The following is a 60,948-nucleotide window of genomic DNA, read 5'->3' on the forward strand; positions in this document are numbered from 1 at the left end:
ACTAATCACCAAGAGATAGTTTCTCAGGCTAAGAACCGAGGTCGACATCTAGCTAGCTGTCCGGACTTTACGAGAATTGTGAATGAGTTGGAGGTATTTCACAATTACTCGCGTTGTACATCAATGGCGTACACCCTTCCTTGCTTATAACACAAAAACACAAAAGATGACTCTTTACATGACTCTTATTTACTTTGACTACTCTTTTTTATTTTTGGAACAAGAGAGGATGGAATTGATAAATACTTGATTTTTTTTTTTTTGAGAGCATTATTTACAACATGGTAACTCTTTTGATGCATAAGCAAAAAGAAACAAAAAATTACATGACACTTTGCAAGAGGTAACCCTTTTTGATGCACCCAGTTAAATTCGATGGTTGTCTTTCTTAATGTAACCTCCACCTTCTATCCCAACCAACCAAAGAACAAGCTAGTCAAGTTTCGTTCAGTATTCTAAAGTGATTGGCAATTGTGACTTCCGATAGAACACCTCAAGGATGAGGCTATACATGTATTGGTAGATCGTGCACGTGCAAGTTTCTTATCACTATGTGAATTGTGCTAGAATCAGGGTGCCTAAATATCTAGACTAAGAATCCTTATGTTTACATACATGCATAAGAGTCAGCATTTCAAGGTAAATGAGCTCCATTTTTATGTTTTTTTCCGAATTTTTTAATTTTTAATTTTGATTTTTTAATTTTTTTTTTTCAAAAAGAAAGAGTTATGTTTTCAATTATAGCATGTTATCAAAGTATCTACTTTTCACCCCCAAACCTAAACTAAACATTGTCCTCAATGTTTCAAAAGATAAACATGATTATAACACATACCATGAGAACGATGCTAAGTGTAGAAAAAGGAAAGAGATTACCGGATATTGGCGAAATCAAGTTTTGAACTCCATTATTCAAGGCAAAACCCAACAGTAACTCGACTGAATTCACATTGGGTTTGCACAATATATACAAGAAACATACGGTTCCACTAAACATTACCTACCAGATTATATACAAACAATTCACTATATACATACAGTCTAAAGAGTTGAGGATCAACCCAAAAGACAACGTGTTGAAACATAGACAGTTTCAAAACACTAAAATTAGACTGAAATGAGAGTGAGAGTGAAAAACCAAATGAGCTACCCCTAAACCTGGATTTTACACTAGATATACTATTAGATACAAAATCTCGCAGTTTTGGGGGTTCATCATGCACAAGGTCTAACTCGAAATGGACTTTGCTAGGGACGGGCAAACATGCATATTCCAACTGTGTCTCCTTAAAGGTATTGTATTTAGATGCAAAATAGTCCAAGAGGACTTGGGAGGCACACAGTTCCAGGCCTAGATTAGGTATTCTCAGAAAAGTTGGTTTTACAATATTTGTTACAAACCAAATCTAGGTTGGGTGGAAGGCTATCAGATTGTGACTTAAGTAGGAAGGTGACATCTAAGTTTCTCACATGCATGAGATCAAGAGTACCAGTATTATCAGTCACATCAGCATTTTCTAAGTCATAATCAATTGCATGCTTATCATCACAAAACAATTGCACAAGTCCAAATTCAGAATCATGGTTATCCGAAATATCCAAATCAGCATCAAAATAAGCAATATATTGTGGCTTAAGTAAGGAATCAGACACATCAACTATATTTTCATGCATAAGATCATTAGTGTCAACAAAAGATTCAACATTACCTAAGTCATGCTCTTCACAGGATAACTGCACAATATCTAAATCAGTAGCCTCATCACATGTATATAGAATACTAGAAGAAACATCATTCATGAAGGTCGGGGTAGAAAAGCCTAATGTATTCGAACCCAAAGGTTCCATAACATTTTCAGCATAAACATGTTCTTCTAACATAACATCATCATCATCATCATCACAAATACATGAAAATCCTACTTTGTCAAAACCGTTAGTGTTTTTCGTCCATACATCTGCTTCTAAAATAGGTGAATATGGATTGACATTTTCAGCAATAGGGTATGAAACACTATATCCAGAATTAAGCTCATTGGGAAAATCAACATCTGACTCATGGTGATTATCCATATCATGTGGCATGGTCCTAGTTTTCCTATAGGTTTCCCACTGATGGGTTTTCTCTGCAACTTCAGCTAGAAATGACCATGCATCGTCCACAGTTTTATCAATGAACTCACCATTACACATAGATTCAACCAAGGCTCGAGACTTAAAGTCTAGTCCCTCATAAAGAATGGCGACCAGTCTCCACTTATCAAGGCCATGGTGAGGACACTCAAACAACAAATCATTAAACCGTTCAAAATAATGAAAAAGTGTCTCTCCATCTAACTGGACAAAACAATTAATACTTTGACGAATAGAGATGGTCCTATGATGGGGAAAGAACTTTTTGACAAATTGATTTGTGAGTTGGTCCCAAGTGGTGATTGACTGCGGTCTCAGACTGTAAAACCATGTTTTAGCCCTTTCCTTTAAAGAAAATGTAAACAAACGCAATTTCAAAGAGTCTTCAGACATATAGTCAGGTTGTATAGCCCGGACGATTTGTTCAAACTCTCTTACATGATTATAGGGATTCTCAGAATCGAACCCTCGAAATATAGGAAGTATTTGTATCATGCTTGCGTTTAGTTCAAATGGGCCATCAGTCTGGGGTAAGACGATACATGATAACTGACTTATTCTGTTAGAGTACATGTATTCATGGAGACTAGGGGGTTTATTCACATACTCGCCCATTGTTTTCAGAAAAAATTGGTTTTGATGGGTTTTGAAATTTTTTGGATTTGTTGGGTTTTGAAAAGAAAATTTGGTTTGAATGTGGGAGAAAAATTTTGGTTATTGGGAGCAAATTTGGTTTTAAAATTGGGAGCAAGCCCACATTGGTGGGAGAATGCACAACCCACTAGGCAGTTTGAAAAACAGCCTACAACTGTGAATTTGGATGAAGTTTGAACAGGCTCAGTTGGTATTTTAACAGGTCCCAAAGTATAGCCCAATAGTCTTCAGGAGGCCCAACAGGTTATTTGGAAAGTGAGGAGCCCAACAGGAGTTTTTGAAATTGGAAAACTTGATAGATTTCAAAGATTTTAAGCCCACTGTTCTCAAAGTTCCAAAGTTGTTGTTTTGAGTACAAGGCCCAGTTAATGTTCAAAGTTATAAGCCCACGGTCCAATTAAAATTACAAGCCCAAAAAGTCCAAAAACACAAGCCCACTGTTGGGTTTAAAATAATATTACAAGCCCAGAAAAAATATAAACCCAACAGACAATAAAGAAGGCCCAGTTGGGCTTTGCTAATGGGTTCAGGCTTACTTGTTTTTGGAGGGAAGCCCAGTTGGGATTTTATCCCCTTTTCTTTTGTTGCACAGCCCAGTTGGGCCTTGTTCAATCTTCAACTCCAACAGCAGCAGGATCACCTCTTCAGTGGCAGTAAGCTAGCTCACAGCCCACAGCAGCAACAGGTCATGGTCTTTGGCCCAACAGCAGAAAAGAAGGACCAAGATCAGCTTAAGAGTTAAGAATGGAGATGCACTGCTAAGATGGAGTGAAAACAGTGCAAGAACAAGTTGACAGTGCAAATGACAGATGAAGAGTATGTAATGAAGGGGATGCAAGATGTAACATGATGCAAGTAGAGCAAAATGCAACAACAAAAGAAGATGCAAGTATAGACAGTTATGCAGTTAACAATATAGCAAGGATAAAGAAGATGCAAGCAGTGACAGGAGTGAGATGGAGCAAGTGAGATGAAGGTGAAAGAAACAGCAGGTTATGCAGGAATGATGCAAATGTATTTACAAGTTATGCTAAATGAAATGAAATGCTTTTTTGTAAACAACAAAGAATATGCTACCAGAATGCAATAGAAGCATGGGATGAATAGATGCAAGAAAATGATGCAGTGAAGACTGCAATATGATATAATGCAAATAAGATGCAAGAAACAACAAGACAAGGGAATGTACAGCAAGAACAGGACAGTAAAGCAAGATACACAAAGCTTCAATCACACAGCAACCAAGTCCCCGGCAGCGGCGCCAAAAACTTGGTAGGACTTGAAAGAAGCCTACGACTATGTCTAACTGCAAGTGCACAGTGTCACAATGTAACACAGGGAAAGCACAGATCGATCCTCAGGGACAAGGTGGGTGTAAAGCTGAAACTATGGTCTCACTTAAACTGATTCTAAACAAGAAAGAGTAACCAAAATGGGGGTTGTTTTAATGTGTCGATACGACAAGGTGTTGGTGAGGATTACAACAGAAAATAAATAAAAAGTAAAAGATGCAAATAACACAGGGAGTAAACACTGAGAATGAAGGTACTAGGATTGCCGAATCCACCATTAACTCATACTATGTATTCAAATGATTATGATACTCTTGTCCTTTTAACAGATAAGGTAGAGGTGTCAAGTCTATTACTTACCTAAGGTGTTTCACCAATGTATGATTCAATCACAACTAAAATATCAATCCGGAGCACTAACTGTCTAATTAAGCACAACTTGTCAAGGGATTAACAATAGTCTCTAAAGCATGAGCTGCAGCATAATCAACACTGTTTTATCCGCACTACAATGGATACATGGCATACACTGTGAAAGCAAAACATTGACGTACTAAGATTGAAACTATCCTAACAGTTTAAGCATTCAAGAGCAACACAATTAGTATAAATAACACAGCAGAAAGCTAAGGTTTCATCTAAACCCTAGTTATTGAATTATAACATAATAACACTACTGAAAACAAACATAAATTACTACAGCTTGGTGCACCGGCTAATCCGGGCATACCCACACACACACAATACCATGTTCTATTTATACCCAAAATTAGGGTTCTTAACAGTTTCCCCCAAAATTCCCAAATTAGGGTTTACATTGAAAATTAAAATTAAAGCTCACCCGTCTCTGCTTTTGTTGTCTCCCCCTCGACCCATGTCTTGTCTTCCTTCTCTGCTACTCCTCCTGCTCCAATTGTCTCTTACATCGCCTCTGCTACAAACCCTAGTTCTCTCTTTCTTGGTTGTACCGTCTTTACGAGAAGCTAAAACTAAGCTAGAGAGAGTCTAGGGTTTAGGGTTAGTTTGTTGTGGTGTCGGGTGAAGGTAGTGATGGTGAAGCTCAAGAAGAAGGGGAAGAATGGTGTTGCAGGTCTGTTGGTCGGGGAAGAAGGAGAAATTTGGGAAGAAGAGGAGAAGTCGATGGTTTTGGGAGAAGATATTTGGTGCTAGGGTGTTGAGCGGGTGTATCAAAATTTGATGATCGATGATGAAAAGCGTAGGATGAAAAGGTGATGGAGTGATCCAACGACGCGATGGAATGGATGTGGAGCGACCGTTGGATGATGAGATACATCAAAATTGACGGCTTAGATTGGAGTTAGGTACTATGATGTTTGACAGGAGCTTCAAGATTTGATGCTCGGTGATGAGGCGAACGTTGGATGATGTGATGGATCCAATTTGACGACTCTCATGGAAATGGGTATGAATATTGGAAATGGATTTGGGTAAGGGTTTTGGGCCTTGGGTATGCCAAGCCCATATCTTCTTTAAGGACAATTCTTCCTCTTCAAGCCCACTTCTAGTTGATCCGCCTCTTGCAAACATCATTCTTCGCTGCCTTTCTGCGGGAGTCTTTGCCGTTTCTTTGCTCTTTTCGCTCCGTTAGTTAACTAGGCTTTATTTAGTACCTAAAAATCCAAAATTAATTGAGAAAAGTATTTATTCTTGAAAACAACGAAAACACAGAATATGAGATAAAATGGAGCGTTAGTGCACAAATGATGTGTTAAATGTCAATAAAAAGGTGAAAATATATACAATATTTGGCACTCATCATGGAGATGGCGTCGCTGGCTTGGATGCGGAATGTCCGAGATGGATGCTGGCTTGGACGCGGACCTTTGGCGCGGGGCTTGAACGTGGAGTCATCGGTGTTGGCTTGGCGTGGATCCGTTCACTCGGCTTAGGACGTGGAGCTGTTGGCTTGGCTTGGCTTGGCCGTGGCGCTGCTGGATTGGCTTGGATTGGCCGTGGATATTAGCGCCATGGAATGTCAACACTGCGGGCCCAACTGCCTTGATTTGTGCGTGTCCCAAAAGAGAAAACTTTCTCTAGTCGAACTCCAAAACACCATGCCTATAAAAGGCGTTACCTATCTTCCTTAATTTCGTATTGTTTGCTTTGTTTTGACATCTTGGTGCTAGCGGCAAAGGATTGGATCGGCGGAGAGAGCAGCAGCAGAAGTAGGCGAGCGTATTTTAGGTATGTTTCTCAACGTTTATTCCTTTGTTTGCTTTTCTGTGTTGGTGTAAACCCTAGTCGTAGGCATATCCTCCATAAACCCGTAGAAATACTCTTGTATGAATGATTCTTCTCTGCTAGCAGTATCGTAGTAATATTAGCCGTCACATTGATAGTAAGGAAGCCAATTATTATGCAAAGTAGGAGCGTACGAATGGGTGGCGGCCATTAGTTCTTCTCCCACGAAAACCTAGCTTTGGGGCTTCATTTTCCTTTTGTGGCCGTGTGCACAATTTTCGTGGTGAGACACACTCTCCCTTTGGTCGAGAGTATACTTCCTGCTGCGAGACACGGTTTTGGCTAGGGGCACGTTTCCCGCGGAAAAACATGGTTGTTGAAGCGAATATCAGTCTCCACTCTTTTGGCTACGTGTGATATGACTTGCGACCAAAATAGATCCTCCGACGATGATTAAGTAGTCCTCATGCACCCCCCCTCCCTTTTTTTTTTGGCAGTAACTTTTTTTCGTTTTGCTCCGTTGTAGTTACTTTGGAAGTGAAAGAAGTATAAGAAAATTTTGTTAGGATGTCACCTGAGAACAGTCCTGCTGCTATGTCAAAAAACGTTAGCAACTCCAAGCCCAACATGGATGTCGAATTCTTTACACAGTCTGCCACAGTTAAAATAAACCATCCCAAATATGTGGCTATCCTTCTGAGCGGTTCAGAAAATGAAGGAGACGCCCCATCGGTTCGACCAGGGCGCGTGATACGATTTTGTCTTTAGAAAAATGAGTATCCTGCTTCTCCTATTGACTTAAGGGCTTGTCAGAGTACATTGCGTTCTTTTGATGAATGAATGCAGTTCATGATTGGTCAAGATTGTGTAAGAGACAGTCTGACCAGGGCGCAAATCATCAATGCGGTCATGGCTTCTGCAACACTTCAAATCAGGAAGGATATCGTGGGTTGGTCACTTTTATCTCCATATGGTGTCCGGATACTCATACAGCCATATGCAGGTGGGGTGAAATGATTATTTCTTTAGAGAGTGTAGCCGTCCTGCTCAATCTTCCAATAACAGGGAACCTTGGCATTACTTTGTCTGATGATGAAGAGGAAATGCGTGCCACTCTCGTTGCCAAGTCGGCAGGGTTTGTTCGGAAAGATTACGAAACGAGGTGCTTTTACAGCTGGTGGGTGTCTGAATGGTTCTCGAAAGACTCGGACCCAGATTAGATGAACGATATGCTCCATGTCGCTGCATTTTGGCCCTGTGGTTATCCAGAGATATTCTTGGTGATGTCTCTGGCAAGAAGGAGATAAGACAGGAGATCATCAAGATGGCTATCAAATTGGAAAAAAGTGTTGTCCTCCCCCTCGGAGGCTTGTTTCTTGGATCTTTGTACACCCATCTGGATCACTTGGCCGCGCACATGTATGCTTTTAATGGTCATGTGAAAGTAGACGCATATGTCCACATCACTTTTCTTCAAACGTGGCTGTGGGAGCATTTCAAAAATTACGCCCCTAAGCCGCTGGCTTTATTTCCTGACTCCTACGGCGGTTCCAGGATACTCCGCTGGTTGAACAAGCGTCCAAAATCTGGTTCGAAGCTCATCGACTTCCTCGACAATGCGTATGCGTTTAGCTTTCGTCCTTGGGCTCCGGTCCATGCATCCATAGTTCAGCCGAACACTTTCGTTTTTGCCCCAAATATGACTCTGCTTTCAGCTGGAGAGAATATGAGCGTTGGAGAAATCATATTCATGCGAAGATGTACACCTAGACATGTGCCATCTTTCTTCAGGGGATCTTATGAGGCGGTTCCTTATAATATTGAAAGGGCTGCTCGGCATATGGGTTTTGACCAAGGAGTCCCGTTTCTTCGTCAGTCGGCGGCTCCGAAAGAATTGTTGTCAGCTGCTCCTGATGCCAGTGTCCTTGCGCCAGGTAAAAACCTCCCTTTCCTGCCTCAGAACGAAGTCCATCGACGACCTCCAAATACAATGTGTTATGGCAGGGTGAGATTCTCACCCTTCATGGGTTTGTGAATAACGTGATGAAAGATCCCCGTGGCAAGCCTTCCTTTGCGGTTTTGGCGGAACATCCATTGTTGAGGGAGCTTCTGATGAGTGCCAAATATTGTATATATTTATCCCTTTTTGTTGGCATTTTAACTCATCTTTTATGCATTAATTCTACATTTTATCCCATATTCTGTATTTTCATTGTTTTCAAGAATAAATATTTTTATTAATTAATTTTGCATTTTTAGGTAATAAATAAAGTTCGGATGAGTCGCGGAGCGAAAAGAGCAGAAAAGTAGTGAAAAGCCGGGAGAAATTACGCAAGGAAGCTGCGAAGAATGGTGCGCACAACCTCATTTTCTACACACAAAAGCGCCTCCGTTCTCAGCCATCAGATCATTTCTCAGAAGCATCCGACGGTCGCTCCTTCATAGATCATCAAAATCTGATGTCCCTACCGAGCACCACAGCGCTGAAATTCCAAGCCTTCAGATTAGATGGTAGTTGAATCCAACGGTCGCTCCTATGCCTGTGCATCAACTCCCGATGATTCCGCCTTACACTACAGCACCTAACCTAATCTAGCACCGTTGACTTCGTTGTGTTCCACATCCAACGGTCGCTACAAACTGCTTCTCTCTTAGCCGTCCGATCTACCTACCATCTCCATATCCAGCGGCTCAGCTCGCCAAACATCGAACCAGATGCTCCCGCTTCACACCCTAGCACCGAATCCTATTATCCACCCAAACAACCCATCGCCCCAAAACTTCATCTCCTTCACCCGACAGTTGCAGAGCTCTGCAACTCCACCACCTCCCCTCTCTGCCGCTGTCACTTCCGTCACCACCACCAGTTCCATCACTGCCACTACCATCCCCAACACCCTAGCCTAGCTATTTTCTTCATCTCACAACCTCTGAAACCCTAGGTTTTGGGGTGAGTAAAATAGCTAGAAATTAGGGGACAATAGGAGCAGGAAGAGCATCAGAGGGACATCAAGAAGCATGGGTCGAGCAAATTTTGGAGATTGGAAGCTAAATTTTGGGTAATAAGTTAAACCCTAATTGTACTGTGTAGTGATATTTTTGGGGAAAATGTGTTGAAACCCTAATTTGTTAATTTGGGTATAAAAGGGAGGTGCTGTAGAATGAAAAACTTGTTCTTGGACTAGCCAAGTTTCCACCCAATTTGGGTTAGGTTAATTCCAATGTTAAATTGCACTGTTAGTTTTTGATGCTCCTGTTAACTTTCATTGCCCCTGTTAGTTGCATTTTCACTCTTAATTGCATTTGTTGTTATGTTAGTTTGCAATGTTATGTTAGTTTACTCACTGTTAATCACTGTTATGCTCAATGTTAGTTTGCCTTGTTACTCACTGTTACTCACTGTTATGCTGTTTGTCATGTTCTAAACTATCATGCTAGGGACTTGATGAATCTCTAATGTCTTATTGTGTAGTACACTGATCACATTGCTTTAGAAGGTTAAGCAGGTTTAGGAAAAACTCGAACTTAGTTCATCATCACCTCACTTTCACAATGTATGCCAAGTATACTTTGTAGTTAGGTTCATGAGCTGTTGAGAAGCTGCAACTCAAGCTGAATTCATAATCCCTTGACTAGTTGTGCTGTAGAAAGACAATTAGTGCTTTGGAAAGAATACCATAGTTGTGTTTAACTTTCTATAGGAGAATACATAATAAAAGTCAGAGTGAATTCAACCCCTAGTTCCCATCCATAATCAACCTTCCCTGTCATCCATAAATCCATCTTCAACTGTTAGTCTTGTTTTCTTTCACTTGTTTGTTTTACCTGCATTTTCTGTTTTGCATTTTCTTTACTACTTGCTTCCCCTCCTGCCACTTCTGTTGCATTTCTTCTACTGTTGCAATTGCTGCTGCAGCACTTGTGCTGCTGTGCTTTCCCTTGCTGCTGCCACTTCTTCTGTTGCTGCTGTAGCTTCCTCTGCTGCTGCTGCCTTTCTGCAGCTGCTGCTGCCACTCCTTGCCCTGTAGCTGCTGTTGCCTCCTGCATTGAGCCTCTGCAGCTGCTGCTGCCAATCCACTTCTGTGGCTGTTGCATTGCTGCTGCTTGCTTTGCTCTCCAAGGCTCACTTCACTCCTGAGCCCAAGTCCAATTCAGTGAAACCAAAGGCTAAAGGAAACAAACTAAAGGCCCAAAGCTCAGTTCACTCCCAAAAGCCTCTGAAGCCCAGTTAAGGCCAAAGCCTAGTTCACTACTAAGCCCAACTCACAAGTGAATTGTTAAGCCCAACGCTCAAACCAGTTTCCAGAACCAAAGCCCATTTGCACTTCAAAGATAACTGAGCCCAAGCTCAGTTCATTTTATTTTTAACAAACCCACTAAGCCCAATTCATTCAAAGGGCATTCAAACCCATTAGTACTCAAGCCCAATTTAAGCCAAAAGGCTTCTAAGCCAAAGCAAATCTAGGAACCCAATTAGCTACACACTCCAAACACACCCGATCTCTGTGGATCGACCCGTACTTGCACGAGCTACAACGACGACCGTGCACTTGCGGTATTACTGTAGGCCCGTTTTTATCGCATCATTTTATACACTCTTCCGGACCTGCCAAGTTTTTGGCGCCGCTGCCGGGGATTGGTGCTGTGTTTTTCTTGTTTTTTTTAGCTATTTTTGCATTTCATGCATAGCATTTGCATCTGCATCTGCTTCATTCATTTGCTGTTGGACCCTGTTTGAACCTGTTTTTCCTCTGCTGGGACGCCACCAAGGAAAAGAACCAAAACCCAACTGGGTTTTTGCAACAATATCAGAGCAGCTGGGCTGTGCTAAAAAGGTAAGCCTAAACCCATTCATTGAGAGAACCCAACCTGTGGGCTTCCAATTTTTTATTGTGGGCTTGTAATAATTAACCCAATTTTTTGGGCTTTTTATTTTTCTATTTTGGGTTTGTAATAATTTATGTGTGGGCTTGTTGTTTAATTTGTGGGCTTGTATTTATTTTGTGTGGGCTTGTTTAAATTTTTCCATTGGACTTGTATTTTGGACTCTGGGTTTAAACCCAGCTGATAACCGATTGTGGGCCGCAGCCTTCCTTCCATTTCATTAGAGGCTTGCACAGTGGGCTTGCTCCCATTCAAAAACCAAATTTTATTTTTTTAATTTTATTTTCTTTAAAAAAAAAAAAAAAAAAAAAAAATATTTCTACTTTGCTCCCAATTTTAAAAAAATTTTTACTTGCTCCCATCTTAAACCAAATTTTTATTTTACTCCCATTTTAAACCAAATTTTCAAATGTCTCCCACCAAAACCAAATTTTTCCCAAAAATCCAAACCCTTTAAAACCAAATTTTTCCCAAAAATCCAAACCCTTTAAAAACCAAATTCTGAGCTTTGTAACATAGTTACTTAGCTTTTGAGCCAATCATGTCTGGATATTGGTCTGCTCCTGGGGATGGAAAAAAACTCTTAGAGAACTTGCTTATGGGCATATGCCACGTTATGAACCTTCCACGGACCATGATGTCAATAGTCATAGGAATTATTATGGACATTTTCAAAGTCCCGAGCCGCAATACATGAACCCTAATGACTATTCATACATGCATCATTCGCCACAACGTGAAAATGAACATTTGCTAGTGCCTCACTCACCCAATCATCACTTATGGATCAAATAGAAGCTCGAATCACAGCTTTAGAAATGCAATCACATGAGGAATCTGTCACATCTAATTTTCTTAGGCAACCTGAAATCTATGCATGTCCCGCATGTGGTAGTTTAGACCACCCTGTTGAGCATTGTCATATTTTGCATAATTTTAGGCAATCTAGAGAAAATCCAAGTATGAAATGCCCATAATTGTGAGAATGGTAGTCATTGGGACCATAATCAATCCTTTGAGGGTTGCGATCAATCTTTTATAACCCTAATGACCATGCACACATGTACCATCACCACAATTTGAACATGAAGAATTTTGTACTCCCATGAATTTAGACTCCACCACAGAAGCTTTCAGACTTAGTGAGCAAAACTTCGATAGATCTACATCACGAATTCAGGCATATTTAGATCAGATTTTGCTTCACCTACAAAAGGAGGAAATTCATGAGGAAATGTATGTTGTCCCTAATGAAGTGTCTAGTCCCATTCATGTAAATGTTGAATATGAACCTAATTTAGAGGAACATGAATCGACTAACGACACCACCACTTTTAATGAGGACCAATATGCATGCTACCATGATGATGATTATGATGATTATGATGATGTGTTAGAAGAACATGAAAATATTGTGGAACCTGTTGGTTCAATAACATATGGCTTCTCGCCCTCGACCTTCATGAATGTTGTTTTTTTATACTCATTGTAATTCATATGATTTTGATATTGACATGGGATTCGTACAATTATTCTGTGAAGATGAGCATGACATAGGAATAGTTGAATCTTCTGTAGACACTAATATGCATGAAAATATATTTGATGTGTCTGATTCTCTACCTAGGTCACATTGTGATATTTCTCCTGATTTGCCATGCATGAGAATAAATTTGTTGATGATGTTGATGATTCTGTGTGAACTTGCCAATGTGATTGATGATTGTGAGCATGATGTGACATGTGTAGATGTTAGAGATTTTGATTTGATTGATAATGATGCCTATTCTCCTACATAAGTCCAATCTAGATTTGGTTTGTACCAATATTGTAAAACCAATTTCTGAGAATCCCTAACCTAGGTTTGGAACTGTGTGCTTCCCAAGTCCTCTTGGACTATTTTGCTTCCAAATATAATACATTTGAGGAACCACAGTTGGAATAGCATGTTTGCCCGTCCCTAGCACAGTTCATTTTGAGCTAGACCTTGTGCATGATGAACCCCCAAACTGCGCGATTTTGTTTTCAAAATTATATCTTCTGTAAAATCCAGGTTTGGGGGTAGCTCATTTTGTTTCACAGTTTCACTTGCGTTTCTTTCCTATTATTATGTGTGAAGCTGTTGAAATGTCTACACTTCGTCTTTTGGGTTGATCCTCAACTCTTTAGATTGTTAGTGTATGGTGAATTTTTTGTATATAATCCAGTAGATAAATTTTAAAAACCCTTTTGTTCCTTTTGTATATATTTTTCTAATCCAATATGATCTCGGCTGAAATATGTTGGATTTTTGCCTTGAATAACGGAGTTTTAATTCTGCTTTCGCCGAAATCGGGTATTCTCTCTCCTTTTACTCTACTCAGCATGTCCCTTTCCATATGTTGCATTTTAATTCTTTCCATATTTTGAAACATTGAGGACAATGTTTAGTTTAGGTTTGGGGGTATAGAGTAGATACCACGATAATATGCTATAATTGAAAACGAACTCCTTCTTCTTTTTGAAAAAATGAAAAATTCCAAAAAAATTAAAAAATCAAAATTCAAAAAATTAAAAATGAAAAAATCATAAAAAATGGAGCTCATTTACCTTGAAATGTTGACTCTTGTGCAAATATGTATTTTATTAGGAGTCTTAGTCTAGATATTTAGGCACCCTGATTCTAGCACAATTCACATAGTGATAAGAAATTTGCACGCGCACGATCTACCAATACATGTATGGCCTCGATCTTCAAGGTGTTGGATAGGAAGTTACGATTGCCAATCACTTTAGAATACTGAACGAAACTTGACTAGCTTGTTCTTTGGTTGGTTGGGATAGAAGGTGGAGGTTACATTAAGAAAGACAACCATCGAATTTAACTGGGTGCATCAAAAAGGGCTACCTCTTGCAAAGTGTCATGTAATTTTGTTTCTTTTGTATTGTATCAAAAGTGTTTCCTTGTTCAAAAAAAAAAAAAAAAAAAAAAAAAAAAACGATGTATATCAAAAAAAAAAAAAATCAGAAAAATACAAAAAAATCAAGTATTTATCAATTTCATCTCTTGTTCCAAAAATAAAAGAGAATAGTCAATGTAAATAAGAGTCATGTAAATCATTTTTGTTGTTTCTTGTAATAAGCAAGGAGGGTGTATGCCATTGATGTACAACGCGAGAAATTGTGAAATACCTCCAACTCATTCACAATTCTCGTAAAGTCCGGACAGCTAGCTAGATTTCGACCTCAGTTCTTAGCCTGAGAAACTATCTCTTGGTGATTAGTAGTCATAACTTCAGATCTTTCTTTACACATGTGTAGATACACTTTACACTCTTATCACATGTCCTTATTTGTTATCAGTGCTAGGATTGTGCCTTCGATAGCTAGATTGACATCTCCATTTTGCTGTGAGCTTAACTGTTTTGCACATGTCACGTTTGATGGAATGAGCTTATATTTTGTCCTTAGGTTTTGTAGGCACACCTCTGGTAAACCTTCACGAGACTTCAACTCGTCCACTAGGGACACTTAGTGGTTTAAAAGGCTTAGTGCATACGCTAAATGCATTCGAGAGACCAGCGACAGTGGTATAGTTAGGATTTCCTTAGTTTTGTTTTACTTGAGGACAAGTAAAATTCAGGTTTGGGGGTATTTGATGAGTGCCAAATATTGTATATATTTATCCCTTTTTGTTGGCATTTTAACTCATCTTTTTGCATTAATTCTACATTTTATCCCATATTCTGTATTTTCATTGTTTTCAAGAATAAATATTTTTATTAATTAATTTTGCATTTTTAGGTAATAAATAAAGTTCGGATGAGTCGCGGAGCGAAAAGAGCAAAAGTAGTGAAAAGCCGGGAGAAATTACGCAAGGAAGCCGCGAAGAATGGTGCGCACAACCTCATTTTCTACACACAAAAGCGCCTCCGTTCTCAGCCATCAGATCATTTCTCAGAAGCATCCGACGGTCGCTCCTTCATAGATCATCAAAATCTGATGTCCTACCGAGCACCACAGCGCTGAAATTCCAAGCCTTCAGATTAGATGGTAGTTGAATCCAACGGTCGCTCCTATGCCTGTGCATCAACTCCCGATGATTCCGCCTTACACTACAGCACCTAACCTAATCTAGCACCGTTGACTTCGTTGTGTTCCACATCCAACGGTCGCTACAAACTGCTTCTCTCTTAGCCGTCCGATCTACCTACCATCTCCATATCCAGCGGCTCAGCTCGCCAAACATCGAACCAGATGCTCCCGCTTCACACCCTAGCACCGAATCCTATTATCCACCCAAACAACCCATCGCCCCAAAACTTCATCTCCTTCACCCGACAGTTGCAGAGCTCTGCAACTCCACCACCTCCCCTCTCTGCCGCTGTCACTTCCGTCACCACCACCAGTTCCATCACTGCCACTACTATCTCTTCGCCGACAACATCCCCAACACCCTAGCCTAGCTATTTTCTTCATCTCACAACCTCTGAAACCCTAGGTTTTGGGGTGAGTAAAATAGCTAGAAATTAGGGGACAATAGGAGAAGGAAAAGCATCAGAGAAACATCAAGAAGCATGGGTCGAGCAAATTTTGGAGTTTGGAAGCTAAATTTTGGGTAATAATTTAAACCCTAATTGTACTGTTGAGTGAGGACATTTGGGGAAAATGGGTGTAAACCCTAATTTGCTAATTTAGGTATAAATAGAACTGATGTATGAGATGTAAAACTTGTTCTTGGACTAGCCAAGTTTCCACCCAATTTGGGTTAGGTTAATTCCAATGTTAAATTGCACTGTTAGTTTTTGATGCTCCTGTTAACTTTCATTGCCCCTGTTAGTTGCATTTTCACTCTTAATTGCATTTGTTGTTATGTTAGTTTGCAATGTTATGTTAGTTTACTCACTGTTAATCACTGTTATGCTCAATGTTAGTTTGCCTTGTTACTCACTGTTACTCACTGTTATGCTGTTTGTCATGTTCTAAACTATCATGCTAGGGACTTGATGAATCTCTAATGTCTTATTGTGTTACACTGATCACATTGCTTTAGAAGGTTAAGCAGGTTTAGGAAAAACTTGAACTTAGTTCATCATCACCTCACTTTCACAATGTATGCCAAGTATACTTTGTAGTTAGGTTCATGAGCTGTTGAGAAGCTGCAACTCAAGCTGAATTCATAATCCCTTGACTAGTTGTGCTGTAGAAAGACAATTAGTGCTTTGGAAAGAATACCATAGTTGTGTTTAACTTTCTATAGGAGAATACATAATAAAAGTCAGAGTGAATTCAACCCCTAGTTCCCATCCATAATCAACCTTCCCTGTCATCCATAAATCCATCTTCAACTGTTAGTCTTGTTTTCTTTCACTTGTTTGTTTTACCTGCATTTTCTGTTTTGCATTTTCTTTACTACTTGCTTCCCCTCCTGCCACTTCTGTTGCATTTCTTCTACTGTTGCAATTGCTGCTGCAGCACTTGTGCTGCTGTGCTTTCCCTTGCTGCTGCCACTTCTTCTGTTGCTGCTGTAGCTTCCTCTGCTGCTGCTGCCTTTCTGCAGCTGCTGCTGCCACTCCTTGCCCTGTAGCTGCTGTTGCCTCCTGCATCTGAGCCTCTGCAGCTGCTGCTGCCAATCCACTTCTGTGGCTGTTGCATTGCTGCTGCTTGCTTTGCTCTCCAAGGCTCACTTCACTCCTGAGCCCAAGTCCAATTCAGTGAAACCAAAGGCTAAAGGCCCAACCAACTGAGCCCAAAGCTCAGTTCACTCCCAAAAGCCTCTGAAGCCCAGTTAAGGCCAAAGCCTAGTTCACTACTAAGCCCAACTCACAAGTGAATTGTTAAGCCCAACGCTCAAACCAGTTTCCAGAACCAAAGCCCATTTGCACTTCAAAGATAACTGAGCCCAAGCTCAGTTCATTTTATTTTTAACAAACCCACTAAGCCCAATTCATTCAAAGGGCATTCAAACCCATTAGTACTCAAGCCCAATTTAAGCCAAAAGGCTTCTAAGCCCAAAGCAAATCTAGGAACCCAATTAGCTACACACTCCAAAACACACCCGATCTCTGTGGATCGACCCGTACTTGCACGAGCTACAACCGACGACCGTGCACTTGCGGTATTACTGTAGGCCCGTTTTTATCGCATCATTTTTATACACTCTTCCGGACCTGCCACTTTTGCCCTGTGGTTGCATCTCTTGCACTGCTTGTGCAGCTGCTGTGCAGCACTTGTGCTGCTGCCACTTCTTCTCCTGTTGCTTTCCTTCCCCTGCAGCTGCTGCTGCTGCCCTTCTGCTGCTGCTGTTGCTGTTGTCTGCTGCTGCAACCCTGTTGCTGCTGCATTGCTTTTCTCCTGCTGTGCATTGCCTTCTCTGTCACTTGTGCTGCTGCCACTTCTTCCCCTGCCTTCCAAACTGTTGCTGCTCACTTGTGCAGCTGCTGTGCAGTCTTACAGTTCCTGCAGCCAAGCAAAGATCAAAGCCAGCTGAGCCCAATTCAGTTCATTGCTGTGCACTCAAGCCCAAAGCTCAACTCAACCTGAAGCCCAATTCAGTCAACTGTGGGCTTAACCAAAGCCCAGTTGTTTAAGACCAAAACCCAAATTCATTAAGGCCCAATCCAATTCAGGCTTAATCAAAAGCCTAAGTTTAAGGCCAAAGCCCATTTGCACTTCAAAGACCAACTGAGCCCAAGCTCAGTTCCTTTTATTGAAACAAACCCATTAAGCCCAATTGAAGCCAAAAGGCTTCAAAGCCCAACAACAATTTAGGAACCCAAATAGCTAGAAAACTCCAAAACACACCCGATCTCTGTGGATCGACCCGTACTTGCACGAGCTACAACTGACAACCGTGCACTTGCGGTATTACTGTAGGCCCCCGTTTTTATTGCGCTCATTTATATACCCTTTTCAAAGCCTACCAAGTTTTTGGCGCCGTTGCCGGGGATAATTTTTACACCTTTTCAAAGCCTACCAAGTTTTTGGCGCCGCTGCCGGGGATTGGTGCTGTGTTTTATCTGTGTTTTTCTTAGCTATTTTGCATTTCATTTCATAGCATTTGCATCTGCATCTGCTTCATTTCATTTGCTATTGGACCTGCTGTTCTGAACCTGTTTTTCCTCTGCTGGGACGCCACCAAGGAAAAGAACCAAAACCCAACTGGGTTTTTGCAACAATATCAGAGCAGCTGGGCTGTGCTAAAAAGGTAAGCCTAAACCCATTCCATTGAGAGAACCCAACCTGTGGGCTTCCAAATTTCTTTAATTGTGGGCTTGTAATAATTAACCCAATTTTTTTGGGCTTTTTATCTTTTTATTTTGGGTTTGTAATAATTTATTTTTGGGCTTGTTTGTTTAATTTGTGGGCTTGTATTTATTTTGTGTGGGCTTGTTTAAATTCTTTCATTGGACTTGTATTTTGGACTCTGGGTTTAAACCCAGCTGAGCTTATAACTGATTGTGGGCTTGTATTCCACTCAACAGTGGACCTCGAAACCAAAGTTTTAAAACAAGCGTCGGGCCTTAACCAACGGGGCCAAACCGAATTTTAAACTTTCAAAAAAAATTAAAACTTGGATTTTCGTAGGCCGCAGCCTTCATTCCATTAGAGGACAAACAGTGGGCTTGCTCCCATTCAAAAAAAAAAAAAAAAAAAAAAACCAAAAATTTCCTTTGCTCCCATTCAAAAACCAAATTTTATTTTCTTTTTCTAAAAAAAAAAAAAAAGTTTTATTTTTCTCCCATTTAAGTCCAATTTTAGTGTTTTGAAACTTTCCATGTCTCTACACTTTTTCTTTTGGGTTGATCCTCAACTCTTTAGACTTTTGGTGTATGGTGATTTTTTTGTATATAATCCAGTAGATAAAATTTCTTAAAAACCCTTTTGTTCCTTTTGTATATATTTTGCTAATCCAATATGATCTCGGCTGAAATATGTTGGATTTTTGCCTTGAATAACGGAGTTTTAATTCTGCTTTCGCCGAAATCGGGTATTCTCTCCCTTTTACTCTACTCAGCATGTCCCTTTCCATATGTTGCATTTTAATTCTTTCCATATTTTGAAACATTGAGGACAATGTTTAGTTTAGGTTTGGGGGTATAGAGTAGATACCATGATAATTTGCCATAATTAAAAACGAACTCCTTCTTCTTTTCCAAAAAAAATTGAAAAATCAAAATTCAAAAAAAAATTAAAAATTGAAAAAAATCATAAAAATGGAGCTCATTTACCTTGAAATGTTGACTCTTGTGCAAATATGTATTTTTATTAGGAGTCTTAGTCTAGATATTTAGGCACCCTGATTCTAGCACAATTCACATAGTGATAAGAAATTTGCACGCGCACGATCTACCAATACATGTATGGCCTCGATCTTCAAGGTGTTTGATAGGAAGTTACGATTGCCAATCACTTTAGAATACTGAACGAAACTTGACTAGCTTGTTCTTTGGTTGGTTGGGATAGAAGGTGGAGGTTACATTAAGAAAGACAACCATCGAATTTAACTGGGTGCATCAAAAGGGCTACCTCTTGCAAAGTGTCATGTAATTTTTGTTTCCTTTTGTATTTGTATCAAAAGTGTTTACTCTTAAAAAAAAAAAAAAAAAAAAAAAAAAAAAAAAAAAACGATGTATTTATTCAGAAAAAATATCAGAAAAATACCAAAAAAAAAAAAAAAAATCAAGTATTTATCAATTCCATCATCTCTTGTTCAAAAATAAAAGAGAATAGTCAATGTAAATAAGAGTCATGTAAATAGTCATCTTTTGTGTTTTGTGTTGTAAGCAAGGAGGGTGTATGCCATTGATGTACAACGCGAGTAATTGTGAAATACCTCCAACTCATTCACAATTCTCGTAAAGTCCGGACAGCTAGCTAGATTTCGACCTCAGTTCTTAGCCTGAGAAACTATCTCTTGGTGATTAGTAGTCATGACTTCAGATCTTTCTTTACACATGTGTAGATACACTTTACACTCTTATCACATGTCTTTTATTTGTTATCAGTGCTAGGATTGTGCCTTCGATAGCTAGATTGACATCTCTCCATTTTGCTGTGAGCTTAACTGTTTTGCACATGTCACGTTTGATGGAATATGAGCTTATATTTTGTCCTTAGGTTTTGTAGGCACACCTCTGGTAAACCTTCACGAGACTTCAACTCGTCCACTAGGGACACTTAGTGGTTTAAAAGGCTTAGTGCATACGCTAAATGCATTCGAGAGACCAGCGACAGTGGTATAGTTAGGATTTCCTTAGTTTTGTTTTACTTGAGGACAAGTAAAATTCAGGTTTGGGGGTATTTGATGAGTGCCAAATATTGTATATATTTATCCCTTTTTGTTGGCATTTTAACTCATCTTTTGTGCATTAATTCTACATTTTATCCCATATTCTGTATTTTCATTGTTTTCAAGAATAAATATTTTTATTAATTAATTTTGCATTTTTAGGTAATAAATAAAGTTCGGATGAGTCGCGGAGCGAAAAGAGCAGAAAAGTAGTAAAAAGCCGGGAGAAATTACGCAAGGAAGCCGCGAAGAATGGTGCGCACAACCTCATTTTCTACACACAAAAGCGCCTCCGTTCTCAGCCATCAGATCAGTTCTCAGAATCATCCGACGGTCGCTCCTTCATAGAGCATCAAAATCTGATGTCTCTGCCGAGCACCACAGCGCTGAAATTCCAAGCCTTCAGATTAGATGGTAGTTGAATCCAACGGTCGCTCCCTTGCTGTGCATCAAAGTTTGATATCTCCGCCTAACACTACAACACCTAACTCCATCTGGCATCGTTGATTTCGTTGTATCAAAAAATCTGACGGTCGCTACAAGCTTCACTTCACATCACCGTCCGATCTACCTACCAGCTTCGCATCCAGTGACTCAGCGACGCAGAACATCAAACTCGATACGCCCGACTAACACCCTATCACCCGAGCCCTACCACCTAACCAAACAACCCCCTTCTCCCATTCTATCGAACCCATCTACCACCATCACCCCCCTCTCTGCAGAACCACCTCCTTCCCTGCCGCACCACCATCATCACCACCACTCCCTGACGCCACCAAACACCACCAACTCTCCACAACAACCCTAACCCACATCATTATTTCCCCTTTCACCAACTCTATGTCCTCCTAATCACTCAATTTCACGCCTCTCCCATGCCAGGAACCCTAGAGGTGAAATTGACAAATTAGGTGAAATAGAGTTGCAATTGGAGGCGTGGATAACATCAGGAGAGTCAGAGAAAGGATGGGTCGACGTCAATTTGAAGATTAGGTGAGTTAATTTCACTGTTGGAATTTGGGGATTTTTCTATAAACCCTAATTGTATAATTTAGGGGAATTGTGTTTGTGAGCTATAAATAGAGAATGGGTGTAGTGTGAGAAACTTTATGTTTGGACTAGCCTGCATCCAGAACTTTCAAGTTCTGTTAATTTTCATGTTTCAGTTCAATTTCAGTTAAGTTCAAATTTTGTTAATGTCTGTGCAATATCCTGTTAGTGTTTCTGTTAAATGTTCATTGTTAATTTCAGTTATGTTCATGTTAGTTGTGTTAGTATCCTGTTAGTTCAATGTTGTTAAGGTTCTGTTAGACTCTAGAATATCTTGTTAAATGTTCTTGTTATGTTTAAACTTGCTGTTAGTTTGATGGAATGCTAGGCTAGGTATCTGTGAAGCATTGGTGTGATTGTGCAATGGACGAAATCAGTGCTCTTAGCAAGCTGATTATCTTGCCATTCTTGTTGTATGCTTAGGTTGTACTGTGATTGAGCATTGGGAGAAACTAGTGCTCATAGCAAGCTAGTTTTCTTCCCATTCTATTTGTTTGCCTTAGCCTTGCCTTAGCCTTGCTCTGTCAGTTTTTCCACATCCCTGCCCTTGGCCTCAGGCCTTGGTTCAATCTTGTTTTGTTCTTTGCTTTTGCCATGTGTTGCCCTGTTTTTGTTTCCTTTTGTTTATTTTGTTAGCCTTCTGCTTTATTGCTGTTTAGTCTTTAATCTGTTTAGTTTTTGCTTCACTGCCTTGTCTGTTGCTTCTCTGTTGCCTTGCTTTTGCCCTGTGGTTGAATCTCTTGCACTGCTTGTGCAGCTGCTGTGCAGCACTTGTGCTGCTGCCACTTCTTCTCCTGTTGCTTTCCTTCCCCTGCAGCTGCTGCTGCTGCCCTTCTGCTGCTGCTGTTGCTGTTGTCTGCTGCTGCAACCCTGTTGCTGCTGCATTGCTTTTCTCCTGCTGTGCATTGCCTTCTCTGTCACTTGTGCTGCTGCCACTTCTTCCCCTGCCTTCCAAACTGTTGCTGCTCACTTGTGCAGCTGCTGTGCAGTCTTACAGTTCCTGCAGCCAAGCAAAGATCAAAGCCAGCTGAGCCCAATTCAGTTCATTGCTGTGCACTCAAGCCCAAAGCTCAACTCAACCTGAAGCCCAATTCAGTCAACTGTGGGCTTAACCAAAGCCCAGTTGTTTAAGACCAAAACCCAAATTCATTAAGGCCCAATCCAATTCAGGCTTAATCAAAAGCCTAAGTTTAAGGCCAAAGCCCATTTGCACTTCAAAGACCAACTGAGCCCAAGCTCAGTTCCTTTTATTGAAACAAACCCATTAAGCCCAATTGAAGCCAAAAGGCTTCAAAGCCCAACAACAATTTAGGAACCCAAATAGCTAGAAAACTCCAAAACACACCCGATCTCTGTGGATCGACCCGTACTTGCACGAGCTACAACTGACAACCGTGCACTTGCGGTATTACTGTAGGCCCCCGTTTTTATTGCGCTCATTTATATACCCTTTTCAAAGCCTACCAAGTTTTTGGCGCCGTTGCCGGGGATAATTTTTACACCTTTTCAAAGCCTACCAGCTTCCTACGACGAAGCGGAAATCTCCCCGCCCGGATATGGACTGTCCCCAGAAAAAGGAGCGAAGGTCTAAAAACCGTGCGGGCGGTTTTCAGTCGGATTCGACGGCTCTTGTGACTTTTAGTTATTTCCATATGCGAGTATGTATGATTTTCTTCCTGACTTGGTCGTCTTGCATAAATATTCTGAATTTTTGCCACTGAACATCTCTTCCCTTTTCATTCAAGGTCTCAACAAGATAAACGCCTTTACCAGACTTGCAAGCGGCCAAAAGGTGATGCCTTCTGAAGAAAAGTTTGGCGATACTAAGCCTCTCAGTAGTGAAGATGAAGATGAAGAAGAAGAAAACAGAGTCTGACGGTGATGGGGGAAGTTCTTCAGAGCGGGGCAGCGAGTCCTCTTCCAATCCCAGTGGTCCTACAGATGAGTCGGTGAGTCTCCCACACGTTTTCCTCTTGGACTATTTATTTATATCGAACAAACATTCAATTGGTGGTGTTTACAGAAGGAGGTTTCTTCTGAAAATAATTCTGAGATGGAGATTCACGACAATGAAGATATAACCGTGTCTCCAATCATGGAAACCGTACCCGCTGGTAATCTGGAGATGGAGATTGATCGCCGTGAAGATGTTGTTGTGTCCATGATGATAGGAAACGCTCCCATGGATGCAGGTACAATTGTCGCCAAGGAAGCCCTGCTGGTCACGGAATCAATTGCAGGCGCCACTCTTGACCCTCCATTTTTGACTCCTCATGAAGGTCACGTGCTGATTAGAGGTTTCAGCGTACCAGTTAAGTATAAGGCGGTGTATACCAAGATATGGGAAAGGTATGGACATATTTCCACATCCAAAAATATCACTAGCCGATTTGTGCTGGAAGCGCGTGGAAGAAGCTTTATCCTCGATTCATGACATGTGCAATGTGACTGGCCATACTGTTTCTGAAGATGTAATCTCAAGATGGAATTTTCACCGGGACATGTGTGTGGGCTTTGAGTTCAACGTCTCCTGGTTCTATGAAGGTCTTTCTGAGGTCCAAAGGTTGCAGGCCGAAGCGTCCGACGCCTCTTCCACGGATTTGATTAATCAACAGGAGGCAGAAGTTGAGAAGTTGTCCCAGGAGTTGAAGCTGAAACAGGAGGCTCTCCAAAACACGAAGGAGGTTTCTCTAAGAAGAGCAATCCATTGCTAAATGATTTTCCTTGAATATCTTCTGTCTTCTGGACTTCTTTTTGCTTAGTTTTTTTTTTTGAAAGGCAAACGAAATGCCTAGTTTATGGTTTGATTCTTTCTTCTTCTTTTTTTTTTTTGATTTTTGGATTGATAGATAATTGTTACCTATGAGGGTTTTGGATTATTCTTTGGAATGAATTTTAGAATAACGCCGTTTTGATCAGGACTGTGAGTAGCACAAATATTCCAGGAGAGTCGTGGAGAATGTTGTACGACGGTGGAAAGTATGGGATGAAATTCGGGAATAACATGGTTATCGGTTTCCACCATCGGCGCGGAAACTCAAGGTAATAGGTTACGTATTTTTCTTAACAAGACTTACTCGTTTTTAGGGTCTCCCAACAAAATGGATCCTCAGGGACGCCGTCCTTACCGTAAGAAATCCCCAGTCATTCCTCGTCGTGTGATAACTGATAACTGAGTCGTTGATTCCCGAGCGGATTGTTTGCTTCTACCATCTTGAGATCGGGTTGAAGAATGGAATTGGAAATTGGAAACTGATATTGTAACCGAGAGATTAATCTCCTACTGTGGTCGCCAATTGTTTATGGGTGAAAACTGTTTGTGCTGATTTTGGTAATTTCGTGTGAGTGGGTGAGAAACTTGGTCTAAACCTTAAACAATGTACTGCATGGGAGTACTTTTGATTCGAGAGATTAATCTGTACAATCCTACCCTAAACCAAGAAACAGTAGTTCCAGGCTTGCTTCGGTCACAAAGTGAAGGAGAAGGGCTGATCTTAGGGAGGGAAGCGAAGAAAGTGTTGAGACCAGAATCGTTGATTCTGGAAGTGTGGCGTTTTGTGACTTGTATCAGAAAATTGGACTGGCTAGCTGAGTGAAAATCTATCAGGTGATTTCTGGATATGTATTGTTCTCTGACCAAAAACTTGTGTTTGGTGGAAATAAGTGAGACCTATTTATACAAGTCGCAATAAAACGTACCCTGGTCTCGTAGGAAGTGAAAACGGTTGAGTGGTGGAAGAAAAGAGTAACGGGTAACGCCTGGAATTGATGTTTCCATAATGAAGGATATGTTTCACCATTACTTCTTGTCATTACTAACCGCCTCGCTTTATGACACTTTCTTGTAACAGGCATATTGCACGCCGCACGCTGTAAATCGCCAGACCAATACCCTGATGAGTATCCCCCAGTTTGTGACATGTTTTGATGTCTCGAGTGTTTTCGTGGAAAACATGTAGCATTTTACTACGTGTGGCAAGTTGAAATTGAGAGGCTTGCCGCGGGTAAATATCATGTGATGCTATTAGGCTCGTCTTGGATGGTCTCCTAAAACTTGCCACAAGCTCGCCGGCTTGGTGGCTGAGATCGCATCTTATGAAATAAGGGTAGCCGTTGATTGTGGCTACCTTGTGTTGGCGCCTGAAGATGGCACAGTGGCGTTTTGGTGCACGCCAGTAGCAATGCGGCATGGCTGGCATGGCTCGTGCATCCCAGTGGCACGGTGGTGCAAGTGGCGCTTGGCGTAGCCATGACCATTAATTTTAGGCGGCTAGTCACCTGAAAGTTGCCACAAGTCTGTCAGCTCGGTGGCGAGCTTGGATGGCTGATATTGCATCTCATGAGGAAGGATAGCCGTTGATTATGGCTACCTTCTGTCGGCGCCTAACAACTTTGTCTAAATTAGGGTTTGGTATGCCGAAACCCTAACTAGCGTATATGGCATGCCGTTTGGCAAGTTAGGCATGCCGATTGGCATGTGCGTCTGGCATGCGTGTTTTGGCGAGTTTGGCATGCTGCTTGGCATGTTTGGCATGCCGATTGGCATGTGCGTATGGCATGCACGTTTTGGCGGGTTTGGCATGCTGCTTCGCATGCCGATTGGCATGTGCGTCTGGCATGCACGTTTTGGCGGGTTTGGCATGTGCATCTGGCATGCACGTTTTGGCGGGTTTGGCATGCTGCATGGCATGTTTGGCATGCCGATTGGCATGTACATATGGCACGCGCGCTTGGCGGGTTTGACATGTTGCTTGGCATGTGCGTATGGCACGCACGCTTGGTGAGTTTGGCATGTTTGGCATGCCGATTGGCATGTGCGCATGGCACGCGCGCTTGGTTAGTTTGGCATGTTTGGCATGCCGATTGGCATGTGCGTATGGCACACGCGCTTGGTGAGTTTGGCATGCTGCTTGGCATGTTTGGCATGACGATTGGCATGTGCGTATGGTACGCGCGCTTGGTGAGTTTGGCATGCTGCTTGGCATGTTGGTGCGGGTTTTTGGGAAACCAACTTAGTATGGCAACCTCTTTTGAGGTTGCAGCGGGTTTGGAGCAACCTAATTGGTCAATGAAAGTAGGGGGCGGCCAAGCATGGGCGTGGCTCCCCTTTTAGTGCACGTGGCGGCTTTAGAGAGACCTGATTGGTCGATGGGAAGTGAGGCCGGCGAGCTAGGGCGTGGCCACACTTCCAGTGCGCTGTGGCGGATTTAATTGCATAGTTTGGCTAAGCATAGTTTCGACCAAGGGGTCTAGTGTGCTGTGCGGGACACAAAACCCTAATTTTTGCAAGTTAGTCGGGTTTATGAGTTTTTTGGTGAGTTATCAGAATAATTGGTTGGATTTTGTATGCTTCCACAAAAATCCTTATTTACAGAATGCAGTGTGCTTTTCGTCTGAGCGTTTTGTGTAATGGCCTTAATTTTGGTACTTGGAGGTTCATGCTACTCTGTTGCGAGCGAACACAAGTCCATCATGCCATACCGATATTAAGGGTTCTGCCGAGGAACATAGCACATGAAAGTACTCTGTGAGTCTTGTAATGGCGAGGTGCCGAAATTTACAAAGCGTTTGGGATGGTTGCTACATTCGCCAACCTGGATAAATTTCATGTAAATATATTGAATGGATCAATAAATATGCTAGTAGTGAGGTTAGCACTCACGTCACCATTTTCTTGTAGAGTGACGTCAGATGCAAGGTTTTACGATTTTGACCCTAAGCTAAAAACCACCATCAACAGTTACATAATCCTTATAAATTTGGCATGAATATTTTCAATGAATACAATGTCAGAAAAAAATTTTCATCGATACTACCACCAGTGGCGGAGCCAACCCATGACAAGGGTAGGCAGTTTCCTACCCTGCAGGGCTGGCTCCCAAATCCAATTTTACATATCCAAACCCATTTTTTTCATATTCCAAACCTGTTTTTTGCATTCTGCCTACCCACAACCATTTTTTCCTCCCAGTAGGAAAATTTCTGGCTCTGCCGCTGACTACCACTCAACAATAAAGATAAGCTAGTTTGGAAAAAAACCATGAGTGGTATTTTTACAGTTAAATTTATAATATATTAAGTATCATGGAATGTGTGATCTACCACAATCTACTAGTAATGTTTTTTGGAAAAAAGTTTGGGTTATTCATTTAGTCCCTACAATCAAGTTTTTCATATGGAAGTGTATCAGAGATATTCTGCCAACCAGAGAGAAAATGCGAAGAATTTTACAAATTGAAGTCCAAAAATGTCAGAGATGTAAACATCATTCTGAGTCTGAAAGGCACATTATATTTTGTAGTAGGGTAAAAATTGATTCTACTGAAAATGGTAAAATGGGGTAGGTTAATGAAAAATGAGTCTAAACCCTAAAAAATATATAACATGGGAGTACTTTAAATTCGAGAGATCAATTTGTACAATTATTGTATAAATCAAGAAATGGCAGTCCAGTCTTGCTCCGGTCACAAAGGAAGGAAAAGGGTTGATCTTAGGGAGGGAAGAAAAGGAAGTGTTGAAATCATAATGGTAGACTCTATGAGGTGTGATGGTGTATGACTGTGTATCAGCAAATAGAACTCGCTTGTTGACGATAAGAGGTGTGTTCTCTATGTGTTTCTAGATACTTGTGATGATGGTTCCTCTTTGAATAGATTGAATAGCCTACTCTTATAAAGTCATAAATGCATCCCTGATCTCGTAGGAAATGGAGGTAGTAAGGAGGTGGAGATCGTGTGAAAGTGATGAAACCATATCCCTATTGTTTAGGGAATAATAAACGGTTTCACCTCTACTACTCCTCTACTCTTGTTAACTGTCCACTTTTCCTGACACTTTCTCATAATGGGTGTGTTACACACCGCATACCACTAGACCAATATCCTGCTGAACATCCCCCATTTGTGACATTGTTGATGTCTCGAGTGTTTTGGTAGAAAATACTAATTTGATGTGAAGTCGGAGATGACCTGCATGACTAGGTTGACCTGCATGACTCTCTAAACCTAACTGATGAGGCTGACAAGTTGTGAGAGTATGTCGTGTTATGGTTTTGAAAGTCTTAAACAAGTTGTGAGAGTACATCCGTGTCAATCAGTATCAGCACACTTGGATGAACAGGTGATGCCGAATGTGGCTGTTAAGTAAGTCAAGCACTGTTTTTCATGATATTAATGAGAAGTGATGGGTGGTCATGAAAGAGTGGGGGAAAAGATATATGAGTGTTGAAGTAGTCACGCATATGTAGCAGGACATATGGTCTTATAACCACATAAAAACACCTCTTGAGTGAAAGAGTGAATGGAAATTTATGTTAATGTATGAACAAATTCATGAAATTTCGCAGTCAGAAAATTCAGATGTGATACCCTTCACTAAAACTGCTGTAGATTTTTCATACGAACTCAGATTTTGATGTTTGATTCCACCATCATGATTAGAATAGAATTTCATATCTTTATATGGCATGAAGATTTAGGTTGTGAGCTCGTTTAGGAGGTGAAAATCGCCCGACAAAAAAAAGTCAGGAAGAAATCATGAGGATTTCTGTCAGTTTTCAGCCATGACGTAGCTCGCTCCTTAAGTTGTATCTTTTAGCTCGTCCATCTGATTGATGTGATTTATTAGAATGTTAGACTAAAAATCCATATGAAACTTTTGACATATAAGTCATACTTAAATTCTTTACCAATTTCTCCCAGATGTTCGGCCAACCTTCGCCGACCTTTTGGATGTCGTCCGACCAAGTTGAAGAGATATGATTGGTTGAAAAGGAAGGAGGGATGGCTGACCAAGTTGAAGAGATATGATTGGTCGAAATGTAATTTGGAGGCCAACCAAGTTGGATGGTTATAGATAACACGTCCGACCAAGTTAGAGAGATGTGATTGGTCAACCATTGCGAACACGTCAGATCAGCTTCGAGCGTTCTGATTGGACGAGGTAAAAGAGGGGTGACATGTCAACTCCATGAGACCTGTTCATTGTAGTAAAAATGCTTATTGTTACAAAAGGTGCAAAAGTCGAATTAAATACAAACAAACTAGTGAATTCAGCTAATTTAGTTTTGTTATTGACCATCTGTCTAGTCCTACCGATTTGAAGAAACAATATTCTCAGATTTTTTCTTCAAAATCTATATAAAAGCAGATGTCTTCCAAATTATTTTTCATGTATGTCTGATTAGACTCAACGATCAAAGTATATGAAATCTAAAAGGATTCAATGTCCACACTATTCCTCTAAGCATCAAACAACGATAAGTCATCATAAATGTGATGTTCAACTTAATGATCAAGCTTTTACAAATCATACTTACAAACATGTTCCTTTTCGAATAGATTTGTCTGCAAAACCATATCAATCATGTTCTCACTTCAATGTTGGGAATCAAACTTGAAAACCACAAAAGGGATATCCAGAAATGTCAATTGACTTTTAAGAGTCCTATTGACAACTATGAAAGGTTCTTGTTCTTTTTGTGATAATGAGCGATTGAATGCTTATTCCAGCAACACCTAGTCTAGTTGGATCAAACATTCTCATCATGTACTGGGTGTTTGGCTACCACATAAGAATAGCTTTTTTTCGTTCAAAACTAAATCGAAAGGATAAAACTTAGTTAAGGAACTAAAATTTAATTAGAAATTTTTAAAAAAACAAAATATTTGTTTTTTATTTAAGTCAAATAATTGCTTATAACTTATAAGCATACTTTTGACTGCCGAACATGTTGTGCATCTTTTAAGAGACACATTTTAACTTATAATCAATTTTTAGATACCAGAAGCAGAAGTCATACGTTTGGATACCAAAAGCAAGTGTCAGAAGAAAAAATATTTTACTTCACAAAATGTTGATGTTTTTGCTTCCAAAAGTCATTCTGACTTTACTCTTAAAAGCCGAAAAACTACTTATGCATGCGTAAACAATCCAAAAGTTGATTTATTTTACAAATTCATTTTAGCTTATTGTTTTTGTTTTTTTAGAGGGTATTTATGTAGCCACGTAAAAAGTTTTCTTTTTTTCCCCTTAATCAAGCTGAAAATGACAACAAGTAGCTTAAAAAACAATTTTCAAAACGAATTTGAAAGTATTTGTTCTCTATTTTCTTTAGTTGCATCTCTCACTTCTCCTTCTTTTCCAACAAAAACACCACTAACAATTCTTCCTGTGCTCAAATATATTCCGTTTTGGGCTAGATCTGAGCGAGGATTTTTTTTGTTTTGTTTTGTTTTGTTTTCTAGTTTAGTTAATTATTTTATTCCAGTTGTAACTATGTTTCTACTAATCCACACCATTATGATGATTTTATCTCCTATTTGAAAGTTTATCTACGCTTTAACGACGATTTTTGGTTATTAGTTTGGTTTTAAGATTAATAGAAATGTTGGCGAAACTTTCATGTTTGTTATCTCTGACGACGAAATTTCTCATCAGAATCTTCTTAATTAATTTGTTCGGCGACATAATCTTCGTAGGTGATTTTTCTGACGACGGAAACAAGAGATTTGAGCAAATCAATCTTATTTTGGGAGCACATCTTTCTAAAGAAAAAAAACAAATAAAATGGTTGAAATTTAATTCCGAAAAAAACCATTTTTTCCTAAGATGTAATCGGGTCTTGTCCATACTCCTTCTCTTTTTCTTATCGAATTTCGAAGATTGTCCTATATGATTTTGCTTCTTTATTTGAACTCATTGTAACCTCCAATCATCGTCACCCACTCACCAAGCAAAGAAACATTTAAAAATCTTTACGCCAGACTTCCCAAAAAAAAAAAAGAAGTACTCTGCTTCTCCCTTTCAAATCCGTCGGCCGTGGGCTCAGCTGTATGCTATGCCGTCGTAAATATAAATGATGCGGCATTAATCAACGGTCAATATTATCTAGTTGACATAAGCGGCTCCCACGTTGTCCACATAAGCTAAACGGCATTCCAAGGATTCGTCCTTCTTTCTAGAATTCTAGTTCTTGTAAAATCTCGCTTACGAGGAAAAGAGAAAGAGTTGATGCAGAGAAAGAGAGGACGAAAATGGCGACCGAGTTGACTCGTTTCGAAGATAAAGTACTAGAAACAGTAAAATGGTGTCAAGAGAGAAAAGACCCATTATTAGTGTGGGGTATGGAAGTGTCCAAGTGTGTTAAAGAATCTGGTTTATTACTTCCGAGTACCGAGTTAGGGCAAATTTTAGTTTCGAATCTTTGTTTTGCAAATAATAATCCTTCTCTTTGGAAGTTTATTGATCAAGCGATGTCTTCTGGGATTCTTTCTTCTATCCAAATTCTGTCTCTTCTTACTGCCAGGTATAAGTTTCCTGAATCAGTAATTTAGAATATTTTGTAGGGTTTTAATAAAAATCTTAAATTATATGATGGTTTATGATAATGATTAGAAATTAGGTTATCCCAGTTGCGTGTAATACGATAAAACATTTTAGTGATTCATGTTATTATTAGTTCTCTTTTTGCTTACCAGAAAAAGGAAAAGAAACAAATGGGTTACACTTAAGTTGGCGTTTAGATGGGAGAAATTTCATGCGGGTGATAGTAATTGATTGTGACGATGGATGAAATTGTGTCTCCTCGAAATGATTATAGAGTTTAATATTATATTCAGTAGTGGTGGATGTATTTAGTGTTCATTTACTCGATGCTCTAAAGTTTAATGGTTTTGTTTGGCTTTGTTAGGATTGTTTAGGTTTATTGGTAAGATATTTTTTTTGCATGGATTAGTTGAATATTCCTCCTGCTAAATGTGTATATACGATGAGTCGATGACCTTTTGTGGTGGTTTCTAAATTGGTTGAACAATCCTCATCTCCACGACTAGAATAGGTTGTGAGTTTTTCACTTATTGTTATAATTCTGCTACTGTTTTGAGACTTATTTACCTGTGGTTTCAACAAATGTTAGGGTGGTTCCAAATCGACGGACTCAACCAGAGGCATACAGACTTTATCTTGAGCTTCTAAACCGATGGACCTTTTTGCTTGCTCAATTTGGGACAGATCTTTGTAAACAGAAGTATGTATCTCTATCCCGTTTATTGCCGACCTAAATGTTCAGATCCCTTTAATTGCTAGAAGTATACTGTTATATTGAAGAAACTCTTCTATTCTCAGGCTATGCAGTTCACTCATTTTTAATTAAATCGTATCTGTTCAAGTCAGGGTAATAGTTTTTTTCTTTCTTTCTGCTATATAGGAATAGAAATAGATCTGTAGTAACTATCTTGCAGAATTCTTTTACGATCTTGGGACCAAGTATATGTATGAAGGACTTACTGTAATGTTACTCAGCTTCTTCTAACAGACCTATCTGTTCTTTTATTATCCTTCTGTAGGATAATAAATTCTGTTGACGATGCTCTTCAGCTTTCACACACTTACGGGATGCAGATATCGGAGCTTGGGCATGCATTCGTGTTGTTCTTTTTCAGCATTATCATTGGTTTAGTCGATTGCACATTTGATGATTGGGGTTTGCAACCAATGTCTATAGACAAAACGAATAGCATATTTGGAGTTGGAGAGCATCAGGATATGGACGTAGACTCTAAGGGTACTCTTAATGATAAAAGAACTGAACATCGTGAGCAGCTGCGCAAAGCAAATGCTTTTACAGCTATTGAGATATTGGCGAAATTGACAGAAAACAAAAAGGCGACAACCCTACTCCGTCTTGTTCACTTGAACATGTATGAACTACAAACCCTTTTGATTGTTGATTCTCTTGATAAACTTTCACAGTAACTTCACTTTAATTGCTTAACTAACATCAAACTGGCTCACTTGTTTATATAGAATCTAAGAATTTTTCACTATTACTATCTAGGACCATTCATTTGAACAGTCATGTTGTTATATACGTAATTACACTGTTATTGTCCTAGCACTTACTTGGATGCCCACAAGTTAACAATTTTCATGTTACTTGAATCATCTATTTTCTCTTTCTCTCTCCCCATTATGTGTTTCTTTTTAAATAACAATCAGCTCATGGGAATACAACTGAATAAGACCCTTTTTTCCCTCCTTTTTCTTGTGAGAAATAGGCCCGAAAAGTTCAATGGGCTTCTGCAAAGACTGCAATTCGTGGAAACACATAAGTTGGTATCACCACACTTGAAGTCTGCAAATCAGTTTTTGGTAAGATTCTCTGCAAACATACAGAAAGCCGTGGATATGCAAAGTCAGTTGAATAAGCGCCAGCTTATTGGAGCGCTGATTGATGTTGAATCATGTAGCTCTTCCTCATGTTGCAATTTTGGAGCACATCGGGCTACTTGTTGGGTACCTTTTGACATATATATGGAAACTGCGATGGATGGGAAACAACTTCCGGTCACATCCGCCATTGATATACTTACAGGTATGTATTGATAAACCCAAAAATAGAAACTGATATGCTTCCAGCTAAGTCATCCATCACATGCTTAACAAGTAGTTTATACATTAGATAGAGTTTGAGTAAGCAAAATAGGTTCGACACTTGTATTGGTACCGGAGGCTGGCAAACAGTGATATGTTCTGTAACTGGAAATTCTTATGCTCTAGGGGAAAATATAATTTGATATGCTCTGGAAAAAAATAAATAATCTTAAATGTATTTCTCTGCATAATGATTCAAACTGAATATGTTTGACGATCAAACTGCAGAGCTAATTAAAACACTCCAAGTAATTAACAGATCGTGCTGGCAAGAGACTTTTCAAGCACTCTGGGTCGCAGCCCTTCGTCTTGTTCAGCGAGTTGAGTTCAATCTGCATCTTTCGTCAAACATTTCGTCTTGAACCGTAATTGGTGATTAACCAATCTTTTTCATCTACACTATTTTGCAGGAGCGTGATCCTCTAGAAGGGCCATTTCCGCATCTTGAACCACGTCTATGTGTTCTCTTATCCATTACTCCATTGGCGATTGCTCGAGTTTTGGAAGATGCTGGGGAGATGCCTTTATCTTCTCTTCAGGGAGGCAGTGGGCCCGGGAATACTGGCGCTGTTTTAAATCATGGGACTGATGGGAAGGGTCTAGTTTCAACAAGACAGGGGCTAATCTCTTCACTTCGAAATCTTGGCCAGTTTTCTGGGCTTCTATCTCCTCCTCCTTCCGTAGTGATTTCTGCTAATAATGCTGCCGCAAAAGCAGCGAACTTTATTTCTAATTTCAAGAATGGGAGTGACAGTTTTGGTGGCAGCATCCATGGTGATACTGGTAAATCAGGTGACTTTCTGAACGTCCAAAGTTGACACTGTCAGATTTTTGTGTATACTGTCCCGTCTATTTTGACACTCGCTTATGCTGGTATTTGGGTTTCAAATGGAGTCTGAGGGGGACCGCGTTGTTTTAAGCTTTTATAAGCATTAGGCACATATCAGATTTCAACGAAAGTTTGATTGTTATTTCTTAGAACCATTTGATGTTTGGGTGAACTAAATAACGAGCATATCAGTCTAACAAATGCTCATCCTTGGGATCATATCTTGCGAGCATCATAGGAGGAGCAGAGGTGTAAAAGCAACCGGGGTGTGTAACGTCTGTTTAGAGAAGTCATGAGGACTAGGAGGAAGTAGAATATCTCTCCCTGTCTAGTTGCTAAATGCTGATGCTTTCTGTAATTGTTTTCCTTTGACAGGTGGGTCCATGCTGCATCTCATAGTAGAAGCTTGTATAGCGAGAAAGTTAATTGACACATCGGCATACTTTTGGCCTGGTTATGTATCTGCATCATCAGTAACCTCACTATCCGATGCATCACTAGGCCAAACATCTCCTTGGTCCACCTTCATGGAAGGAGCTCCATTAGTTGGTCCCTTGAAAAATGCTCTCATTGCAACTCCCGCTTCAAGGTATTTCCAAAAAGTATGGTGAGAGTGTTTGCATTAGTGATTTCATCATCATAATATTTTATATATGTCGTTTGTTTGGTTAAGCTTAGCGGAGATTGAAAAGCTATATCATATTGCTATAAATGGGTGCGAGGAGGAAGGAACAGCTGCTGCAAAGATTCTTTGTGGTGCATCTCTCAGTCGTGGGTGGAATATTCAGGTATCTGTTGTGTTCCATGGAATTTTTCACCACAACTCCCTGTGAAATTCTGATTTGCTCAAATCATGAGTATAAGATGCGACTGATCATAAGATTATAGTTGTCATCCTTAAAAAGCTAAAAACTTAGAAAAACATATGTTCAGTGAATTCAAAATAATGCAAAACAATTGGTGTTAGAATCTTTTGCCTTATGGAAAGATGTTGGATAAACTAAATTAATTATTGTATCAACTATTAGCATTGTGATTTGCTGCATATGCTGTTTTTAGAACCATGTCTTCAACGGCGACCATGAAGTATTTCATTGAAAAATGTGATTCAGAACTGAAAGGTTTGTTCTTCAGATCCGAGAACCTTTAACTGACAGTAATTTGCTGCTATTCAAAGGTGTCCTCTGAATCTAAAAACATAAAGTAGGGTAGGGAGATTTATTTAGCAATCTTAGAAGTAATACCTTTTTCGACTAATAATAAATCATTTATGCTGTTATTGTAAATATATGATAGATATCTTGTAGGTAAAACCTTAACCAATAAATGGGTTCTCTCATATCCTTACATGATTCATTAGACAGTGTCCACAGGAAGGCCTTTGTACTTGTCAAGCATGAGATGGTTGATTTCCTTATTCTGCCAAAATTTTCTTGAGAAATATGCATCCCATAGTTGAGACAGATGAGATGTTGTTTTGTAAGGAGTACATAATGGGTTATTTTGGAGTTACCATGATAATCTATTAGAAACACTGAACTTATTATAGTTTCTCTGATTTTTAATTTAATCTTTTGCTGGAAGTACTGAGAATATGTCCGGAGGAACCTTATAGCTAACAAGTGAATTTCTTTATCTTTAACATGAGCAAAGGTCATGGAAACGTATACATTTTGGGTTATGAAAGAAACAATGGTTCTGTGGGAGAAGCATGATCCATCCATGGCTGCTGAAATACTGTCTGCTTATCCAACTTCTAATCAGACTTTTGTCGCCATCACTTTATCTTTTGCAGGAACATGTGGTGAACTTTGTTCTGAAACTTCTCTCTCCTCCCGCGCCTCCTAATTTTACCGGACCTGGGAATCACTATGTTGAATTTATGTCCATGCTGCATTCTGTCCTTTTTGGGATTTGCTCGATTGATAGTGTCCATATTCTTTCTTTGCATGGTGTGGTAAGCAAACACTCTCTCGTATTCCTCTGCTAAATATGAACCCCAAATTGATGATATACTTGTATCCATATGCAGAATGATTATTAACTTGGCTGATGATCTTTTACATACAATTACAGATACCAGAAGTGGCAGCCTCCTTAATGCCACTTTGCGAGGCTTTCGGATCAATTGTACCAACATCAGGTCAAAAGTCAAGTTTATGTGATGATATCTCGGCATCAACAGTATTTTCTTGTGCTTTTCTCTTTCTTCTACGACTCTGGAAATTCTATAGGCCCCCGCACGAACACTGTATAACGGCTCGAGGAGGATACACTGGATCCGAGCTCACTCTCGAGTACCTGTTGATTTTGTATAACAGACGCATCACTTCACAAAATTCTAGTGCCATGGATAAACCTAACCAAGTGTCAAACCCCTCTGAAGCGTCAACTAAAGCAGTATATATCGACTCATTTCCACAGTTACGAGCTTGGTATTGTCAAAACAAAGCTTGTATAGCTTCAACTCTTTCTGGCCTCAGCAGTGGAAATCCGGTCCATCAAGTTGCTAATAAGATATTGAGTATGATTTATTGGAAAATCACTAAAGGGGGAGCTATCTCTACTAACCCTTCAACACTTTCAGGAAGCAGTGTAAGTGGATCTCCTGCAAGTACAGGGGAAGATACGTACCAAAGACCTGCACTTCCTGGATGGGAGGTTTTGGAAGCAATTCCTTTTGTAATGGAGGCAATGGTAACTGCATGCGCACATGGAAGGCTCTCGTCACGGGATTTAATAACAGGTCAGTAAAACCAATCATAGTCATAATGCAAAAAAAAGAAGAAGAGAGTTTCAACCTGTAATTTAATGGGTATCCATTCAACCATACAGAAGACCATTTTTAATATGTTTCTGCACTCTTGATCTGCGTGTATATTCCTTACAAGCACTCTCCCATGCAGGTCTAAGAGATCTCGTGGACTTTTTACCAGCATCTCTTGCTGCTATTGTCAGTTACTTTTCTGCTGAAATTACTCGTGGTGTCTGGAAACCTGTGGCAATGAATGGAACAGATTGGCCTAGTCCAGCTGCCAACCTTCTTGCAATTGAGACCGAAGTGAGGGAAATTATTGCTGCAGCTGGTGTTACCGTCCCCAGTTTTTCTTTAGGTACATATATATTGAAAACCTAGCTATCTTATTTGAATTTGAGTGAGTTAGTAGTAATTTAGCAAGCCTTTATTTTCAAGACTCAGTTGAATTGATTGATCAAATGGATTTTCGCATATCATGCATTCTGTATATCCAGCACTGAAAGATGATTTAGGCATTTAGCATATATACTGCATATATCACTATCTATCCTATAATTATTTTGTCCGAGCTGTGTCTACTTTTGACAGCATAAATAATACTAGAACTTGCTATATATTACATAATTTCTTGTAGATGCTGACACGGCTTCTCTCTTGCAAACTGCATATGCATTTTATACCAATATATACTTGTTTTCGTTACGAATGTATTTTGGCTATCTTCAGGAGCGGGAGCACCAGTTATGCTTCCATTGCCAGTGGCGGCCATGGTCAGTTTAACAATAACATTTAAACTCGAGAAGAACTTGGAATATATACACGGGGTTGCAGGTCCAGCCTTGGAAAATTGTGCTTCAGGTTGTACGTGGAACAGCATGAATGTGATTGGAGCTCTGTGGGCCCAAAAGGTCCGACGGTGGCATGACTTTATAGTGGTGTCGTGCTCTCGCTCTGCCTTCAAGCAAGACCAAGGAGCGGTTGCTCAACTTCTTAAAAGCTGCTTCACCTCCTTCCTTGGTTCCCCACATGTTGCAGCTTCTCCAGCTGGTGTTCATGGTCTTTTGGGTGCAAGTATCACTGCCCCTGGGAATCGTCCACATATGGCACCAGGTTTTCTCTATCTCCGTGTGTGCAGAATGGTGCAGAATAACCAGTTCATAAACACCGTGATTTTAGGTTTAGTAGTAGAGACGGCCCGAGAATCAGCTTCAAAATGGGCATGTACAAGTTCATCTCGTTTGAAATCTAGTCGGGCATCGTTAGCATCTGCTGCTGCTAGAGCAAAGGAGGTGGCCACGTTAGGTGCAAGTCTATTATGTGTTGCCGGCGGAGTATCATTGGTGCAGTTGCTGTACCAAGAAACAATACCCACCTGGCTACTGTCAGCGAGAGAAGGTGAAAGTAAGGGTGTTGGCCCAATGTCCTGTATCTTGGAAGGATATTCAATGGCGTATATGGTGATCTTATCAGGGTCTTTTATCTGGGGGGTCACTGCCACAACCTCCCCAGGGTGGTTCTCAAGGTGGGCAAGTGTTGTCAGGGTGCACACAGATTTTCTTGCAGGGGCTTTAGAGGGTAACATTTCGCTCGGATGTGATCCTGCTACATGGAAAGCCTATGTTTCTTGCTTTGTCGGATTGATGGTGAATTTTGCTCCATCATGGATCAGGGAATTGAAGCAAGAAACTTTGAGGAAATTAGCCAAAGGACTGAGAGGATGGCATGAATGTGAATTGGCTCTTGCCTTGCTCGAAAGAGGTGGACCTGAAGCAATGGGTCATGTTGCCGAACTTGTCCTTTTTTCTGATTGAAGTCATGGGTTCATGTACAGGTCAGGGTTTACCTGCTAGAGTTGTAATAACAATTGATTCGAAGCCAATATATACATGTTCCAAAATGCAAATGCTGAAGGCTCTTCCTATTCTAGCGCTAGATGTTGATGACCTCTAGGACTCATCCGCCAGATAAAAGTAAATGAATCAAAAATTTCGTTAACCATTAGATTTTTGGTTTCTTTCTTTTTTCTTAATTTTCATTCTGGTGATAACATTGGTGGTCTCAAAGTAATTCAGACTGCTGCACAAGGCCATCCATGGAATATGTAAACCGTGGTGTCCTTGAGAGGACTTAAAATGGTGACCTTTGAGGAGTCCGCCTCTCCAGCCTGATCATTTTATTCAGAACTTTCAACCTGAGTTCTACAATGCTTCTGACGAGTAAATGTGTAGGTAGCCCTGACACGAAAAGTAAATTTGGAACAATGTACAAATGGCAATTTCATTTGTTAAAATTTGAAATGAAAATGAAATTTTGAATGCACGTTTCTAAATTTGAGATGAAAATGATAATGTGTGAAATATTTCACTTTTTTCATGATTTGAATTTTCAAATTTCAAATTACAGCGGCATCAGAATCCAAGGCAATAAAATCCCTTAAAATATTAAGAGCAACTGCAGTGGACGAGCAAACCTATAATTATGGTCCATGGACGAGATGCAACGGGACGGAGTAAAGACTAAAATCTGGACCAAAACCAAATTCCAGACCATATTTGGTCTGGGACCAAGACCAAAACTATATATAGTGGAGCGGATGTATAATCACCGTTTGTCATCGGGCGTGTATATAATCTACGCCTGTTGTGAAACGTACGTAAAGTCACCGCCCTATAAAGAGGCGTGTATATAAGTTACGCCCGGTTCAGGCGTTGCTGAAATGTTCGCCCGTTGGGACGTTGCTAAAGTTTACGCCCCACGCCAGGCGTTCATAAAATTAACGCCCCATTCAGACGAAGATTATACAAACGCCCCAGCCCGGCGTTGATATTGTTAACGCCCCACGCCAGGCGTATATATAGTTAACGCCCCATCCCGGCGTTGATATTGTTAACGCCCCACTCCAGGCGTATATATAGTTAACGCCCCAGCCCGGCGTTGATATTGTTAACGCCCCACGCCAGGCGTATATATAGTTAACGCCCCATCCCGGCGTTAATATAGTTAACGCCCCACTCCAGGCGTATATATAGTTAACGCCCCAGCCCGGCGTGATATTGTTAACGCCCCACGCCAGGCGTTTATATAGTTAACGCCTGTTGTTGAGCGGACTTAATAGCTCCGCCCCAAGCTTGAGTTTAAAAAAAAAAATTTAAAACGTTAGACAAAATTGATTTTGAAATTTTTTTATACCGTTGGTAATTCGAACGTTGAAGAAAATGGAACGTTGGATAATTTGGAACGTTGGAAAGTTTGGAAGACATTTTGGAACGTTGAAAATTTCGGAAGAAACACCTATATATACACATGAGATCCTGTGACATTTTCCCACGACTAATACTTCAAACTATCTATCACACCAATAAGAAGAAATATTATTTCTGCTTTCAAATCATTTGGAAAATTTTCACGGATTCGCTTACAATGGCACCAAGAGTAGCACGAGGTCCAAATTTTACGACAATCGAAGATGTAACAATGTGTAAAATTCATTTATCTATATCTCAAGATTCTAGTGTTGGAGCTGATCAATCAGAGGCGACGTTGTGGACTCGTATCAAGGATGATATTGAACTTCATTTACCTAATAATCCAGAGCGGTCTTGGAGTTCTTGGCAAAAACGATATCAGGGAATAAGTAAAGATGTGGCGTTATTTTCGGCAAAAGAGGCAAAAGTTGAAGGTGAATATCATACTGGATGGGGTCCTGAAAAGAAGGTAAGCATTCTTGATTTTTCGAACAATTGTTTTCTAATATTTAATAAGCGCCCATGTACTTAAGTGTTTTTAAAAACATTAACAGCTTGAAGAAGTTAACAAGAGGTTCAAGGAATGCAACGATGGGAAAAAATTTAAGCACGAAGAGTGCTACCCAATTGTGTTAGAAAATATAAAATATAATCGGCGATCGACTTTTGTATTCGATACGACGCATGATTTGGACACTTATGAGAATAACGAGGAAGATGATGAAGGACCGCAAACAACAACTCAAGGAGAGACCGGTAACGACACAGATGGGGGAGACATAGAGAACACATATCTTCGTAAGATGGGGAAAAAAGCAGCAAAAAGATTGAAGAAAACAGGGAGAGAGAAATCCAGTCACCAAGAGGAATTGATGGGAATAATTATTAAAGAACAACAAAATTTCAATACTCATTACCAAGCACAATCAAGATTCAAGATGGAACAAAGAGCAGCAGAGTTTGCAGCAAAACAAGCTGAACATGCGGCAAAAATAGCCAAGCAAGCTGAAGACGACGAATTTCGCATCATTATGATGGATCTTCAAAAAATGGATCCTGTACAACAAGAGTACTTCCAACTTCGCAGGGCGGAGATAGTTCGGAATAGAAGAAACCAATCTTAACACAAAGGCGGAATAGTTCAAACCTTAATTATTTCTCCTATTTAGTGATTAGTAGTATTATTAGTATTATTATGTTTTAAATTTCTTATTATCTGAACAATTAGCATTATTATTATGTAATTTTTGGATTTTAAATTTACTTCCGTTGATTTGAATTAAATTTCTACTTTTTTGAAACATACGACCTTAATTAAAACTTGAGGATGTTTACATACAAAGAGATAATAGAATGTACAACAAAATCATTTGGGAAAACTTGAGGATGATTACCAAATTTAACATAGAAAGGAAATGACAAACGACAAGTTTTAATTCCCATATTCTGCCCATATATATTCGATCAAGTCATCACGCAAGCGAATATGTGCATCTTTGTTACGCATTGCACGTCGGCGTTGCTGAGCTCTAATTTGGGAAAACTCGTCACTATTGCCTCTTAATATATTAACCGGTGCTGCGTTGCTACGTTGTTCATAAACATGTGGCCAGTCACCGGGTAGACGCTCATCCTCGACTATCATATTATGTAAGATAATACAAGTTTTCATGATATAGGCAAGCACATCTGGATTCCACATTCTTGCAGGTTGTTTGATGATTCCAAATTGTTGTTGAAGTACACCAAATCCCCGTTCAACATCTTTTCTTGCACCCTCTTGCATCAATGAAAATATTTCCTTTTTCCTACCAACCGGATGTTTAATGGCCATAATAATAGTAGGAATCTCTGGGTATATTCCATCACCTAGATAATACGGCATATCATATGAATGTTCGTTCACCTCATAGCTCACCGGCGGTGCTTTTCCTGTTACAACACTTCGAAAAACATATGAACGGTTCATAACATTAATATCGTTGTTAGAGCCGGGCATACCAAAAAAAGCATGCCAAAACCATAGGTCATACGACACCACTGCCTCCAACACGATACTTTCGCTCCCTTTATACGCGGTGTAAGCCCCAGATTCTGCCGACGGACATTTATCCCATTTCCAATGCATGCAATCTAGACTACCCAGCATCCCAGGAAATCCCCGGTCTTTTTTTTGCTTGAGCAACAGTTAAATATCACCAGCCGTTGGTTCACGCAAATATTCTTTCCCATACACATTCACAATCGTCTTACAGAACCTACGAGTAGCTTCCAGCACAGTTGTTTCTCCTATGCGTAAGTACTCGTCTATTGCATCTGCCGCACATCCGTAAGCTAACATTCGTACTGCTGTTGTTACTTTTTGATGAGGGTTTAATCCTAAAACTCCACAAACATCGGGCTTTTGAACAAAATATCTGTTTGCATTGGTAACACCTTCCACTATCCGGTTAAACAATTGTCGACGCATTCTAAATCTTCTGCGAAAAACATTGGGTGGTTGGTTTGGGTACGGAGAGAAATAGTCGTTCCATAGAAGTTCAGCCCCTGACTCACGATCTCTTGGTATTCTGATACGAGTTTGAGGCCATTTTGAATTTGTAACAAGGACTCCCAAACTAACGGCCATGTTATTTTGCATAATTGCTATTGCATCATCATCCGAGGAATAAAAACTACTATTAGAAGAAGAAGATGAAGAAGAAATAGAAGAGCAATAATGAGCGGTTTTCTCATAGTGTTCCATTACTATATGAAGCAGAAGAGATGTATTGTTATTCATATATTGAGTGATCAGGTCTTTAATTTATAACCCATTTTCAAGAGCATTAAAAAAAACAAAAATAGATATTTTTTTGGGTTCACGCAAAAGTGTTTTCCAAAAAAGATAAAGTGTTTGTCAGTGACCTGATATGACTATACTATATATGATATGACTATACTATATATGATATGACTATACTATATAAGATAAGAAAAGATAACTCCAAAGACAGGTCATCTAAATAGTCATAACAAATTAACCCTTCATATTATCATTATCCGAAGTCAACGATCTTGGTGCCATAAAAGGCATGTGCGTTCTCAGATTGGTATTGACTGAGGACATTGTTGAAGCTGATCCTTGATTCATACAACTCCAAACTTGTGATGGCATTGTTTGGGAAAAGGAACCGTATCCAAGGGGAGGTTGGACAGTGTGCGGCATACGGAAAAGAGATAGTTGTTGCTGCAAATCAACGTTCGCATTATTTAGCCTTTGTATTTCTGCTTCTTTCGACATAATAACGTCCATCCTCTCCTTCGTTTGTTTTAATGTAAATTCGCGAAATTGTTGATTAAAATCAGCATTTTCTTGAAATAATGTGTAAGCTTCATGCTGTCAAGAAAAAATAAAATACATAAGTACAAATATACCAACAAAAATCGAACGTACAATAAAAAGTCGAAAGTACACTTACGTGGGATAATAGATGTGGAGGAGGGATATGTACATGTTCAACAGGTTGTTCAATTGGGTCCGTATACAAGTCACCGACATACCCATATGTTTGGGCTTCCCAAATAGGATGAGTCACGTAATCTTTGGAGTTGGTTACCATTCTCCAGTATTGTAAATATATATCATAATCTTTAACAACTTGCACTATCTCTGTTGCATCGACCAAACCTTCTTTTTTTAGGCGTTCGGCTTGAATATTGCCAATATCCCCTATAACTGTGTGTAGTCTTATAGGAACAGCGAAAGTACAATGGTTTTGCCGCCAACACCTTTCACCAAGATACATGTTGTGCTGTACAGTTAGAAAGGGAATAAGAATTTAGTAAGTATGTTATATAGAAAAAAAGTATGTTATATAGTAAGTATGTTATATAATAAAATTTAATTATTAACTCACAATGCCCATGTAAGAAAATATATATCTCGAGTCTGATAGCCGCGTAGCCGTGCATCCCATATCAGATGCAAGAACTTCTCTGTATGATTCCCATGGGCGCCATGTCACTTGTTCAGCAGTAAGCTTACTCAGTAAATCCCTACAACGGAAAATATCATTTGTATTCTTCGGTACATTCCATTTAGAAGATACGGGCCATTTTTGTTCTGTACTCGCCTCTGGGATTTCTGGTCGACATATGCCCAGGTATTCATACCCCCAAAACTACTCCATCAAAATAATTAGCCAATTTAATAACTTAGCAACAAAATAAACAATGAGAGGAAAAATAACTAGATTGAAAGAATACCTCTAATACTTGGAATGGACCACATAGTGCCTTCTGTCTCCTCCCAGATAAACGGAGTGCCGCATACAATTTCGAAAACGCAGCACCACCCAGTCATACGTGGATACTACATCAAGATTTTCAAAAGCAGCTAACCATCCAGCATCAATATAAGTCTTTGCATTAGAAAAGAAAAAATGTCCCAAAACATACATGAAAAAGGCAATTGCTACTCTATGAGCAAGGGTGCTATCATTTTCAGCCGCAACCAACTTGTCTTCGAAGAAATATGACCTTAAATATTTAATTGTAATTGAATTTGAAACCCACGACGGTGCTTTTGGACAGAGCGTGACATCTTGGATATCCGGAAAGATATGCTCACGAACATGTTCAAATTGGTACTTCCCCGAATCATAAGGAACATCAGGCCCATCACCGATACTCAGTCCAGTCAACATGAGCCAATCTAGGGGGTGAATCCCATCTCACCAAATGGGAAGTGAAAAGTGTTTGTTGTATCCCAAAACCGCTCAGCAATATAATCAACCATTGAATGGTTGGTTTCGCTACATTGTATGTCCAGTAAATTTTGCCATCCCGCTTTTTCAATAATATATTTAGCTCTAGGACAGTGTTGTGAAATAGTTTGATAGTGATGAATTACCGATGCCAAAGATCCACGATGTTGATACTTCAATTTGTGCTCCCCTGTAAATGTGATGTCCGTAGTAGCGTGCGGTTTATCATCTTGCAGTATAGGAAACCTCCCTAACCGGGGAATATCAACCTCCTTAATTGTACCAGTAGGGATTAAGTTATAATCCTCTTCGGCTACAGATTTTTGTTTCTTGTTCGTCTTCATGCGACCATTGAACCGCGCTGTGAATTTGTTCAACATCTGTGCACACACAATATAGATGCAGTTACATTATTAAAAGACCAACCCTCATTAACGAATATTTTTATTAGTCCATCACCATTTATATTCCAAATACTATAAATCCTTAACACAAACCATATCAATTCCAAATTCTATAATTCCACAAACACAAATTAAATCGTCACCGATGCATTTCGAAAATCATTACAAGATTCCACAACCCAATTTAATCACTTCAAGATTCCATAAAAATCACTAAAAAATAAATTCCATACTCACGCAATTAGCTCTTCTACATATGTAACTCCCAAAATTTACATAACTACAATTTACATAACTAAAATTAATCACCTCAAAATTCAATAAAAAAAAATACAAATTCAATTATTGGTAACCATATTCACATACAACATGCAGAAAAGCAATAATCAATCCAATAATTTACATAACTACAATAATTTAAAATTAATCCAATAATTTTAAAATTAATCCAATAATTTACATAACTACAATTATTGATAACCATATTCACTGAAATTAATTACCAACAGACAACATGCAGAAAAGCAATAAAAGGAAGCTCTCAATTGAAATAGGTTGATTGAAACAGATGAAGGGTGAGAACTATTTCCCACATAATCTACATAACCACAGATTTTTACAATACCCAAAAATTATAAATCTATTCCGCCCACAAATTAGATCTTCTATAACGATTTAAAAAAAAAATTTAACCAAATTTACATAAGCAGCAAATATGGTTTTTTTTCACATACATATTAATCTCTAAAAAAACATAAAACACACATACCCAATTAAATTTAACCAATTTCATATTCATATTTGTTCGTTAAAACCCAATTTTATATAAACTAATTTTAACAAATAAAACCCTAAATAAATTATACAACAATATGGATAAAACAAAAGAGATTAAGAAAAAAAAAACATACCTCTTTTGTAACCCGGGTTCATCAAGTATCTCGTTTTTTTCTTTTCTTTTACTGCTCGTTACTGTGATGTGTTGGTTTAGAAGCTGTGTTTGTGGGCGGTAGAAACAAAGAGGAGGTAGAAAAGAAAAGAAGAAGATGGAGAAGATTAGGGTAAAGGGCAAGTGAACACGTGGGCTATACGTGGTGGTTAGAGATTGTCTGGGCTTTAATTTCACACGTGCTCGATACGTGTGTTAATACAAGTCCAACACTATACGTACGCCTTCCATGAGGCGTTGATTCCTTCATTCGCCTGAGTGAAACAAAGCGTTGATTATACGTACGCCTGAGAGAAGAGTGAGGCGTTGATTATACGTACGCCTGAGAGAGGCGTTGATTATACGTACGCCTGAGTGAGGCGTTGATTATACGTACGCCTGAATGAGGCGTTGATTATACGTTCGTCTGAAACAGGCGTTGATTATACGTATGCCTCAAAACAGGCGTTGATTATACGTACGCTTCATTCAGGCGTTGATTATACGTTCGCCACACCAGGCGTAGATTATACCTACGCCCCTTCTCCGAGCGTGAACTATATGTACGCCCCACAACCGGCGTATTCTTTACCAACGCCCCACAACCAGCGTTAACTATATCTCCGCCCGGCCCAAACGAAGATTATACCAACGTTCCACATGCAAGCGTGGATTATACATCCACCCGACTAAATATACTCCACTTCCTTAACGTGACACTACAGACTAAACTCAAATTTGATCGTTTTTTTTGGTCTTTGATCTTTGGTTTTGATCATACCAATGTGGACGCTCTAAGAAGAGTATATTTTAAGATCTGAAATTTCATGCGGATTGGGGTTAAAAAAGTAACGCCGTTAAATACCTTATAAGTGAGGTCGGATACCGAAAACCGATCGGACTTGAAAATAAATTCAAATCTAACCTAGAACTCAAAATCTCCCCTCTTTTGTGCATCTCCTCTCTTCTCTCTCTCTCACTTCCGACACTTCTCCTCTCTTCATATATCAACAAAAATCTTCAGCGCAGAATCGGAAGAGAGAGTGAGAGATTGAAATAGAAAAAATCTTCGTTTTTTCTTTTCTATTTCTACATTTGGTAGACTCTAAATTTGGGTTTTTTTTTAGCTGAATTAAGAAAAAAAGCCCTAATTAGTTTAGAAGGGTTTACATTTTTTTTTTTAATTTTTTTCTTTTAGATTTTAATTCAGGGGTTTATGAGAAAGATCGGTGTTTGAGGTTGCATTTGATAAAGGGAGTAGAAGATTGTTGGTGTGGGTTTTAGATGTTTTGATTTTTTTATAAATTAGGTTTTTTTCTCTTCTTTTTTTTCTATTGATTGAATATGGAAGGAAGAAGGGTTGTTTCATCAAGCCCACGCCCTTGTTCAGGTCGTAGAGTTTTAGCGAAGAAAAGACCTCGTGTTGATGGATTTGTCAATAGTGTTAAGAAGCTTCAGAGAAGAGAGATTTGTTCTAAGAGAGATCGTGCTTTTAGTATGAGCAATGCCCAGGAACGATTCAGGAATATTGGGTTACAGGTATGTGCTTCTTCATTCGGGTTCTTAATTTTTCTTATTTGTTTTCGTATTCTGGGGTTGTTTTTTGTATTGTTTTGATTAGGGTTTCATTTGTAAATCTCTGACTTAATAGAGCATTGGGATATAAATTGGAAATACAAAGTAAGTAAATCATGTGGACAAGTAGTTATTTCGATTGTGAAACTAGGGTTTTGTTGCTGTATTGGTCATGGAAATTTTTGTAGATCTAGTGATTTTATAGTTAATGTGTGTCTTTTTAACTGGTTCCAATTGTAGAGCCAGATTTTGTTGTCACCTTAGTTATAGGTTTATAAAAGTGGTACTAGTTTTAGGTTTATAAAAGTTGAAGTGGGTTATTGTAAGTAATTGATTTTGAGCTCTATACAGTGTGGAAGAATTGTTAGAACTTTGTCACAATACTGACCTTGTAGTTGTTGAAACTTAAGATGTATAATGAGATAAAATGTGGACTTAATGTTGTATTGGGCTGATTTTATGGCTGAAATACTATTTAGCTGTTCATTTTTGTGCAAGTACTTTATCTCTGGGCTTCTATCGTTGCTGTTTTAACATTGGTTTGGGAGTTGTTCATCTGACCTTATGATTATAAACCTAACATAACCCAAACACTAAAACACCTCTAATCTGGAACTGGACACCACCTTTGTCTAAACATTTCTTCATTACTAAAACACCTCGAATTTAGAATCAGATACCACCTTTTGTTTAACTATTTCTTCATGGTATCTGGGTTTAGTTGGAATCATATACATTGTCATTATGCAAGTGTTACATTGACCCGTTCTATAGCATGCTCCTATATCCAAAAGTAAGTTTTCGCTGAGACACTCTGCATGACTTTTGTCAGGAGGAGTATGATACTCATGATCCCAAGGGACACTGTCCTATGGTCCTGCCATTTTTGAAGAAGAGATCAAAAATTATTGAGATAGTGGCAGCACGTGACATTGTCTTTGCTCTTGCACAATCTGGTGTATGTGCAGCATTCAGTAGAGGTCAGCTCACATAAACTCCAGTTAAATGGTTTTGGAAGTTGGGAAAACATTACCTTAATAGATTCTGATTTGTGAATATCTTAATTTACATTTTTTTGGTTTCTTGTACAGAGACAAACCAGAGAATATGCTTTCTTAATGTGAGTCCTGATGAAGTCATTCGCAGCTTGTTCTACAATAAGAATAATGATTCACTCATCACAGTTTCAGTTTATGCCTCGGATAATTTCAGTTCCTTGAAATGCAGAACAACCAGGATTGAGTATGTAAACTCTTTCGCAAAACAAAGATTTTTCTGTTTGCTCCTCTCTAATTTATCGTTTTTTGGAGCTTATTTTCTGAAAAGAGTAAATGTGCTAACTTAGGTACATACGAAGAGGAAAGCCTGATGCTGGTTTTGCTCTTTTTGAATCCGAGTCACTTAAGTGGCCTGGTTTTGTGGAGTTTGATGATGTAAACGGCAAAGTTCTTACCTACTCTGCTCAGGACAGGTATATCACCCCTATCATCAATGCTTATTCGCACAATCATTTGACCTCATTTTTGGTTAAGATGAAATCCTCTTTTATTTACTTTTGCAGTATATACAAGGTGTTCGATCTCAAGAACTATACTATGCTTTATTCTATATCAGATAAAAATGTGCAAGAAATCAAAATCAGGTAAGTCTCTTTTGCTCTGTCTTTTATTCTCTGTATCGACTCTTATCATTCGAAATATATTATGTTCCTTCGAATTATTTCCATGCACTATCTTCAGCTTCTTAGGGAGCATGATCTCATGAGATTAGGCCAATTCTGTGATGCTTTTGTTTTTGTGATGTTCGTAATACTATATTGTGTTGCATAACCAGTTGAAATAATATGTTGAACATCGTTCATGGAAAAGTTCAACAGTTACAAATGCCATCTTTGGCTAGTGTTGGAATTTCAAATCTGTATGTTTTTAAACCCTTGTCATCTCATTTTTCTTCTGCAACAGTCCAGGGATCATGTTGCTGATATTTACTAGAGCTGGTAGTCATGTTCCTCTTAAGATTTTATCCATTGAGGATGGAACTGTCCTCAAATCCTTTAACCATCTCCTCCATAGGAATAAGAAGGTAGACTTCATAGAACAGTTCAACGAAAAGCTTCTTGTTAAGCAAGAAGATGAAAATCTGCAGATTCTTGACGTAAGATTCTTTTGTTAATTGTTACCCCACACACCAATTTTTTCTACTTCTATACAAAATTCAAAACCGGCAGTTTTAACATTTTCTTCTTTCAGGTAAGAAATGCGGAATTTACGGAAGTCAGTAGAATGGAGTTCATGACTCCGTCAGCATTTATTTTCTTATATGAGAATCAATTGTTCCTGACATTTCGTAATCGGACAGTGGCTGTTTGGAACTTCCGAGGGGAGCTTGTGACATCATTTGAGGATCATCTTTTATGGCACCCTGACTGCAATACAAACAACATCTACATTACAAGTGATCAGGATCTTATTATATCGTATTGCAAGGCAGACTCTGATGACCCATTGGAAGGAAGTGGTAATGCCTTAACTCTCACTGTAGGAAAATGCGTCATTTGTTATCCCAAGGACTCTTACAGTTATGGGGGCACAAGACCCTCACTGTGATTTGGAATATCCATATTCTCATGATATTTATGTGGATGTAAGAGCAATAACTTGTGCTTTTAACAGCTGTGTGTTTCCTTCGGCAGCTGGTTCCATCAATATCAGCAATATCTTGACAGGTAAATGTCTTGCCAAGATACGTGCAACTAGCGACAACCCCAAGGATGAAAATAGTGATAGCAGTGATAGTCCCTTTCCTGGTAGGATGAAGAAGAGACTGTATTCTGGAAGGATCAGGAACACGGTAGCAGAAGCCTTGGAGGACATCACTGCATTGTTTTACGACGAAGAACGTAATGAGATTTACACGGGTAATAGGCAAGGACTTGTACATGTATGGTCTAACTGAAAGGTGGCGACAGCTCTTATTCTGCGTGGACAGAATGACAATGTTACTGGTTGAAGTGGTCGACTTCCTTCATCAGGCCAGGTCTTTAGTGCTTCTTTTGCAACAACGCGTTGTTCTTTTAATCATTAATTGTGCCCCAGCACTAGGAGGTGGGCAATGTAGTTTTGATCGAGTCGCCCATCTTAGGTGTGTTATCAGTGTTATATTTAGGCTTTCTGAGTTGCCTTCTAATTTCAAATAGGCCTTGTTTGTAATCTGTCAGTCATCAGTTGTACACTAGTCACAAACTTGTTTGATTAGTCTTTAACAGCAAATTTAAAATTTGTCTCAATGCCATCAAGGCATATTTTAAGCAATCTTGAAGCATCCAATTTGTATTTTGCATTTGGATTTTAAGTACCATTCCTTCAATTCCTAAAGACACTTTGAATGTAGAGAGGGAGAGGGAGAGACTTTCAACTTAGTTTTTTGCAATAGGAAAGAACACAACATGCTCATCAAGCTTAGGCATTGGCAATGCATTGGGAAAATAAGTGTTATTTTGCAGTATCTTTTAAAAGAAAAGAAAGGAAAAGCATCATTGACTAATCATGTTTAAGTTAGGGGGTGCTGTATGTATAGTATTAGTCACACTCACAATCAAAACCAAACCTAATTTCATCCCTTTGGTCAACAGTGTACGACAAGAACTTCAGCAAGGAAAAACGTGTTGATGTCTTTGTCATTAGTTTTCAGAAACTTAGAAGAGAGATTTTCTAAGAGAGATCGTGCTTCTAGTTTGAGTAATGCTCCGGAACGATTCAGGAATATTGGGTTACAGGTATGTGCTTCATTTATTTTTTTTCCTTCATGATTCTAGATAATTTAGTTATTCTTTAATGTGTTTTTAGTTTTATTTTTTATGATTTCTATTAGTTTGTTCTATGATAGAAGATGGAAATACTACAATATAGCTTTCGTTTTAGTGCAACTACTTTATCTTTGTCGAAACACTGCTCTCAAAAGAATTTGTTCATCTGACCTTGTGCTTATGAATTTTATTATGACTCAACAGCCAAGGAAGGTAGCAATATTCAAATTTGTTAATTCTTTGCTACAATTTGTTACTTTTTACAAACACTACACCACCTTTGGTTAAGCATTTCTTCATGTTGGCCACAAACACTGAAACACCTCGAATCTGGAATGAAATGCCACCTTTGGTTCAAACAATTTGTCATGTTTTCCGGGTTAATCGATTGTGCATGTGTTACATTAGCCCAGTTTTATAGCATGCTTCTAACCCAAAAGCAAGCTTTCGCTGACACTCTGCATGACTTTTTGTCAGGAGGAATATGATACTCATGATCCCAAGGGACATTGTCCTATGGCCTTGCCAATTTTGAAGAAGAGATCAAAAATTGTTGAATAGTAGCAGCACATGACATCGTCTTCTCCCTTGCACAATCTGGTGTATGTGCAGCATTTAGTAGAGGTCAGCTCACATAAGCTCCAGTCAAATGGTTTTGGAAGTTGGAAAGGATTTCCTAAATAGACTCTAATTTCTGAACATCTTGGCTTACAGTTTCTGGTTTCATGTGCAGAGACAAACCAGAGGATATTCTTTCTTAATGTGAGTCCGGACGAAGTCATCCGCAGTTTGTTCTACAATAAGAATAATGATTCACTTATCGTGGCTTCGGTCTATGCCTCGGATCATTTCAGTGCCTTGAAATGCAGATCAACCAGGATTGAGTATGTGAACTCTTTTTAAAACAAAGGGTTTTGTGTTTGCTTGTCTAGTATTATCCTCTCTTGGAGCTTATTTTCTGAAAAGAGTAAATGTGTTAACTTAGGGACATACAAAGAGGAAAGCCCGATGCTGGTTTTGCTCTTTTTGAATCCGAGTCACTGAAGTGGCCTGGTTTTGTGGAGTTTGATGATGTCAATGGGAAAGTTGTCACCTACTCCGCCCTGAACAAGTATGTTATCAGTGCCTATTCGCATAATGGTATGGCCTCATTTTTGGTTTGCAAGCTAACATCCCCCGTTATTTTCCCCTTTTGTAGTATATACAAGGTGTTTGATCTGAAAAACTATACGATGCTTTATTCTATAGCAGATGAAAATGTGCAAGAAATCAAATTCAGGTAAGTCTTTCATGCTCTTTCCTATGGAGCAAGATCTCATGGCATTAGACTAATCCTTTGATGCTTTTAAAATCTAAAGTTACATTATACAAGATTCGCGGTCAGCAAAACATGAGCATTAATCCTCTGGCCTGGGGAATGATTCTAGTCTCTATATCTGTACTCTCTTTTTGTGCTTGTTATCTCATTTTTCTCTTGCAACAGTCCGGGGATCATGTTGCTGATATTTGAAAGATTTGCTACTCATGTCCCTCTTAAGATTTTGTCCATCGAGGATGGCACTGTCCTCAAATCCTTCAACCATCTCCTACATAGGAATACGAAGGTAGACTTCATAGAACAGTTCAACGAAAAGCTTCTTGTTGAGCAAGAAGATGAAAATCTGCAGATTCTTGATGTAAGATTCTTTTGTGAATTTCTACCTTATAACTTCCTCAACTTCTACTCAAAAAATGTATATCCTGTAGTTGTAACACTTTTTTCTTTCAGGTAAGAAATGCGGAGTTAACAGAAGTCAGTAAAACTGACTTCATGACTCCGTCAGCATTTGTTTTCTTACATGAGAATCGCTTATTCTTGACATTCCGTAATCGGACAGTGGCTGTTTGGAACTCCCGAGGGGAGCATGTGACATCATTTGAGGATCACCTTTTATGGCTACCTGACTGCAATACCAGCAACGTCCGTATTACTAGTGATCAAGATCTTATGATATCGTACTGCAAGGGAGATTCCCATAATCCATTGGAAGGAAGTGGTAATGCCTTAACCCACTAAAAAGGAAATTGCGTCATCCGTCATACCGAGGAATCCTACCGTTATGGGGGCATAAAACCCTCGTTGTATTTTGGGAAATTCCTAATGTGGTCTGCATCCATTAGGGATGCTCATGATACCTTATGTGGTTGTAAGTGTAATTTCTAGTGTTTTAACAACTTTACGTTTCCTTTGTGCAGCTGGTTCGATCACTATCAGTAATATCTTGACAGGAAAATGTGTTGCCAAGATACAGGCAACCAGCAACAACCCCCAGGCTGAAAATAGTGGTAGCAGTAGTAGTCCCTTTCCTGGTAGGACGGAGAAGAGTCCGTATTCTGCATTGAAGGGCACCACTGCATTGTTTTACAATGAAGAACGTAATGAGATCTACACGGGTAATGAGCAAGGACTTGTGCATGTATGGTCCAACTGAAAGTTAGCAATACCTCTTCATCTGCCGTTACATTGTGAAATATCACTGAAGTGCAAGAGAAAAGTTGTGGCGGAAACTGAAAAGTGGACTGGTAATCCCCACCCTAATGGTCTCACCCCCCCCCCCCCCCCCCACATGTGAGTATATATGATTTTTATCAGGCCTGGTTGAATCTTTACTCTCTTACTGTTTATCATCTTCCACTGTTTATCTTTACAGCTTACATTAGTTGCAGAATAACCGAATTTAGTGATTTTCATTTCAACCTACCCATTTTGAACTACCTCGTTGGATCGTTAATGCCCATGCTTGCTGCCTTTTGATTTCACAGCACACATACCTGTAAAATACATAGGCCATGTGGCTTACATTAAATTTCGCTTAGAATTGTTTTCGTTCCAAATCATCAACTGGTGGTGCACAAAGTTGAAAATGGAGACAAGTAGTTGTACCCATTTGTGGGAAAACAATTTGTGCATGTCAATTTCAAAAGAAAAAATCGGGATATTTCACACATTTAGTGTTTGGTTAGATGTTTCCATCACTTCCAAAATATTTAGTTTTGGTATTTGTTTCTTGCCGAAGGCGATTCCACATGGGTTTTGTCAATTTTAAGAGAGCAATTTCATACACCTACACCTAGTGACCTATGCCAGTCATTGTCATCTACTTTGATTATTCCAAACTCGAATATTGCGTTGCAAAAAATGTCCTTAATTGAAATTCTGGTGTCATCTCAATAGGTAGATAATTAGCTGGCGAGTTTGTCGGCATCATAGTTTTTTCTACGGTAATTACCAGTTGCCAGCTTGCCCCTATGGTTTCCATTGACAGTCACTAAAAGAACCCTGCTGCTAATCATAACGCAAAGCATAATTCAGTTGTATGTACACCTTTCATCATCCTCCACGTGTACAGAAAGAGACACGTGGAAGGCATGCGAAGCGAGACACCAAAACATGATAGCAAGCATCTCATCAGAAGATGCCATCGGTCAGCAGACGGTCAAGGACAGAGGACCACAGAGGTATGATGGCTCAGAGGAGCACCAGATAATACCCCTTGGGTATTAACACACCCAATCCCGAGGAAGATCCCAGATCAACGGTCGAGAGGAAGTTTGGCTGACACAGATGTGACCAGACAAAGAGACACTTGTCTGACACGACCGAACATCCATCTACCCGCATTAAATACCAAAGAGATATACACGTGTCGATCAGCTCGTGGAAGAAGCGAGGATAACCCTTCGTATTCAAACTCAGGCCGCGGCATATGCCAAAGACCTCTGCGTAATAGGCACAAAGCACAAGAAGATAAGATTACAACGGCATCTCAGAGATGGGACCCACGTTCCTTCCCTATAAATACCCCTCTCCACTAAGAGAGAAGGGGCAGACCATTTTGGAGAGCAATTAAAGGAGAATATAGGAGAGAGAAATAGGAAGAGTAAGTAATCCCCCTACTTCCGCAGACCTATGTATATTCTAAAGTCATTCGACTATCTTTGTAACCATTCAGTACATAGTGAAACACCAAACCCCGTGGATGTAGGCCTTAGTGCCGAACCACGTAAATCTGTCTCATTTACATTTCAGCACCTTACATTCAGCGTTAAACTTCATATGCTTTATATTTATACTTGTTTCTTGATTTATTTCCTTATACGAACATTATTTATGATAATATTCGACTAGACAATGATAAGCCCGAAGGCTTTGAGTCGATGAATCGATATAATCATCCCGTTACGCATACGATGTACGATTCTAGAATGAGGACGTGTGCGAATATAGCTTGTGAACACTTGGATGGCCTCGTGATTTATGTGTTCACAATCCTCGTGATTTATGTGTTCACAATTTGGCGCTAGAAACAGGGACTTTGTCCCGGTAAAAGATTTATCTTATCCTGTGATTTCACCTTAAAACGCGCATTATGATTGTGCCCTATTCTGGGTTCAGCGTGCTTTCAAAACCTTTTTTATTCTGGGTTCATGTTCTTCATTTTCGCAAACACCATTTCAAAGCAGATAAACCCGCGGCTATCTATCACAGATTTGCACGTGAGGTGTTTTCCTCAACTAAGATTTAATAATCCAGATTCAGGAGTCCTCGCGACGGATCTGCCTTTTCAAGAGTTCTTTTTCAAAAGTAGTCTGAAAACAAGATTCATGATCGTTTATTAGAGGATTTGTATTTCAAAAACTAGACCAATGAAGTCTTTACATTTCTCTTCTATTAGGGCCCTTGGGCAGCTCATTTCCTTCTATTCCAATAGTCTTGCGGGTACGAACGGCGCTAACCCGATCCTCGTGGATATCTTTGGTTCTCCTTATTTATTCCCCTATGCAGAAAAGGATTAAAAATTGAAAAGATACTAGAGGCAGGAAAAACCAAAGCTTCATCAAAGGAGACACCGAGGGTTACCTCGGTCATGAGCCGAAGCAAGCAGAAAGGAGACAAAGCTAAAACAACTACTCAGATACAGGATGCTGCGGAAATCACTTCACCTATAAACACCAACTCCATTGCAGCCGCGGCTCTCAAAGAAGCAGCCACGAAGACTGTTGCGGCCCTCCAGGCTACAGAAGCTAACAAGACTTTGGTTTCAAGACAAATCCATCAACAAAAAGAAGGGGTAGAGAATCTATGACACATCAGCCAGCACATCCACCAATCTTCAGAATGCCGTCAACCAATGGTCAGAATCAAACCATACCAGTGGTTTTAGTACCACGAGTGGAAACTCAACCGAGGGGACCAAACTTGGAGATACCAATGATTGAAGCTGATCCTCGGCCACCCTTAATACACACTGTAGACGAAGGGGGAACTATGGCCGTAGGGGTACCAGCCGGAACTCCTAATCAGGGATCAAACCAGTCCTACCGACTGATGGTAGAGCTCAAAGAATTGAAAAAGAGCCAGCAGGTCTACGCAGATGCCGTAGCTCTTCTGGTCAGGGAGAACCAAGACTTGAAAGATAAGATTTCCCAAAGCACGAAGACTAGCCAACAACTGGACGAAGCAAATTCTAAAGCACCAGAGCCTAATCGAGACCGAAGAATCATCCTAGCAAATGACGCTAGGGGAAGCAGTGCATCCGATCCGGAATACGTCACCGAAGAGTTAGACTATTATGACAACGAAGATCGAAGAAAGAAACGCTCAACTGAGCATGAGAACGTGGGATATTACCGCGCAATGAAGGAGCTGCGTGATGAGATGATGGCTGAGATCAAACAGTTAAAAGCCAAACAAGGCGGAGGAAGGCTTGAAGAGGTGATGAAAGAAGCTAACTCCACGCCCCTAACTCATCGCCTGACAAATACCCCCATTCCGTTAAAGTGCCCCGTCCCAACTTTTGAATGCTATAACGGATCCAGTGATCCCGCGGCACATATATGGTATTATAACCATATCTTATCCCGATGGAGTCAGAACGACGCCTTCCTATGTAGATATTTCCCATCAAGTCTGAAGGGATCGTCTTTGTCTTGGTTTGACAACCTGCCACCTGATTCCATCAACTCCTACGATCAAATCGCAGAGAAATTTATGAGGACATACATGTACAACAAAGCTGTCAACACTGGAATGGATAAACTTTTTTCTCTGGCAATTGGCTACAAGGAGAACACGAGGGAATACACCAACAGATGGCGCAAGATCTGCCAAGCCATAGGGAGTGTGGACCCAGTAGTAAGTATCAACTGCTACAAGTGGGGATTAGACCGAATGAGTCAACTATTTGTTGAGATTCATGGAAGCGTGCCTAAGACGGAAGGATATCTTCGAATAATTATTGAAAAGTACGCTCGTCTTGAAGAAATCCAGCGTGAGAACCCGAGGGCACACACGCAGAGGTCTCACTGTACCAATTTCGCTAAACAAACCAACGGGGCCAAAAGAAATAGCTCAGTTGAACGACCTCACGAAGATTGGAAGGAACGAAGGGATGAACGACGAAAAGACGACCGCAAATTCGAAGATCAGGTTTATACGAAGCTCAATGCTAGATACGCTCGGATTTTGCGAGAGATCAAAGGAAGGGTAAATTTGGAGTGGCCATGGTCTAAGGGAAAACAGCCCCCAAGAACCAAGAAGTCTAAAGATTACTGTGAGTATCATTGCTTCAATGGACACCAGACCGAGAAATGCAAAAACCTCAAAATAATGATCCAAAAATTGATTGATGCTGGCGAACTCAAACATTACATACGAAAGGAGGTCACCGAGGATAGATCCAAACGGACCAAGCAAGTCCAACTTCCAGAGGGAAACCGCACAATCAACACCATCTCGTGTTCCGAAGCCGCGGGGCCCCCTTACAGCGCAGATAGGAAAGAGGCTACGGAAGCAGTTCGAAGACCACTGCGAATTATATAAGATTGATGGCGTAGAGGTGGACGAGCACGAAGAGTGGATGGACGCACCTATTATCTTCGATACTGAAGATATCGAAGAAGATATGGAAGATCATAACGATCCCTTGGTCCTCACACTACCAGTGGCGGATGTAACCTCAAAAAGATCCTCATAGACGGGGGAAGCTCAGTGAACGTTCTATTCTACGACGCATTCAAACGGATGAAGCTCCATGATGAAAACTAATGACCTCTTATTACACCATCTACGGGTTCAATGGAGCACCCACAAAGCCATTGGGAGACATCGTGTTGCAGGTGAACGCCGGACCCATGAAAGTAGAAACACGATTCAGCGTGGTTGACGCCCCATCCCCCTATAACGCCATTATTGGACGAAAGTGGTTACATAAACTCAAGGGAGTGGCTGCAACTTACTACCAATATCTCAGGTTCCCTACACCCGAGGGAGTGATGGAAATCAAGGGAGATCGGGTCTCTGCAAAAGAGTGCCAGACCACTCAGGATCGTATCAACAACGAACAAGAAGAGCAGCGAAAAACCCGAAGGATTAAAAATAAAGAAGCTGCGAAAGAAAAGGCCATAGACCTGTTCCTCAAGGAAACCACAGGGAGGGGTTTGACAAAAGATGATAATGTCCTAAACACAGAGACAGGTACTTCAGCAGCCAACGAAGGACAGAAACATACCAAATAGCAATTAAAGAACGTCCCAGTCCTCGGGGACCCGAAGCCGGTGTTCACACCAGTAGAGCCCGTAAAAGAAATCAACATAGGAACGGAAGAAAACCCGAAGATGATCAAAGTAGGGACCATAATGGACGAAAGAAGAGAAGATTCCTTAACCAAATTACTTAAAGAATACGCGGATGTATTCGCCTGGAAGTTAGGAGATGCCGGGGATTGATCCGAAAATAATCCAACACGAGCTGCGCATCAAACCAGGCACGCCACCTTTCAGGCAGAAAATAAGAAAAGTTGCACCGGAGTATCATAAGGCAGTGGAAAAAGAACTTCGGAAACTACTAGAAGCAGGCTTCATCAAGGAAGTCAAATACCCTACATGGATCTCCAACATGGTCGTCGTTCCTAAGAAAAATGGAGGGGTTAGGATATGCATCGACTTTACTAACCTCAACAAGGCATGTCCAAAGGACAGCTATCCCCTGCCAAGCATAGATCAGCTGGTTGAAGCAGTGGAAGGATACGAAGAGCTGTCATTATGGATGGATATTCTGGTTACAACCAAGTAGCAGAAGAAGATCAACTACACACAACATTCTACACCCCGCATGGCCTTTATTGCTACACTAGAATGCCCTTTGGACTTCGAAACGCAGGGGCAACGTACCAAAGAATGGTCGATGCTATCTTCAGGCCATGGATTGGTAGTACCTTAGAAGTCTACGTTGATGACATGCTCGTCAAAAGTAAGCTGCGCAAAGATCACCACCAGGACCTGAGAGATATTTTCGAAGCAATGAGGAAACATCACATGAAAGTAAATCCAGAAAAATGCACTTTCGGTGTCACCTCAGGGAAATTCCTCGGATATCTGGTAACAAAAAGGGGCATTGAGGTAGACCCAGCGAAGATTCAGGCCATAGTAGAAATGCCATCTCCGAAGAATTTAAAAGAAGTGCAGAAGCTCAATGGGTCCATAGCAGCCTTGGGCAGATTTATTGCCCGATCCTCGGACAAATGCAAACATTTTTTCAATATTCTCAAAAAAGGGAGTAAGTTTGAATGGACCGCAGAATGCGAAGAAGCCTTCCAAAGAATCAAGGAACACCTGGCTTCAATTCCAATCCTGCAGAAGCCTGATCCTGATGAGGTTTTGGCATTGTACATAGCAGCGACAGAAGACGCAGTTAG

General features: G+C 39.8%; 2 protein-coding genes and 1 pseudogene across 4 annotated transcripts; all 3 read left to right on the forward strand.

The window, feature by feature from the left end:
• Positions 1 to 31,376: 31,376 nt before the first annotated feature.
• LOC113321125 (mediator of RNA polymerase II transcription subunit 33A-like) lies at positions 31,377 to 39,429 on the forward strand. 2 transcript variants are annotated; one of them, XM_026569008.1, is made up of 12 exons: positions 31,377 to 31,795; positions 32,405 to 32,515; positions 32,835 to 33,188; positions 33,546 to 33,862; positions 34,150 to 34,241; positions 34,332 to 34,713; positions 35,126 to 35,339; positions 35,424 to 35,538; positions 36,546 to 36,707; positions 36,827 to 37,496; positions 37,657 to 37,863; positions 38,235 to 39,429. In XM_026569008.1, exons 1-12 carry the CDS (start codon positions 31,524 to 31,526, stop codon positions 39,317 to 39,319), a joined length of 3,981 nt encoding a protein of 1,326 aa, XP_026424793.1. In that variant the 5' UTR covers positions 31,377 to 31,523; the 3' UTR covers positions 39,320 to 39,429. The 2 variants fall into 2 exon arrangements, with proteins under 2 accessions (XP_026424793.1, XP_026424794.1); XM_026569009.1 differs by lacking the exon at positions 31,377 to 31,795 and adding an exon at positions 31,998 to 32,197.
• Positions 39,430 to 47,786: 8,357 nt separating this feature from the next.
• On the forward strand, positions 47,787 to 51,728 carry LOC113322254. Of its 2 annotated transcripts, none has more exons than XM_026570311.1 (8): positions 47,787 to 48,372; positions 49,241 to 49,388; positions 49,500 to 49,650; positions 49,754 to 49,879; positions 49,970 to 50,050; positions 50,370 to 50,562; positions 50,658 to 50,925; positions 51,081 to 51,328. In XM_026570311.1, the coding sequence occupies exons 1-8, from the start codon at positions 48,178 to 48,180 to the stop codon at positions 51,128 to 51,130; spliced, it is 1,212 nt and encodes a 403-aa protein (XP_026426096.1). In that variant the 5' UTR covers positions 47,787 to 48,177; the 3' UTR covers positions 51,131 to 51,328. The 2 variants fall into 2 exon arrangements, with proteins under 2 accessions (XP_026426096.1, XP_026426095.1); XM_026570310.1 differs by having other exon boundaries at positions 47,790 to 48,372; positions 51,101 to 51,728.
• A 347-nt stretch (positions 51,729 to 52,075) lies between these two features.
• On the forward strand, positions 52,076 to 54,799 carry LOC113320156 (annotated as a pseudogene).
• Positions 54,800 to 60,948: the final 6,149 nt, after the last annotated feature.

This window comes from Papaver somniferum, chromosome 11, assembly GCF_003573695.1.
Source record: "Papaver somniferum cultivar HN1 chromosome 11, ASM357369v1, whole genome shotgun sequence".
NCBI classification, from domain to species: Eukaryota; Viridiplantae; Streptophyta; class Magnoliopsida; order Ranunculales; family Papaveraceae; genus Papaver; species Papaver somniferum.

Bases quoted from the DNA above. Each gene is read 5' to 3' on its own strand.
- LOC113321125 (XM_026569008.1), top strand. From the start codon at position 31,524: ATGGCGACCGAGTTGACTCGTTTCGAAGATAAAGTACTAGAAACAGTA. The intron at 32,516-32,834 runs GTATGTATCTCT...ATCCTTCTGTAG, and splicing joins ACAGATCTTTGTAAACAGAA to GATAATAAATTCTGTTGACG. The intron at 35,340-35,423 runs GTATTTCCAAAA...TGTTTGGTTAAG, and splicing joins ATTGCAACTCCCGCTTCAAG to CTTAGCGGAGATTGAAAAGC.
- LOC113322254 (XM_026570310.1), top strand. From the start codon at position 48,178: ATGGAAGGAAGAAGGGTTGTTTCATCAAGCCCACGCCCTTGTTCAGGT. The intron at 49,389-49,499 runs GTCAGCTCACAT...TTTCTTGTACAG, and splicing joins ATGTGCAGCATTCAGTAGAG to AGACAAACCAGAGAATATGC. The intron at 50,926-51,100 runs GTAATGCCTTAA...TTCCTTCGGCAG, and splicing joins TGACCCATTGGAAGGAAGTG to CTGGTTCCATCAATATCAGC.